The sequence below is a fragment of the Eucalyptus grandis genome, chromosome 1 (genome assembly GCF_016545825.1).
Source record: "Eucalyptus grandis isolate ANBG69807.140 chromosome 1, ASM1654582v1, whole genome shotgun sequence".
Lineage (NCBI taxonomy): Eukaryota > Viridiplantae > Streptophyta > Magnoliopsida > Myrtales > Myrtaceae > Eucalyptus > Eucalyptus grandis.
The window spans coordinates 1550024-1622112 of NC_052612.1; the positions used below are offsets into that span (position 1 = coordinate 1550024).

The 72089-nt window shown below is 40.6% G+C and overlaps 2 protein-coding genes, 1 long non-coding RNA gene and 1 pseudogene across 11 annotated transcripts; 3 read left to right on the forward strand and 1 right to left on the reverse strand.

Moving 5' to 3' along the window:
• Window positions 1-9895: 9895 nt before the first annotated feature.
• On the forward strand, window positions 9896-11098 carry LOC104430832. 2 transcript variants are annotated; one of them, XR_005549880.1, is made up of 2 exons: window positions 9896-10586; window positions 10754-11098. It is a non-coding gene; the product is annotated as an uncharacterized LOC104430832 (long non-coding RNA). The 2 variants fall into 2 exon arrangements; XR_005549879.1 differs by having other exon boundaries at window positions 10758-11098.
• A 2310-nt stretch (window positions 11099-13408) lies between these two features.
• LOC120293153 lies at window positions 13409-54155 on the reverse strand (annotated as a pseudogene).
• On the forward strand, window positions 22328-29926 carry LOC104450905 (disease resistance protein RPP4-like). 3 transcript variants are annotated; one of them, XR_005550848.1, is made up of 6 exons: window positions 22328-22680; window positions 23746-24110; window positions 24255-24879; window positions 25262-25400; window positions 26746-29104; window positions 29517-29926. XR_005550848.1 is itself a non-coding variant. In XM_039311975.1 (6 exons), the coding sequence occupies exons 3-6, from the start codon at window positions 24528-24530 to the stop codon at window positions 27208-27210; spliced, it is 819 nt and encodes a 272-aa protein (XP_039167909.1). In that variant the 5' UTR covers window positions 22328-22680; window positions 23746-24110; window positions 24255-24527; the 3' UTR covers window positions 27211-29279. The 3 variants fall into 3 exon arrangements, 2 of the variants coding, with proteins under 2 accessions (XP_039167909.1, XP_039167904.1); XM_039311975.1 differs by lacking the exon at window positions 29517-29926 and having other exon boundaries at window positions 24255-24568; window positions 24706-24879; window positions 26746-29279; XM_039311970.1 differs by lacking the exon at window positions 29517-29926 and having other exon boundaries at window positions 26746-29279.
• On the forward strand, window positions 42611-44802 carry LOC104431436 (protein PGR-like). 6 transcript variants are annotated; one of them, XR_005550859.1, is made up of 5 exons: window positions 42612-43001; window positions 43123-43236; window positions 43851-44031; window positions 44165-44307; window positions 44407-44802. XR_005550859.1 is itself a non-coding variant. In XM_039311981.1 (4 exons), exons 1-4 carry the CDS (start codon window positions 42853-42855, stop codon window positions 44463-44465), a joined length of 441 nt encoding a protein of 146 aa, XP_039167915.1. In that variant the 5' UTR covers window positions 42611-42852; the 3' UTR covers window positions 44466-44802. The 6 variants fall into 6 exon arrangements, 2 of the variants coding, with proteins under 2 accessions (XP_039167915.1, XP_039167920.1); XR_005550863.1 differs by having other exon boundaries at window positions 44165-44283; XM_039311981.1 differs by lacking the exon at window positions 43851-44031 and having other exon boundaries at window positions 42611-43001; window positions 44165-44283.
• Window positions 54156-72089: the final 17934 nt, after the last annotated feature.

Sequence of the window (72089 nt, forward strand, 5' to 3'; positions counted from 1 at the left end):
GGACTGTTATAGTAAGGTGATTCAGTTTAACCCGTTAAAGGGTAGAAGTTTCGAGTTTGTTGGAAGTCAAGGAAGACCTTTGATTACATTAATCTCGTCACTTGAAGCAACCTGTTTGTTAAACGAGGGTTGTCAGAGTTACCTGGCAACTATCATTGATACGATAGTTGAGGAGCTGAAGATGGAAGACATTGTAGTGGTACAAGAGTTTCCAGATGTGTTTCCGAAGGAATTGCCTGGTCTGCCGCCAGAGAAGGAGATAGAGTTCGTGATTGAGTTAGCCCCCGGGATAGAGCTAATCTCTAAGGCTCCTTACCGGATGACGTTGTCTGAGTTGAAGGAACTGAAGGTGTAGATGCAACAGTTGTTGGATAAGGGATTCATACGTCCTAGTGCATCACCTTGGGGAGCACCAGTTCTGTTCGTGAAAAAGAAGGATGGTTCGTTACACTTGTGCATTGACTATCGCCAACTCAATCAGGTGACAATCAAGAACAAGTATCCACTACTAAGGATCGACGACTTATTTGATCAGTTGCAAGGAGCGTCGATATTTTTGAAGATCGACCTGAGGACAGGATATCATCAGCTGAGGATCAGAAAAGAGGATATACCGAAGTCAACATTTCGTACTTGGTATGGCCATTATGAGTTCAACGTAATGCCATTTGGGTTGTGAATGCTCCAGCTGCATTTATGGATTTGATGAACAAAGTGTTCAAGGAATATCTGGATTAGTTTATGATCGTGTTTATCGATGATATTCTTGTGTATTCGAGGAGTGAGGGAGAGCATGAAGGTCATCTAGATTGTAACTACAAGACTCTAGAGTTCATCAATTGTACGCCAAGTTTAGCAAGTGCGAGTTTTGGTTGACTCATGTCGCTTTCTTAGGTCACGTGATTTCAGGTGAAGGAATCTCCGTGGACTCGTCCAAGATTGAAGCAATGATCAACTGGCCGAGACCGACTACCGTGACAGAGATCATAAGTTTTCTGGGTTTGGCAGGTTATTACAGACGGTTTGTGGAAGGGTTTTCAACTTTAGCGTCGCCGTTGACTAGATTCTTGAAGAAAGAAGAGAAATTCGTGTAGACAGACAAGTGCGAGTGTAATTTCCAAGAACTTAAGCAGAAGCTGACTACCGCACCTGTGCTAACCATTCCATCTGATCTTGGAGGATACGAGATTTACAGTGATGCGTCATTCAAAGGATTGGGTTACATGCTGATGCAACATGGTAAGGTTGTTGCATACGCCTCCCGTCAGTTGAGGCCTCATGAGCAGAACTACCCGACACATGACTTGGAACTCGCAGCTATCATTTTTGCATTGAATATTTGGAGACATTACTTGTGTGGAGAAAGATTCCAGATCTTCACGAACCATCAAAGTCTCAAGTATGTATTCTCTTAGAATGAGTTGAATATGAGGCAACGCCGATGGATGGAGCTTTTGAAGGATTATGAGTGTGATATGCTATATCACCCGGGGAAGGCGAACAAGGTTGCCGACGCTTTGAGCCGGAAATCTTCAGTCGCTCATCTGCTAGTGAAAGAGTGGAATTTAATCGAGAGAGCTTGAGATTCGGTGTTCAAGTTTGAGGTAGGCCACCTTTTGAATCTTATAGCCACCCTCAGAATCGAGCCGAATGTTCAGATCAAAATCAAGTTACTTCAACCGACAAACCCAGATGTTTAGAAGATTTTGCAAGAGGATACTGGTAAGAGAAATGATAAATTTTAGATTTTTTATGACGGAACGCGAGATTCCGAGGGCGATTAGTTGTACCCGATGATGTGGAGCTTAGAGAGGATATTTTATCAGAAGTACATCGTAGCAGTTATAGCATTCATCCTGGTAGTACCAAGATGTATTAGAATCTGTGTCAATACTATTGGTGGTCTGGTATGAAGCGGATATCGCCAAGCTTGTCGCCAAGTGTTTGACGTGTCAACAAGTTAAAGCTCAGCATTGCAAGCCGGGAGGACTTCTGCAATCTCTCGAGATCCCAGAGTGGAAATGGGAGCATATCACAATGAATTTCGTGACTGGACTACCAAGGAGTAAGAGAGCTAATGATTCTATTTGGGTAGTGGTCGACAAATTAACGAAGTCGGCTCACTTCATTGTAGTACGAAAGGACCTCAGTTTGGATAGGCACGCTGAGTTGTACGTGTGTCAAATAGTTCGTTTGTATGGAGTGCCGGTGACAATAACTTCAGATCGAGACCCGAGATTCACAGCTGCTTTTTGGAAAAGCTTGCAAAGTGCTTTAGGTACGAAGCTGCAGTACAGTATGGCATATCATCCTCAGACAAATGGCCGGTCTGAGAGGACAATTCAAACCCTCGAGGACATGTTGCGAGCTTGCGTGATAGATTTCAAGGGAAGTTGAGAAGAACAGCTTCATCTGGTCGAATTTGCCTACAACAACAGTTATCAGCAAAGCATTCAAATGGCACCTTTTGAGCGTTGTATGGCGAGTGTGAGAAACATCGGTTTGTTGGAATAAAGTCGGGGAAAGAATAATTACAGGCCCAGAGTTGGTTCAGCAGTCAGTGGATGCAATTGCAATGATCAGAAGCAAATTAAAGACCACTTAGAGTCGACAGAAGAGTTACGCAGATAAGCACTGGAGGTCTTTGGAATTCCAAGTTGGTGATCACGTTTTTCTGAATGTGTCACCAATGAAGGAAACTTTGCGCTTTGGTAAGAAAGGAAAACTGAATCCGAGGTACGTAGGTCTGTTTGAAATTCTTGAGAGAATAGGGATCTTAGCGTATCGTCTTTCGTTGCCGCCAAGATTGGCGCAAGTGCACAATGTCTTTCACGTGTCGATGTTGAGGAAGTATGAGCCTGACCCGACCCACGTGCTTAATTTCGAGGAATTGGATGTGGACGACCGAGTGTTGTACGTTGAAAGCCCGGTTCAGATTATGGATCGAAAGGAACAAATTCTGCATACAAAGACCATCCCGTTGGTCAAAGTGGTCTGGCAACACCACGGCACTGAAGGAGCAACCTTGAAGAGTGAAGAGTCGATGAGACAATTGTACCCTCACATTTTTGCTTAAGTATTGTAATGTTTTAAATTTCGAGAACGAAATTTTTATAAGAGGGGAAGAGTAATGACATCCTGAAATTTCATTTTGCTTTCAATTAAATTAATCAGGCTTTTCATCGACGTGCCTATAGTGTTATTCTTGGAGCTGATCACTCCTAAGATAACTAGATTATTTGGAGAAGTCATTAAGGAATTTTAATGCAATAGAGTTGAGGATTCGATCGGGAATCGACTTCTCGACCCTGCTCATCTGTAGAGATCATTACGGCACAATTAAAAATCGCTTAGAGATCAGAGATAAGTCGGTTCGACTGAGATGTGTGGTTAAACGTGGGTGATTTGAGCAAATTGAGAAATTTTTGTCAATCGACACTAGACTGATTTTTCTGTTGTTTTGGTACCCTGTATCCATATTTGAATCCTCGAGATTTTCACGACAACTGAGAGTCGCCAATGTGTCAAACAGATTCATTGTGATTGGAAGAAAATTGACCACGGGTCATTTGCACTAAAAATTTCTAAAAGCTACCCAATAGCCTAGGTCACGCTAAAAACGCGGCAAAGTAAAATTAACCGCGAATTTGAATCTGATTTCAGAAATTGAATATTCTGTCGTGTCATAAATCATTTTAAGAACGTCGACTCAATCTCCAAAAATCTTTCTACAAACTAAGACTTTTTGGGAAAAAGTCGTCAAGGTATGGTCGTTTTGTTTAGAAAGTTCGGAGGACCATTTTTGATCGCGCAATTGGGATGCAAGTGAGTTATATTGGTGGGAAAAAAATACCAATTTAATTGAGGGTTCGACAATTGATTTTATAGAGGCCGATTGATGTTGATTTGAGAAGCATTTGGTGTCCAATTGGAGGAAAACCTATGCAAATTCGTAACACCCCATGGACTCGATATTTTGGACCTTTCCCTAGGCTTCTAAGGAAGCTTGGAGGCTGAAAACTTGCAGAGGAAGCCAGCTTGGTGTGGTGGAGCCCTCAAGGGGACAATTTAAGAGAAAATAAGGCTAAATGGTCCCTCTTGCTCCCTCATCTCCTCCTTCCCTCCTCATCCGGTCGACCAACCCTTCTCCCTCTCCATTTGTGCCATTTGAAGCTTAGCGGTAGTTCATAGAAGAGATCCAGCGCCTCCCCCCCCGTCGGATCGCTGGATCAACCGCACGCCACCACTGCACGCCGTCGCCTCGCCGCTACTCACCCGCGAGTCCCCGCCGTCCAGCCGCTGCTCCTCGCCTTCTCTGGTTGTCGTGGAAGCTGCCAAAGCTGTCCCAGCCGTCGTGTGATGCCATCAACCTCCCCAACTGCCCATCTAAGCCTCCGCCAGTCTTCCCTACCGGTTTCCGTCCCAAGCCAGCCCATTTAGCCCCTTTCTCGGCCAAGATCAAAATCGAACTAGTCCATGTAGGTTTCCGCTTACTCTTAGGCCCATTTTCAAGGCTTTCCAAACCCCGAAAGTTGGTCCCGCTTTGGACTTAGTTGAGCTCCTCCACGTCCCCGTCAGTTTGATCCAAGCGGATCGTCGAAACAAGTGAGTTTAACTCACTAATCCTTACTTAGTAAGTTAATGACGTTTAAGGGTTAATTAGTTTGGACTAAGCATGGTTTAGGTGGATAGTTGAATTAGATTAGCAATTTAATTACTTGTTATTGCATGTTAGGTGGTTAGAGTAGTGTAGTTAGAGCCTAGACAAGCTCTAGTATTTAACTAGAGTGGTTCGGTAATTTTCCGGGCCCGTCTCGACTTCCAATTAGGCTTTACGGGCCTAAGTTGCATTTATTGGCATTTATTTATTATTTTCCGTAATTATTTAATTAATTATTTTATGCAAATTAGACTGGGATAGTCAGTGATCGGAATTTTATGCTGATTGCAATGGTGTGATCTCTTTATTTTATTGAGCTTTAAATTGTGCTGATTGTGGGTGACTTGTATTTTAGGAATTTATTCCCAAATTTATTTAATTTCAGTAATTAATTGGAAAATGACCGGACGTCGGTCTACAGCGCCAAAAATCTATTTTGAGACTACTAGAAATAGTGGGATGTTCAAAAGTGAAAATATTGTATTTTGGCTAAAGCCAATCATGTACCCACACACGAGTATTTTTATCGGATATGATAAAAATGTTGAATTGAATAGATGGTTAGGGATGTATACTTCAGCCTATGGGCAATATGTCAGCTTAGATTGCGAGCAGTATACCGATATACTATATTAGCCTACGGGCGATATGTCAGCTTAGATTGTGAGCAGTATACCTTATCAGCTTAGTTTGCTAGCTATATTATTATCAGCTTAGAGGGAGCATTATTAGTATACTATATTAACTTATGGGCTTTGATATGTTAGCTTAGATTGCGAGCAGAATACTATTTATCAGCTTAGTTTGCGAGCTATACTATCTACTTTTTCAGCTTAAAGCAAGCTGTCCACAAGGTGGTTGGACTTATTAGATAGTATTGATTTGGCCGACCGAGGGGAGGTCATGATGACATGTAATTGACTGAGTCGATTGATCGATAGTTCGATCCAATTGATTGAATTGATTGGTTGATGTGATTTGTGTATCTACAAGATAGACTGACTTGCAGGAAGGAACAGAGGCAAAGGTAAGACCTCCGACTCATGTTTGTGTTTATGCAGCCTTAGATTGTATTTTCTTCATAGTCAGGTCTTAGGGGGTAGACCTTGCTGAGACGTCGTCTCACCCCATTGTGGGATAACATTTCAGGTCCTTAGATGGCAGCTCCTGAGTTTTTTGGATAACCAAAGAAAGTGACAGAGTAGACATCTTATATTCCGATGAATCAGGGCCCCAGGGGTTGGGACTATAAGCTGGTAAGGTTCATAGTCTGGGTTGATGCGGGTCTCAATCACAAAGTGCCCCATCAATACATATCGTGATACTGCTAGGCTCAAGATGGCCAGAGAGAGGGTCTTATTCCGGAGTTTAAGATTCCTCTGTATGCTCTGGAGGTCGCTTTTGGGAAGAGCACAGCTGATCCTCCTCAAGGCTCAATCGTTGACGCATTAGACCCGACTCTTGCAGTACTAAAGTCCCCGGTGCAATCTGCTAAAGGCTCCAGTTGGAGTGTAGAGGAAGGTGAAATCGTGGCGGATGATGAAGAGGAGGACGAGGAACTGTAGCTGTTTTGAAAACCCCCCCTGTTTTGTAGACGTTATAAATAGACCAACTTGTATTATATATGACATAGTTTGCTATGTATATATAAGTGTGATTGTGGTTTGGTTTTGAAAAATTATTACCCTACTTTTCTATCCTATCGTGTTATTGTCAGGGGATTGTTTATCAGCTTCCGTATGCGTATAAAAAATGGGTTGGTGATGCGTCTTGGGACGTTGATATTAATCGGCCATGTAGGGATGGGTACACGCTCGAGGATTGGGGTGTGACAGTGAATGTTTTTGCTTGACTCGTATTGGGTTACTTTGTGCATTATTATTCCTTCTTACCCTTTTTGATGGTGCCTCTGATTTATTCATATAGTCTATGTTGTGATTCATTTCCCTAGATAGATGGGTAGGTCACACGCTCTGGGATCATATTCAACTTAAAAATATCACATGGACACTTCTTGGACAATCCACTTTAGGACTCATAATTGGATGAAATACCCACATGTGACACTTACTAACAATGAATCAGAAGTTATCTTAGAAATGGCATTAGTTAAGCGATTCCGAGGACGAAAAAGTTGGAGCGACAGACCAAATAGCTTGGGCACTAAATTGTTCATATAATGTTTTGGCATTAAAATGATCGGTTTGAAATTTTCTATAAAATATTTGAAAATAGTGGTGCATAATTTATGTATGAACAACGTCAAGGAATCTATCCAATTTTCATTACTTGAGGTTTGATTAAGTGGTTCCCAAATTTTCCCTTGCATTAATCCTCATAGTTGATCAAAGAAAGCAGTCCATTTTCCCAAGTCCTTAGCTCTATTGTTCAATCTCAAAACAGAGCAAGGACGGCGAAGATACAAATGCGAAATTACGAGAGGTGGAGAAAATTTCACTTCTCATGTTTTTAGAATAAATAGGTTTTGTGATTTTAAATGAGACTATTTGGAGATGATGCTTGTTCCACAATTTTGCTCCTTGGACCCCGAAAAAAAGAAGAAGAAAAAAAGATAATTAATGGCGAGTTACAATATTTGCTATGATTTTTTGCTTCGCTCATGTCGCCATTTGTCAATTTCTAATTTTATAAATTATAGAGCAAAAAAATTTAAATAATCAATCTAATCATAAAATTTTATAAATGACCTCTTTAGTACAAAAACTTCTTTAAAATGCCCATTTAAGTGACTCAGCAAGCCACATCAAATTTATGGGCAAATTAAAATCATCGGAGTCATTTAAATGATCGGTTTTTCAAAGTTTGCAGCACATATATAATGGTTTGAAAAATTTCATCTTTAAAATGAGCATCATATAATAGTTGGGGCATTGACGCCGTGTTTTCAGCTACGAGTTGGATGGAGACATAAAATGTTTCAAGCTTCATTGACCACATATTTTGTATACAAGAAAAGAAATACATCCTAAGTGCTATAAGTTGTAAAACTTCCCAAATGTACACTTAAATATTAAAATAGGAGAATAAACAAATACTTAAGTGTCAATGGCGAAAATTTCGGCCAAACAATTGATGTGGCTATTTTCGGTGAAATTTTTAACTAATGTGGCGAATCTTATAAAAAAATTATTCATTATGATGTTGATGTAGCTAGATAAACCCTAAACAATGTCGTTTTAGTCCAAAATTGATTTTTATATAAATATTAATTAAAATAAAATTTAAAAAACTAAATAAGAAGGGAATTAGATATGGGGCCATGAAGGACTTCGTTGCTACCACTCCACTATGCCATAAAGGGTGTGATGGTGGGGCAGAGATTGTCGGAGTTGTCGGGCCTCGCCTAGTGGTCGGCAACCTTGGCCGATTACCGGTGAGGGCTTGCTCAAATTTGCAACAAGGGGTCACGACCCTCATCCAGATCGGGTGAGGGGTCCGTGGAAGCCCTCACCCAAGGGGCCAACGGTTTGCCTTTGGTTGGGGTGAGGCGGCGGTGGCGAAACCTCCCGGCCCAAATCTAATTCCCTCTTCTTCTTTTTCTTAATTTAGTTTTTCAATTTAATTTAATTAATATTTATACTAAAATAAAATTTGGAGGTGAAACAACGTCGTTTGGGATAAAGGATGTTAGTGGACATTCTGGCAAGTCTGTAGACCGGATTAATAATGAGGCACTGTCAGTTTACGGAAAGTTTCCTTTGAGTTGGCACTTAAGTATCCAATTTTCAAAAAAAGTGACACTTAAGTGTGTCTGGCAATTTTGGCACTATGTATTTACTCGTATCAAGTTTCGCACCTAAGGTGTTTGCATCTCGTTATCTTAATTCCGAAGCGACATTTCCTTGCCGAGAAAGTAATGAAACTCTTCCAAATTGAATGTCCCTTGAGCAATTCTGATGGGAGGCCCCATCATGCAATTTGGTCATGCATGACGTCTCCGCGAACTCGACAAGTAGATTACTTTTTTTCTTGATTGGCCTATAACTTGCGTCCTTGATGCAAAGATTATGTACTCTTGGTGGGAAGACGTTCATATTCCACTCCAGTTTGGCCAGAATTTCTCACCGTTGACAAAAAGTGATCGTTTTCTCCGATTTAGCACTTAAGTGAGCCGACGAAAACTTTTGACACTAAAGTTTGCGCCATACACAACGTTTAGCACTTCTAGTGTACTTATCCCTTCAAATGTAAACACCACAGCCAAGCCTTTCTTGGGCTTCACCAGCCGTTCTGAATCCGTTCCGGTTACGAAACTCTCATGGGAGGACAAATGGGTAGTGAAAACCAACAGCTTCACATTTAATTCTTCCTTCTCATGGCTCCGGGCCACATAATCCCCAATGATCGACATGGCCAAACCCTTTGCCATTAGAGGCTGCAAGTCCACCCTCATCACCACCCCCATGACGAGCCCACCTTCTTGGCTTTTGCACTAGCTCAAGCGTAGCTTCCCCAAGTTTACATTTCTCCGGTGGCGTTGGTTGATCTGCATCAAGCCCCTAGACAGCCAGTAATGTGTAGCCTCCAAGCGGACTTCCCGATGTCCATTGAGAGTGAAATCTTTATGCAAGCTATTTTAACCGTCGACTATCTCCGATCAATATTTCAGCCCAGCTGGACAAATGAGTAAGGCACGTCCTCGCCTTTTCCACTCGACTTCATAGTCTACCTCTACTCTACCGAGATGAGTAAATCTTTCCACCGCTGCTCATCTCCTGAAGTCCACTTATCCACCTTTTTACCCATATAATTAGTGTGAGATCTAGATTTTTGAGTTCTAATTTTATTTGGATAATAGGACGCTTTTGTTGGTTGAAGTCAAGGATTGTGAAATTGAGATGCAAGTGGGGCTACATTGGTAGAGGAAAAATACCAATTGGAATGATGAGGTGTTGCATAAATTAATGGGGCCAATTTGATTTAATTCAAGAGGAATTAAGGCCCAATTGGAAGAAAACCTAGCAAATTCGTATGCCACACGTACCCCACATTTTGGCCTATCTAAAGGCTTCTAGAAGGGTAGTTTTGGGCTAGAAGTAATGGGTAGATGACAGCTCGGGAATTGCCCAGCCACGTGTGGCTGACTAAGAGAGAGAGAGAGTGAGAGAGAAAAAGAGAAACCGTTTTCTCTCTTCTTCCTTCTCTCTCCCGTCGCTGTCTCTCTTCCTCCATCTTCTTCTTTGGTTGTGTGATCCTAAATGATTTCTGGTCAAGTTTGGAAATAACATGCCCAATATTTTCCTTGCAATAATGAGGCAAAGCATTCAAGGAACAATATCCTCAAATGTGGAATAGGGAGTACTCCTCTCCTTTCAAAGCAAGTTCTTCAAGATAACTTTAAAAGAAACACATGGAATGATCCATATTTAAATTTTTTAAGCTCCTTGCTGCTTAAATGTCTCTTTGAGAAGAGCATTTAAAAAGAGCAAGAATTGAACTTTGTGGATTATCATATGCAATAAAGACATGTTTTTCATAAATAAAATCAAGGCCATGGAGGCGTTTTTCAAGCAATCCTCTCACTTTAGGTGATTTATGTCATGCATATCATGCATATACCCTTCATAAAAGTTTCCTAACATGCTTCATTGTTATTCTTGATAGGAAATGTCAATACCCAAAGAACAAAAACATGTGAAGGGTAAATTGTATCAATTTCAATTGCTCATTTTGATACCATGTCTGAGGTGATTCTCTTTTCCTTTGATTGAGAAAAAAATCAAACACTTGTAAGAGGTATGGTACTATTCTGATTAGTGGTTCTGTTAACGGTTACTGATGATTAGAACACAAGCTTGTAGGATTTTTTTGTAGGAAATTACAATGGTAGTAGGTGTTCCCATTGAAAAGCTAGCACAAATCGAGAGAGGGAAACAAATTCGTCTTATTTTGAGCCGTTCACAAGGTAATATGCTTCTTTTTGAATTTATGAAGTTCTTGTGCTTCTCATATTCTTGAGAAGAGGGGGGAGCATTGTTAAGCTGACATTCCCATTTGCTTTGTATCATCTATGTATGATAAGTTGCCGAAAGATTGTCTCCCCTCCTGGTTAACAGAACTTGTTCTTCACAGGCAGTCTTGACCGTATAATATGTCAGCTTTTGGAAGGTACAAATGCTCAAGAGGTCAGGGCAGTGGCACTAGACATGCAAGCTAGGTTGTTGTTAGATATGCTGGGTAAGTACTGAGCCTGCTTTGGTGGATCCTTCAGCATTAGTAGCTGAGCCATGGCAGGCATCTAGTGAAATGTTTTCTTATCCTGAAGCTTGGGCCGTTGAACCGGCACTTGTCCCAATTATACAGGTACTTTCACCTTCATTTTGATTTTTGCCCTTAGATCTCCTTGTTGTCACATTGAAATTTGAAATGCAGATCTTCTGGCTCTGTTTTTGTATTGGCTTGAGGCCGTTATTTTGATGGCCATCTTCATGTCCGGTTTCTAAACTGAAATTCTTTTATGGCCACTGTGATGGTGAAATTTATTTACAAAAGGTGTAGAACAGATAAGCTTTTTAAGTGAAGAAACGTAGCTTTAGCTGAAATAGTGGTTGCCGAGATATCTTTTGGCTTTCAAATGATGCTATGTAAGAAATATATCAAGATCGTCATTCGATGTGTGAAATGAATGACTATGACATTTCTTGCACAAAGTTGTCTTAAGGTTGCATTCACTGTAAAATGCCTTGCATTTGTTGTGTGCCCTGCAGCTGTCTCCTCCCCATGTTGTCGACCTTTTCTTCAATCCAGACTATGGCAATTGACTTCAGATGAAACAAAGATTGATAGTAGACATCTTTCTGACAGTCAAAGGTGTCTCGCACGCTTATGTTGATGAAGTTCTTGATCTGGCTTCACATTTTATCACTAATTTCATTCAAATCGTTCCAAACCACAAGAACATGACCACAATCAAAAGGCGTCAGCAGCGAACTCAATTCAGACATAATCAGAAAGAAAAATGCGACGCGTTGACGAATCAACACTACGTGGTTCGCAAACCTCCACCGCCCCCACTTCCACATTAACCCCCACGAAAACACGATTAAATAGCGCCGCTTGATCCGTAGAAACCACCGCCTCCGACCCAATCCGTAACGGACTATCAGATAAACAAATTTGAGGAATTCCTCTCAGCATAACCGACCCAGGCAACAGACATATTTTTGAAAATAAAAGAGAGAATGTAACGAAAATGCATCGGGGTAATCTAGTATAGCGAAGTCTCCAAATCCATTTAATCTCTCTCACACACTTGGGTTTCTACTCGACCCATCAAAAGCTGATTAGGTCTCGCAATGGTGCTTGGCCTTGATTGATGGCGCCGCGAGGATGGGTGGTCTTGACGTGACATGACTCATGTCTGTGGGGTGGTGCTCATGCGGCTCTCGGTGAATCCAAGTTAACAATTGAATCTCTCTGTGAAGCTTCATTGAGTTTGCCTGTGGCCAACAAAGCACCCAAAGTACAAGTTTCCCCCCATATCCTGGGGAATTTCTCACGCCACCATGTCAAACATATTGCTCGATCTAGTCTTTTTATTTATCATTGTGGATATATGTTATGATTGTTCTCTCTCAATGTTAGTAATTTCTTTTGGTTGGATTGTTTTTCAAAATGTTGTCTCTGGGTTGCCACATACAATTTATATTTTAACAGTGCATATAATTTAAGATTTTTTATGGTATAAATCTTTAAAAAGAATTGGGTCTTTTGAGTTGACTTGATTAACTATGGTCTTCAGAATAGTTTACAATTTTGGGAATGCGGAAGTTTATCTGTTGCTTTTTTATTCCTTGTACCTATCAGTGACGGAATTCTTAGAATTATAGTTGATTTTGAGGTCAAGGATCAAAGATCGGATAGTGAAGATCGGAGGATTTTTTAGGTCAAGAAAATATCTACATTTCATATAGATTGGGTAGGACTTGAAGATTTATGTAGCAATTGTTGTTTATATCTGTGTGTGGAACTCGAGATGTGATACGTATAACCCAATATTTGAGGTTGATGGACTATCGCAAATTCGTACGAGAACAGCACCAAGGAGGGTGATCATCAGAAGGAACTTTAACTCGAAGAGAGAGGGTGAGCCAAGCGAGTCCAACTGGGGGGAGGGTATTGAGTGTGTGAAAGCCCACAACTTAGTGATAATGGTGGCGGCGGCGATGGTTAACCAGTACCAATATGCTCAAGCATCTAGTGGTGGAGATGGCACCAAGTCTTGGGGCCAATATAGGTGGGTGACTTTGGAAGCGCTACCAATGGCCAAAGACTAAGTCTAGCATAATTGCCAAGTTCGCTCATGGCGGTGGCGGCAATAAATCACAATGACTATGAGCAAGCAGCAAGTGACGACATTGTTTTGAGTCCGACGGTAGCTCAATTTGTTCTTTTACTCTCTTTTTCATATCCTCCACGCTATAAATAAGGATTTGCTTATGGTGCCGAGAGCACAATGTTGAAAGCCGTCAATTCATTTTTATCATAATACGATACAAAGCATTTTGAGTTACAACATCTCAATGATAATTACATGAAATAATTATATTTACAATCAAATTCACATTTGACACGTTCATTAATGCATTGCGTAACACGACGCTTCACGTCTAAAATATGAATTTTCTCACATTTAATTACCCTTCTCGCCTAATTTGAACTTTGATTTAGCAAGAAGGGCATTTCATCTTCAATTGACCAGAATAAAGTCACTAACACGTACATATTCTAATCAATCTGCATTGTGGAAATGGCTTCATCTATTATCTCCTTAAGTTCCTTCGTTCTTTGCCTGGTCAATGCAATGCATTCCTGCAAGCACAGCGACATTTCCCATACATCACATCAAAACTACCATTAGGACTATGATACAATTTCTATATGAAAGGTATTGAAAGGTATACACCTCATATACATAGTTTTTCCCTTTCTTTCCCTGGGATAGAAGTAGATCCATTTTAAAAACCAAGGAAATGAAAACATTAAAATGGAAGATCAACCAGATGGGCCAAGGAACTGCCAACATCCTAAAGTCCATTAATCCTGGCAAATAACATGTGTATAATCATGTATATAAAGTAGATACAGTTGCTCATCCAATGTGCACTACATTACTTTGTACGTTTCAGGCTATTAGCTCTTGAAAACACCCGCACCCCGGATTGTCTTGTCATCCGTTGAACCACCGTTTGCAAAAGAAGCTTATCAACTTCCACGAGTTCTGGAATGTTCTACATGCCACATTGGGCTTGTCCACTAACCAACTACAAGTTAAAGAACTCAAGATCCGTCTTTTGCATAATTAAACTGACCGGAGTACAGTTAGAGCAAGAATGCAGTTGACTCTAACAGTATGAAAGCCATTAACCATTTGATCCCAATCGCATGAAATGGGGCCTCTAAGTACAATTCTCAAACAATGAATGAACAAATAAATGAAATGGGAACAAGGAGAAAATAACCTGAATAGCCGATGTATGTGCAAGAACTGGTCCACCTGGCTTATAGAGAGAGACAAGTTGACCAGATAAATTCAAAACCACAGTCATGAACGTTTCCATTATGGACTCTTCTTCGAAAGTAGGGTCGGCAAGATGTAGTTCCTGTGAAGAATGCAAGTCAGGGAAACGGAATGCTTTTCTACAAGAGCTTTCTCCTCTCTTTGTCGACAGGTTCTTTATCCAACTTTTCACCCTCAAGTTCCTCAGAGACCATCACCATTCTTCCTTCATCATTCAAAGAAACCACCGGGATATGGACTACAAGGTCCAAAACAACACAATTTTTCAAGTGATCGTCTAGGAAGTGACATGAAATCCCCAGAAGAATAGAGGAAAAGGAAACACATGGCATCGATATGAGGATGCAATCTTTGGTACCACACTCAAAGAATATCAAAAGTGAGAGCGTGAACAAGGCAAGACAGATCAGCAAAAGAAAACGAAAAAGCCTTTTGAATGTTCATCAAATCAAAAATCATTGATAGTAGCTAGATCTTCCTTAAATCATAAGTTTCAACCTGAATTATTTCACTGGAAATCCAAACATCTAGGACTATGTTCAATAGAATCACAAAACTTCTCAAATTTTCAATGAAGCCCTTTAACTTCTTAAGAGATTGCATGAGCAGTTAGTTTGTATAAGACTGGTGCTCTTATCTATCTCATTGAAGAATAGAGGATTATTCAACTGGGTCTTCCTTTATTGGTAGAAAAATGAGAAACCATGAAATGTTTAACGTCAATGGCTTTCCCGGTCAGATTCAAAATCAGGCTAAGAGCACAAAGGAAGATTTTGTCGATCACCACAGACTTTAGCAAAGGTATGTGGGATAATTACGACTCTTCCTGCCTTAGGTGATTCATATTGCTTTTCTCTGTCAGCAGCTCATAGCAAATATTTATTTGAAATGCAAATCGGTTGAGCTAAAGTCCATTCATAAACAAATCACCTTAAGAATTTATTAAGCTAGAGCTATCCGACATTCATAAGCAAGTCACACATCTTTTGCAATCATAGACAACTGCAATTTGAAGCATGACCATAAGATGTAATATATTGAAGATCCATTTTATATCAACTCACAAAAGTCATCAACCAATTGGTAGAATAGGCTCTTACAAGGAGAAAATGCAGCAACCGCTGAAAGCAAAGCAGCATCAAAAAGAGCTCCATCAGCATCAAGACAATATATATCCTGCAACACATGAAAAATAAATGTAAGCAAGAACATTTTGAGCCAACATGTATGGTATTTATTGAAGTAGTTCTCCCAGCAAAAAGTTGCCCCCAGTCACAAGGTCCAAAGATTAATGCAGCTAAAAGGAAAACCCTGCACTCTATCCTAAATTATGCATCATAACATCTGGCATGAAGTATTACCAGGTACACCATCCAAGCTGCTTTTCCTTTGATCAGGGATAGCTCCTTCAGATCAATCATCCCAGAGCTGCAATAACCAAATGATTACTGATTCCAGCATATGAATATTAACCAGCACATGACCCAAGAAGGTATTAAAACATAAAATTGTTTTAAGAAACTGCAAAATAATTGTCCGAGAATTAAATGACACAATGACCAGTGCCAAAGGAAGACAAGAAAGCGATAATCATGGACTTGAGAGAAACCTTCTGACCAATTTAGTAAGGTATGTAGTATTAACTATAACAGCATCCTTCAATGATAAGCTACTACCTTTGAACCTATGGGTTATTTTGTGACACAAATTGATCGTAAGGGAATATATGGGGATCTGGACTTGGTAGAACCTATAGGAACCATTCCAAGCGTACTTGCAAGGTATCTGCAACTAAATTGAAGCTGTGCAGAGCCAATATCTCCATGAAGTGTAGGTTACACTGAAAAAGTGAATGGTCTTTCCTCCCCCTTCCCTTCAGGAAACAAACTAGCATTTGAATTTGAATGCTTGGAAACATGCTAGGAAAGCCAGAGCAAAGAAAAATCGATGTTTTCCTGTAACCAAGAGCAAGTTTACTCTTCATATAATCTCTATCCCGAATACAAGTCTAAGTGACAGCAAACCCTCTTAACTTCTGTGGCTTTCAGTAAACTTTCCAAAGAGTTATCCCACTTTGTTTATTTGAGAGTTAGCAGCAGGCTTTACAGGGGCAAGATTGGTGCTACTCCATATAATCTGTATAGACTTATTGCTACATGATCAAGTGACTTCCTGAAATTTTGCTTCAACCAAAGAGTGACATTACTTGCCTATTTAGTAGACCCAATGGAATTTTCCATACTGAAAACAATCAAAAAGTTCAGTCAAAATAGTCACAGGCACACGGTTCAGAATTTTATGCCTCTCATATACATTAGCAAGATGCCCACAAATATACAGATGGAAATACAACAAGGTATTGTTAATAGCATATCACCCTTCCGCTGAAGCAACGGGAGAAAAATAAAAGATTCAAGAAGTCAAGCAAGCTGAAAAAAAAAAAAAAAATGGAACTTTACCAATTTCACATGCCTTAATAAAGAGTCAAAAAGTTGCTTCGATATCACTGGTGCTACCTCAGTAGGCCTACCTGGCCTCACGACTGGAGAGCATATAGGGGGCATATGAAGCTCAACTGCTGAAAATAATACAAAGTCACATGCCAGCGTCAAAGAAACCCTAGAAAAAAGAAAAGTGATTGTTGGCTGCTTACCTATACTGCCATCTTCAGGCGAATCGACAGGAGGAGTCATGACTTCCATTTTTATAGCAGCCAACATTGTCTGTGGATCTTTACCAAAAAAAACATTGTCTGTGGAAAATATGATTCCGTATGTTTTAATTAAATGTACTCATAAAAGAGCAAACCCTATAAACTTCACAAGAATAACGATTTATGTCCACCTTAAATGATTCAAACGTGTGCAAAAGGTAAACATCAAAACAAATAAAAAGGAAGAGATAGAAACTATATGTTGGTTCAGCTATGAGTACATAAATATGCGATTACTTTGAACATGCTGAACTGCAGGAGTACGTCAGCATATGCATCACATCTACACGAGACTGAAAAGGGGAAAAACTCACGGTAGAACCAATCTTTGCCAGTGCAGACCCATCAGAGGATGCAACAGCCCCTGTATTATCAATGCTAAGCAATCATAGCAGGCATACAACCTGCGGGGGCTAGATGAAGGAAGGGAAAACAAATCACCAGATAAACAAAAAGCTAAACAAACTGACCAAGGGACACAATAGTATCTCGCCGATTCAGAGAGATGCCGCTCGTAGTAGCGAAGAGGGAAGAGGCGTCTGAAAGCATTGACCTCCATCTCGGACGACCAATCTCCAACAGCATTCGGCGTCCCCATTTCTATGGCTATCTACAGATGGTGATTTCCGGCAAGGAGAACCGAGATTAAAACTGCAAATTAAAAAGAGCCCATTAAGGTTAACCCCATATATGTCCCAACTCTTTACAAAAATTTGAATTTTACTGATAAAACACTAAAATTTGTCCCAACCCACGAGCAAGGTGAGAGCAACCATCTGGTTTTCTAAAAAAGGAACGGTTTTTTTTCCTCTGGGCAGCATTTATTCAAGCACACTAGACATATACAGGTGAAAAGTTTCGACGAAGGACTCAGAAGATAATAAGGCGATCTCTCAGCATCGCATACGGTTCAAAAGCAAAAAAACAAACAGGTGGAGATCGCGCATGAGTAAAAGAGTAAAGATGGAGTCTTTCGGAACAAGCACCAATCTCCGAAGTAACCCGGCTGTTACTGTGAAGATGAAAAGAATGAACTGAAAGCTGAAGAATAAGCAAGAAGCTTTTGAATCTCTCTATTTCAATGTATTTATAGTACAAAGCTGTACATCTCAGAACATCAATGAATAAACTGCTCTGTTCTATCTCTCAGTATCTTCATAGTACAGGCTATTCAACACAGCTTTCATCAATGGCGTGCTCTGTTTTCTCTCTCTCTTATGAACTCAGCGAAGCTGCTAAGAAGACTCCTCGAAGAAGAAGAAGAAAGGAAAACTGAACTTAAAACAGAAAAGAAGAAAACTGTTTCTAATCTGTTTTATCCTAAACTGAATAACAGCACACGTGTAAATTGAGGTCTTCATCACCGACTCACTTCATGACATTGGCTTTCCCAGTCAAATAGTCTCCCCTGACTTGTGTGCTTTGCTTTGTGCTATACTTCCTCTGATCTTTACAATAGCTGCAGACCTTTCACTTTCATTATCTTCCTTTGTTGAAGTTGTGACAGCAGAGTAGTCACTCTGCATTGGCTGAGTTGTTCTTATTTCCTTAACTGTTAAGCTCGAAGCCCAGCTCCGATGCTGGTAGCCACAGAGAGAGACGTTAGGTTTAAGAGCAAGAGCGAGGTCGGCTCAAACAGGGTAAAGAGGCCTGCAGAACAAGACGACGGCGAGGCAAAATCGACTGCTAAATTCTCTCTCTCCCCCTTTTTAATTTTAGTGGAAGCCGCAAATAATGCTGAGATTTTACAAAATATATTCGTCAAATTAATTTTTTTTTTTTCTGACCAAAAAACAAGTGAGTGCTTTCGCATCATACACACATGGATCAAAATGCTGGCGTGATTTTTCATAGTTTAGTTTAAGGAAAAATTTCAAATAATGATATGAAATATTCTTATTTTCTCAAATAAGAGTTCAGTGGACATTGTTTCAAATAAATGCCCGAAGTTATCAAATCATTTCAATAAAAACCTGAAGTAAAACTTGTTTTAAATAAAAGTCCGAAGTAAGCATATTAGTCTCAAAAAAGACGTTTAACCTCTATGATTGAAGGGCATTTTCATCTTTTATCTCTCAATTTTTTTTTCTTTTCTTTTTTCTTTTTCCATCTTCCCTTCGCTAGCCATGGTGAAGGGAAGTTGAACCTAGGTGAGGGCTAGGGTTGCCAGCATCGGTATTGGGCGAGGGCAGCCCTTGCCAACGTTGGACGAGGGTCGCCCTAGCCCAACTTAGGCAACACCCTTGCCAAGTCAGGCAAGGGTTGCCCTAGTCCAACACAAGCAATAGTCACCCTCATCGGATTTAGCGAGGGCTACTCTTGCTTGACGTTGGTGAGGGCGACCTTCGCCGAGCACCAATGACCATGTCCGAAGAAGGGAAGATGAAAAAGGAAAAGAAAAAAAAAAAGAAAAAATGAATGAAAATTTTAAAAAATTAAAAAAATAAGTTACAATTTTTTAACCAAAATACCCCATCTCCGATGGCTAAAAAAGTTAGCCTCAGTCAAAGACCCTTATTTGAGACAATTTGACCACTCCATGCGCTTATATGAAATAATTTGGCCACTTCAAGGTTTTTTTTAAACAATATCCACTTTAAACGATTATTTAAGAAAACTAGAGCACTTCATGCCTTTTTTGAAATTTTCCTTTAATTTAATTATGGTTGTGTAAAGGAAAGGGTGGAAAAATTACAATAATTAAAAAAAAAAAATCTAGAGAGAGAAAAAGTGAGTGTGAAACAAAGAGAGCGAGGGAGAGAGGGTTGTCCAAGCACCGGCGAGGGCCGACAACCCTCACCGACTAAGGTGAACCAACAATGTCATCACCAATTGAGTTGAACTTTCTTTTTTTTTTTGGCTAAAGAAAGAAAGAAGGGCAAATACCACAAAAAGCCCCAAATTAGGTCAATTGTGACATAAATACTCTAAATTTTTTTTGTCAAGAAAAAGAAACTTGAACCTATATTATTTATTTTAGTTCTATCCAAAGTATATTTATGACGTTAGAATAAGTTTGGAGTTTGTTATGTTATAAAAAACTTGAGGTATTTATGTCACAATTGCCAAATTTAAGATTTTTTTTCTATGATTTTAACCTAAAAAAGAATTGTACCCAATTAACTATGGTCTTTGGAATAGTTTGAAATTTTGGGAACGTGGAAGTTCATTTCCTTGTACCCACAAGCAACGGAATACTTAGAATTAGAGTTGATTTTGAGGTCAAAGATGGAAAAGTGGAGAGTGTAGATAAGAGGATTTTAAGGTGATTTGAAAATTAGGTCAAGAGAATATCTGCATCTCTTGTAGATTGGGAGGGACTTGAAGATCTATGTGGCCATTCTTGTTGGAGTTCTTTCTTGATTTATGCAGCTCGCATTTCTTGAAGATCTGTGCGCAAAGTCCCTTTGGGCAAGGGTTGTTGAGGGGTCCAGGCGAGCTAATGTAACCGCCGTTGGCAGTCATACCATTGCCTATACTCTTTTTTCTTTGTTTACATATGTGTGAACACACGGGTATTTTTATGTTCAATGATGGAGGTATGCTATCTGAACAATGGATATCCATCCATGAGCACCTATTACTACTAAGCCATGGACTTGAACTAGGAGATCAAAAGATAGGCCCCGGATCTCGTATGATGGAACTCACGATTATGGACCTGAATGAACCCATTAGCATGAAACTTTTTTTTTTATCTCTCATTTTGGAAGAAATAAAGGTATTTACATGCTTAAAACTCAAAATACTACCTGCTTTGGTTGAGGAAATGATGCAATTGTATTTCCTCAAAATTCTTCAAATTTTTGTTTACCAAACAGGATCTTAAGAACATGTAAAGCTCAAAGGCTTTGAAAAAGGTAATTTTTGAATCCACCCTTGTTGTCAAATGACACGTGGCAACTAAGTGCTCATGTTTTTCCCTCTCTTTTTTTAAAGAAATAATTTTAATTTTATTAATTTTTAATTTATTCTAATTCAAATTTAACTTGTATTTAAGGAAATTATCTCTTATCAGCCAAAAATTGGGTAGTGTTGATGGAACTCCCTACCTACACAAATTTGAGAGCCATGAAAAGATCAGATAAGACAATTGCCAATTGATTAGTTGTTTCGACACATTTATTTTATCCATTTAATTTGACCATTAGAATCGCAATCAATCGCATGCGTTTGGGAAGTCTTTTGGAAAAAATCTTTAGTAAAATGCAAAGACCTTTGAGTTAAAGGTATTTTTCAAAATGTAAAGTGTGTTTGGTAAATTATACTTTGAAAGCCCATTTGAAGTACCTTTGAGCAAAATGGTGTTTGGGAAAATTACATTTACAAAGGGCTTTGGTGATAAAAAATTATCAAAAGAAAAAAAGAAGAGACCTAAGAAAGGCAAGTGGTCGCCGACGCCCACGAAGACCACCGGCGAGGGTCGCCGATGTCGTGACCACCAAGACCACCGGGAGGGTCGCCGACGTCGGGCAACCACTCGAAGACCATTGGCGAGGGTCACCGGACGCCGGCGACCCGCCGCGACGCGGGCGGGGCGGCGAGGTCCCCGTGACTCGCGGCCCCAAATCTAGGTCGTGGCGGGGTCACACGACCCGCCGTCCCCGGATTTGGGTCGCGCGTGGTCACGCGACCTCGCCGCCCTCGGATATGGGTCGCGGCAAGGTCGGTGACCCAAACCTCGCCGTGACCCAGACAAGGCGGCTGTTGCACCACTCCCCAGCGATGGTTGCCTGGGCCACCACGACCATGCCGAGTAGTCGGCGGCCGCTCATAGCTTCAAGGAACATGTCGTCGGCCTTCAACGGAGAAGAAGATGAACAATACCATGACGGGGGCAAAATCGAAAAATTAAGAAAGTAATGGCGAGATAGTTTTGGAAGAAAAAAAAAAAGAATAGTATCAGATTGTATGCCGAAGAAGCCCTGGCACCCCCTTCACTCCGCCTTGGGCTTTCAGCCTCGAGAAGACCAACTTTGGCTTAATGGAAATTTTAAAGTTGTTTCCAAACATTTAGCTTTAGCCCAAGTATCTTTAGAAGCTCAAAGTTCTTTGCAAAGTTGATTTCAAACGTACTCTAAATGGGGATCACACTCGGTCGAGGGATATGGACTTTTCCAAAAGGTGGAGACTTTTAGAGAGTCGCGAATCATTTCAGTTTGGAATTTACCAAAGCTGTTTCAATGTACCTATCAGTTGATAGGAACTTTGAGTTTCAAAGTTCCTATCAACTGATAGGTAAAACCTGTTTCAAAGTTCCTGTCAACTGATAGGTACACTCAAACAGGTTTGGTAAATTTCAAACTGAAATGATTCGCGACTCCCTAAAAGTCCCCACCTTTTGGAAAACAGAGCGTCCTATAAATGCACCCTCCGCTAGTCGATATTGTCTGTCCTTTCTGTTCTACACACGAAAGGAAAGACTAGAGAGAGAGAGAGACGGTAGATCTCGGGAGGCTCTGCGCAAACGAGGACGCTCGCTCGTGCTGCTTCTACCCTCGTCTGCACTCATTGACGTCGCAGCCCCAGCCCGTGAGCGACAACGACGGCACTGCCCCCCACTCCCGACGCTTGCTGCTCGTCGCCGCCGCCGCCGCCTTCGTTCTCCCGACGAGCTGCTTTGCTGTCCAAGCCGCGACGACCACCTCCGACGGCACTGCCCTTTCCTCCCGCCGAACCTATCTGATGTCATTCCTCTCTCTCCCAAAAAATAAAATTAAATAAATAAATCCTCCCTCAAATTTGGGATTCTGAAGCTGAGAGCCTGTTTTGTGCTAGGTTGCACGGACACGTTATATGGCCTTCCGTGTCGTGTCCGACACGTGTCGGACACGTCGACACGCTCGGACACGGTCGGACACGCGGTCAACGCGTGTCGGAACGCGGTCAACTTTTCTCGACACGCGTGTCCGGAAGACTGATGAAGGGTGGAGGCGAGGGAGCAGAGGCCGCGAGCGCCGGCGAGATGAAGCCACGATCGGACCACCGCGACGGCGAGAGACGGCTAGAAAAGGAGCCGAACAGAGAGAAAGAAGAGAGAAGGCAAACTCCCGCCGGCGAGACGAAGCCACGAACGGACCACCACGATGGCGAGAGACGGCCAAAGAGGGCGAGGGCTGCCATTGTTGCGATGGATCGGCGACGAGAGGAAGAGGAGAGGAGGGAAGGGGGTCGTGCGGCGAGCAGCAAGGAGGATAGGAAAAAGGGGGCTCGGCGGCTCACTAGGGTTTTCATAAAGAAATCCAAAAGAAATAAGAAAGGAGTTCTACCGTCTAATGGCGTGGGGGAGGGGGTTGAAGTGACAGCTCACCTGTCACTGTCAAGTGGTGGGGAAGGGAAAAAGGTAAAATAAACTTGGGGTGGAGGGAAAAGACGAACGAAAGAAGGGGTGGGTTTTGAGGATTATTTTTTAACTGAAAAATTAAATAAATGAAATTAAAAATAATTTCGAAAAAGAAAGTATTGAATTTTGAATAATGATAAATTTTAGTTATTGTAGAAAATTATGGATTTATTTAAATAAATTGATTCTAATTTCTTATTAATTATTAGTTGCATCGATAACCTTTATTAAAATTAAAAAAATATTTTGCATTAATTATGAATATATCTTTCGAATTTCAAATGAATTGATTTGTTAATATTATTAGTGTAAATTTATTATAAGCTTTTTTAATTAATTAATTATTTATAAATTTGAATTAAATTAATTAAAAATAAAAATATTTATTTAATATACAACGTGTCGAATTCTCTATTTTTTTAAATGACGTGTCGACGTGTCGTGTCGTGTCGGACACTCGTGTCGTGTCGCGTGTCGGTGCTACCTAGGTTTTGTGCTGCATTTCTTCTCTAGTCCTTGATTTCTTTTGTTCTCTTTTTTTCGCTGGGCCCTGCCCGCGGGAGGCCGTCGTGTCCATCGCCGAACCTAACGGGCTGTCCCAAGCCGCTGCCGTTGCATCATGATGTCGAGCCTGTTTTCGTTCGCTCGGCGTCCTCATGGCTTCGTCTTGCATCGCTACCCCCGGCCGAAAGTCACTACCGAGACGAGATGAGACGAGCCGCGTCACAAATCGTCGGCCGAATCACCGCCGGGTGCACCTCGCCGAACCACCACCGTGGCCATCCTTTGCCAGGGAGCACCGTGCCGGTCATCCGTCTAGCCGATTCCGATGAAGTCCATCCTGTGAATTTAGGTAAAATCTCCTCCGAATTTGTTTGTGTTTTTGCATGTGATTGTTCACTCTGAGCAGAAATCCCCTTCGCCAAATCTATTTGCACACACCTTCAGCTGCTGGATGATCCTTTTTCTTCTTTTTCGGTGTCTGTGTAACATTCAGTATGTTCCCGAGTATCTCCGTCTTCATTGGAATATCGGTCATCTTTGTGTGCTCTACCGTGGAAGCATTCAAAAAGCCTCAGCTCACCACACCAAGTTACCAACCTTTTTTTCTCTTATGGGGAGAGAGAGAGAGGTCTGGAAGTAATACGCTTCCCAGATATGGCACACTCAAAGGCCAGAGCATCAGAAGTTCAGTACGATGTGTTCTTGAGTTTTAGTGGAGCGGATACTCGTTTTGACTTCACGGACTTCCTCCATCAAGGCTTGAATAATGCCAGAATCTTCGTATTCAGGGACGAAGATGCAATTGAGGTGGGTGATAAGATTGATGAGACAATTCTACAAGCTATCGACAACTCCAAAATCTACATACCCATCATCTCTCATACTTATCCTGACCGTGAATGGTGTCTCATCGAGCTTGAACACATGATGTACAATGTGTTTAGGTCAAATGGCAAAAAAAGGATTTTCCCCATCTTTTATAAAGTGGAACCTGGGCATGTTAAACATCGGACTCCACGCCCCAAAAATCTTTCCTCCGAAGTCAAACTTAGGGTGTTCAAAGAGGCTCTTGCAAAAGTTGGTCAAATCAAGGGATGGAAGGTCGAGGAGGGACAAAGGTAAAACTACCTTTAAGATGCCTGCCTAATTCTTCCTTTTTTGGTTTTTGTTTTAGAATATAAAACATTGCCCTATAAAATCATTTATTTTCTTTGTTCTTTTTTAAATGGAAAATTTCGATAACTGGTAATTTTGCTAGGCTTAGCTATAAATGCCAAAATTTTGCTGAAATTTTGCATGGGCACCATGTGGTAGCCAGTTGGTAATTTCAGCCATCGTGTAGACCACTACCAAATAGAAAAAGGCATCTGGTGAATTGAATTCTACTAAATTAGCCTATACTGATTATTCAGTATATTTAGATATTGTTTGTAACCACGTGTGATGTGTGGGTATGAATTAAATCTAGTCAACTAATGAAGGCGCTTTTGTGTATGGTAGCCAATCAAAAATTGTCGATTTGGTCGTTCGAAAGGTTTTGGAGGAGCTAGGCAGAAAAGATGAGTCACGGACTGAGCATCCCATTGAGCTTGATGACTTGACACAGTCACTTGAAGACTCTTATGATTGTGCAGTGATGGTACCATATCTTCTTCTTCGTCAGTATGCAATTGACGCATGTAAATGCACGGATTTGAAATTTGATTTGTTCTAACCTCGGCTTGATGCTATAATTTGGTGAAACTACACAAATTGCTAGAAGTTAAAGGTTATTCCGAAATTTACGCGGACAAAAATATATTTTCTGATCAATTAGTGTTCCTTCAACACGTTCTTTTTAATTGGAAATGTTGTTGATCAATTAGTGTTCCTTCAACACGTTCTTTTTAATTGGAAATGTTGTTTCCTATAAATTAAATGAGTACACAAATACAAGTCTCATGAACTGTAATTTTTAAATTTATTTCTTTCTGTATAATTCATTGTTAGACGTTGTGTGATGTGAGGAGTGTTTTTTTTTCCTCTTTTTTTTTTATTTTTTTATTTTATACTATTTGCAATAATCGCCCTTTTGAACGTTCACATTGTTGTGTACTAGCCTGCAGATTTTGAAAATGGTTTAGCCTATCCCCTACCTTCTCTAGTCTTTCGTCTGCATGACCATCAAATGTTACCTAAAATCTTGTTGTCCTAAAGCATTAGGACAGGAGGCTATTCTCCAAAGATCGATTAGCAAAAGCATGGCTTTGTTAAAGCTCGACAGGTTCTCCAACCCCATTCTGCCTCCCGTTTTCTGCCTTTGCTAGTTCCTCCCATCTTCTCCAGCGTACTCAATTTCCATTTTAGAATTTTTCCCACAAAAAAAAGAAAAAAGATCTGATTTTTCGCTCGATTGCCCTTCAAACAGAGACTGGAGTATTAAATATTGACATGGCATGGGTTGGCAGTGCACGTGCTACTGTTTTAATAAGTACTTTTTTCCCAGCTTTCAACAGTCTCTTTTCCTTTCCTCCCCTTGCCCCCCTTCAAGTTTCGAAAATTCTTCCATACAATGAATCGCAAAAGACAGATCTCATTTTTTGGGACAGTGTATGAAATTTTAGTTATTGTACCACCTTGACGACAGTTTTTGGTTGTCAGCAGGATAAACATTGCAAGATACAAAGTAATCTTTAGGAGCCACACGTGTCTTGATGTGGATCATTAAATGAAGTGCATAGATGTGGTAGTTTATATGTGCCAATAGGAATTAGTCAAGCTAAATGTTAGCACTATACTATTCAAAGAAAATTTTCTTTTCTTTTCTTTTTTTTTATAAAAATAATTCTATTGACCCCAATTTTCGAGTAACTGTAGGAGTATAAACAATATGTTCCACAAGAAACCTAATCTGTTCTTGATTAGATGATTAGTGAGAAAAGATTAGCATTATCTTAGTTGTGCAGTGCTTAAAACTTATGTGAAACAATGCCGTCCAAGTGCAGCGGTATGCCGGAAGAGAGAGTCTAAGCAGAGGAAGTATAGGGAGAGGGACGAGTCTAAGCAGTAATAGTACAGAGAGGAGATGGAGTAATCTAAGCATAAATAGGATGGAGGGCATGGACATGGAGGAGGCTAGGGTGAGTACAGGGAGGAGTGGAATCAAAGGGAGTCTAAGCATAAATGGGATGGAGGATATGTACATGGAGGAGGGCAGTGGGAGTACAGGGGGAGAAGGGGAAGCAGCAGAAGCGGAGGGAGCAGTGGAAGCAGCAGAAGGACTAGCAGCAGCTGAAGAGGGAGGAGCGGGAGCAGTGGAAGCAGCAGGGAATAGCAGCAGGGAAGAGGAAGCGGGGGAAGCAGTGAGAGGAAGTTTTCAAGATATTTGTTTGGGGACGTTCTTGGTGTGCCTTCTTTATGCATTGTGTTTTAGCCTTTCTCTGCTTAAAAACAAGGAAACAAGTCGATAAACGGATGGGTTATGGATGCTTCTTTCGTTTTTTGATCAGCATGGGATGCTAAATGGCGCCGGTCAAACTTGTAAGGAGAGTTTCCATAGATTTGATAAGTATCTCAACTTCTGTAATTCAATCATCTCGAGAATTCTGATCCCTGTGCTTGTGGTCGGGCATATGGTATGAAAATATTTGATCTCAAAGAGTGGAAGAAGAGAAACATCATGGGAATACATCACCGATAGCAGGAAATGAACAAGGATAGGACATTGTGGATAGTCGGCGTCTTACCCCTTGGATTGGTCACTTTCTACAATCTGACTAAATAGTTCAATCAGAGGTGGCATCTGTTTAGACTCAGCTATGATCCAGCACTCAACCGGACAGAAATGGACAATGCAGCAGTCATTTACAATGGAAACTGTAAACCATGGTTGGAGTTGGCAGTCTCCAACTATTTTGTAAATCTACGATCAGTCTTGAGTGTATGCATAATAAACCAATCAAAGAGAAGGAACTTTGCCATGCAATTACATTTCAATTTGACGTTCCTGAGAATTGCCGACACAGTCTTGTAGGTTAGAGAACTGTCCTCCAATGGAAGATGGCATGAAGTGTTAGTCCACTTTAACAAAGCGAAGTGAGCAGGAATTGAAATCACTGAGCCTTCCATGATTAATTCTGTTGTCATAGCGTCGTCAAAGCGTCTTTCAAAGGTATCCAATAAACAAGGGAAGTCCATCCATGCTTGTGTGCTCAAGCAGGGTCTCGACAACATTCTCTTCCATCAGCAATTCTGTCATGGATTCGTACATGAAGTGCAGGGACTTGGAATCCGCATTGGGCGCCTTCCGGTCAATGCAAAGCAGGGACTCCGTGTCGCAGAATGTGCTCACTCGTAGGTTTCTTCATCAGGGAAATTTGGAATGAAGGTTGTCATGATTTCGGTGAGCCCAAGTTGATGGATTCGAACCCAATGTTTCCCCTTTGGTACTGGTTCTCCAGGCGCATATGTGGATGTTGATATGGAGTGAGCAGATGGACTTTCATATGCTCTTGAAGTTCATCAATGAGTGGAGTGGACACATTGATCTCGATTCAATCTTAGGAATGCAGAGACATTATGCAAATGTGCAGGGATAGTTTGTTCAAAACAGAGATGAGCATGAAAAGGCACAAGGTTTCAGGATGTACCCGGACAAGATATGATGAATTATGATCACCTGACTTAATGTGAAAAACATCAGATCAGCATTTAAATTAGGGGGAAAATCTCTCCTTCCTCCGCCAATGAGGTGTGTTGAGGCCGTCAAATTTATCACTAAAGGATGTATCATTAAGCCCAATTAAGTATTGGAGATAACACGTTCCATTTTCTTTTCTCACGGGGGGATAATTGAGGCAAGTCCTGATGAATGAAGACATGAAGCAAAATGAAATTGATTCAACACAAGAAGGGTGTATCGTTCCTAAATTAGTCCAATTCAAGTTTGAAATGCAAGTAACATGTCCCATCTCTTGTAGGACAAGGTGCACATCAACCGCGGGAACGACGCCTTCTACCAAGTTGGCATGCTAAGGCCATCCATTTTGTTGTAAAGGATGTATATCGTTCCTAAAATGATTTCTAGTCAAGTGTGGAAATAACATGCCCAGTCTTCTAAATGTCTCTTTGAGATGAGCATTTGAAAAGAGCAAGAATTGAACTTTGTGGATTATCGTATGCAGTAAAGAAATGTTTTTCATAAATAAAATCAAGGCCATAGAGACATTTTTCAAGCAATCCTGTCACTTTAGGTGATTTATGTCATGCATATCATGCATATATCCTTCATAATATTTTCCTAACGTGTGTCGCCTTCATTCTTGATAGGAAATGTCATACCCGAAGAACAAAAACACGTGAAGGGTAAATTGTATTGATTCCAATTGCTGATTTTGATACTGTTTCTGATGTGATTCTCTTTTCCTTTGATTTGGATTACATCAAACACTTGTAAGAGGTGTGGTACTATTCTGATTGGTGGTTCTATTAACGGTTACTGATGATTATAACACAAGCTTGTAGGATTTTTTAGTAGGAACTGACAATGATAGTAGATGTTCCAATTAAAAAAGCTAGCACAAATCGAGAAAGGGAAACAAATTACTCGTACTTTGAGCTGTTCGCAGTGATTTGCTTCTTTCTGGATCATAACTATGAGGAGAAGAGAGAGCAGAGGAAGGGGGGTGTTGCATTGCTAACTTGACAGTACCATGCATGATGAGTTGCCGAGAGATTGTCTCCCCTCTGGTTAACAGAACTTGTTCTTCACATGCAGAGTCTTGACCGTATAAATATGTCGTCGGCTTTTGGAAGGTACAAATGCTCAATACTAGACATGCAAGCTAGGTTGCTGTTAGACACGCTGGGGAAGAGTATTGAGTCTGCTTTGCATTAGTAGCTGAGCCATGGCAGGCATCCAGTGAAATGTTTCCTGGAATTGATCCTTGTAGGAGATATGCGAAGATCAATTTGTTGGAGATATGCGAGATATGCGAAGATCAATTTGGGATCATAATTGATCTATAGTATTGTTTCAAAAATCAATATGGAATTAGATTTTGTTTTATTTGATTTCATGTATTGGGTCTTATTTCTTCTTTAGTTATATATCGATTGTATTATATTAATAGGAGCGTATTCTTGTAAAGGACAATTCATTCAATACAGAATACAGATTTCTCCCAAGTCTCTCCCTTTTCTTTCATTTTGTAACAATCCTGAAGCTCTTGCCGTTGAACTGGCACTTGTCCCAACTATACAGGTACTTTCACCTTCATTTTGATTTTTGCTCTTAGATCTCCTCGTTGTGACATGGAAGTTTGAAATGCAGATCTTCTGGCTGTGTTTTTGCCATGGCTTGAGGCCGTTATTTTGATGACCATCTTCATGTCTGGTTTCTAAACTGAAATTCCTTTATGGGCACTGTGATGGTGAAAGTTATTTACAAAAGATGTAGGACAAATAAGCTTTTTAAGTAAAGAAACGTAGCTTTTGCTGAAAAAGTGGTTGCCCAGATATCTTTTGGCTTTCAAATGATGCTATGTGAGAAATATATCAAGATTGTCATTCGATTCGTGAAGGTACAAAATAATCTTTAGGAGCCACACATGTCAGTGATGTGGACCGTTATATGAAGTACATAGATGTGGTAGTTTGTATGTGCCAATAGGAATTACTCAAGCTAAATGTTAGCTCTATACTATTCAAAGAAGATTTTCTTTTCGTTTTTTTTTTTTTTTATAGAATAATTCTATTGACTCTAATTTTCGAGTAACTGTAGGAGTATAAACAATATGTTCCACAAGAAACCTAATCTGTCCTTAATTATATGATTAGTGAGGAAAGATTAGCATTATCTTAATTGTGCAGTGCTTAAAACTTATGTGAAATTTCAACGTGGTCCAAGTGCAGCGGTTTGCTGGGAGAGGGAGTCTAAGCAGAGGAAGTATAGGGAGAGGGACGAGTCTAAGCAGTACTAGTACAAAGAGGAGGAGGAGTCTAAGCATAAAGAGGATGGAGGGCATGTACATGGAGGTGGGTAGTGTGAGTACAGGGAGGAGTGGAAGCAGCAGAAGCGGAGGGAGCATTGGACGCAGTCGAAGGACTAGCAGCAGCAGAAGAGGGAGGAGCGGGGACAGTGGAAGCAGCAGGAGTAGCAGTGGGGAAGAGGAAGCGGGGAAGCAGTGAGAGGAAGTTTTCAAGACATTTGTTTGGGGGCATTCTTTGTGTGCCTTTTTCATGCATTGTGTTTTAACCTTTCTCTGCTTAATAACAAGGAAAAAAGTCAATAAACAGATGGGTTATGGACACTTCTTTCGTTTTTTGATCAGCATGGGATGGTAAACGGTGCAGTTCAAACTTTTAAGGAGAGTTTTTATAGATCTGAGAAGTATCTCAACTTCTGTAATTCAATCATCTCTGAGAATTCTGATCCCGGTGCTTGTGGTCGGGCATATGGTATGAAAATGTTTGACCTCCAAGAGTGGAAGAAGAGAAACATCACGGGAATATATCACCGATAGCAGGAAATGCATGAGGATAGGACATTGTGGATACTCGGCATCTTACCCCCTGGATTGGTCACTTTCTACAATCTGACTTATTAGTTCGATCGGAGGTGGCTAGTGTTGAGACTCAGCTATAATCCAGCACTTAACCAGACAGAGATGGAGGATGCAGCAGTCATTCATTACAATGGAAACTGTAAACCATGGTTGGATTTGGCAGTCTCCAACTATGTTGTAAATCTACGATCAGTCTCGAAGGGAACAATGCAGCTGTGTGTGCATAATAAATCAATCGAAGAGGAGGAACTTTGCAATGCCATTACATTTCAACCCAAAGTTCGGGAGAATTGCCGACACAGTCTCGCGGGTTAGAGAACAGTCCTCCAATGGAAGATGGCAACAAGTGTTAGTCCACTTTAATGAAGCGAAGTGAGCAGGAATTGAATTCACTGAGCCTTGCATGATTAATTCCATTGCCAAAGCATCGTCAAAGCGTCTTCAAAGCCATCCAATAAACAAGGGAAGTCCATCCATGCTTGTGTGCTCAAGCAGGGTCTCGGCACATTCTCTTCCATCGGCAATTCCATCATGGATTCGTACATGAAGTGCAGGGACTTGGAATCCGCATTGGGCACCTTCCGGTCCATGCGAAGCAGGAACTCCGTGTCGTGGAATGTGCTCACTCATTGATTTCTTCATCAGGGAAATTTGGGATGAAGGTTATGATTTCGGTGAGCCCGAGTTGATGGATTCGAACCCACTGTCTCCACTTTGGTACTGGTTCTCCAGGTGCATATGCGGATGTTGATATGGAGCGAGCAGATGGACTTTCATACGCTCTTGAAGTTCATCTTCGAGTGGAGTGGGCACATTGATCTCGATTATCTTAGGAATGCAGAGACATTATGCAAATGTGCAGGGATAGTGTTGGGATATAATATGCGAAAACGACAGGATCTTGCAATTTACGTCAATGCAAAATTACCAGAAATATAAACGAAAAAATAAAGACACCAGAAATTTGCGTGGTTCGATCCGAATATCGATACTTACGTCCACGAGGAGAGCCAGCAGCAAATAATCCACTAAAATCGGAGAATCAGAGTTTATAATCGCTCAATCGTTCAAGTGTTTCCCACACCTAAATTTAACCATAAATCCTAAGTGTATAAATAACAACTCTCTTGAGTATAAACTCACGGCACAAAATTATCACGCGTTCAAGTCACACGCCAAAAACAGAAAGAATCTTCAGCTTCCTCGTGCAGCTTCTCTCTCCCGCGGCGTGCGGCTTCTCGTGGACCCTTCGGCGGCCTCTTGCTAAGAGCTGAGAAAACCTGCAGTTTTCTTCTGCTTTTATACGTGTGCCCCAAAAGTCAAAGCTTGACTTTTGGGCCCCACGAGAATTCAATCTTCACGAGCAAAGGACTTCACGCACGCCGAACCTGGGCCCACCAACGCTTGCTTCACGTACAGACGCTTCCTACGTGCCTCTCCTTCCCTTGGCGTGAAATATGTGTGTGTGTGTGGGCCCAACAAGTCAAAGTCTTGACTTGGGCCCCCACGAAGATAATTCGGCTTCTTTCTTTCCGTATGGTTGCAGTGGCGTCCTTAAAGCAAAGAAGACTTCGGCGATTTCATGATTCCGCAGCTAAGAGGAAACTTTCCTCCAAATTTAAATATTATTTTATATTTCCTCTTTTGTAGCGAAAACTCGAGACATAATTTAACAATTCTCCATATTTGAAGCAAAGTTATAGTGCTAATCATTTATACTGCTCTCCTAATACCCCGACGGGCGCTCACTCTCTATAGATACCAATAGAGCTCAAGCAAAGTTTGAGCTTTGCCAAAGGAACAAACTTAGTCATCATGTCTGCTAGGTTATCTGCTGTAGCAATCTTCTTAACATTAACAATACCCTTAGTTAAGACATATCGGATGAAGTGGTACCTGATGTTGATATTAAACTGGATTATATGCCAAATATATCGCACATTGGTTATCACAGTGTATATCTACACTTTTCTGTTCTAACCCAAAGTCCAAGAGCAAACTTTGTAACCATATTGCCTCCTTCGCTACAAAGGTTAGTGTCATGCACTCTGCCTCAGTCGAAAACAAGGCAATGTGATCCTATAAGGACACTTTCCAACTAACTGCACCACCTGCTAGCGTAAACATGTACCCTGCTAAAAATCTACAATCATCCAAGTCATCGGCGTGATCCGAATCCACAAAACCAGTGGTCTCACTACCATTGCTGTCCCTCCAGTATACTATACCCATGTCTGTTGTCCCCTTCAAATATCTGAGGATCCACTTCACAGCTTCTCAATGAACTTTACCAGGACGCTTTATATAGCGACTAACCACGCTCACAGCTTGTGAAATATCAAGTCTAGTGCACACCATATAGAATAAAGAACATGGGACATATGCTCCTCCTCCTCCTCAGTCTGCGGCGATAATTTATCTAAAAGTTTAAAGTGCTTCGCTAGAGGTGCACTTACAGATTTTGCCGACTGCATATTTCTTTTGAGATAGACATAAAACTCCTGCAGTCCTGTCACGCAAAATCTCCATACCCAAAATTTTCTTTGCCGCACCTAAATCTTTTATCTCAAATTCAGCATTTAACGCTCTTCAAAGACATCAATATCGACATATTCTTAGCTGCTATCGATAACATCAACATATAAAAGTAGATAAATCAAATAACCATTCTCCAATCTCCTATAGTAAACGTAGCTATCCATCTGACTTTTTGAATAGTCTTAACTAGCCATGAAAGCATCAAAACGTTTATACCACTGCCTAGAAGACTGTTTCAGCCCATACAAAGATTTTTTAACAAGTAAACATGATCTTCCTTACCTGGAATTTCAAATCCCTTTGGTTGCCTCATGTAAATCTGCTCCTCCAACTCACCATGAAGAAACGCAGGTTTCATATCTAGCTACTCTAACTCAAGATCCTACGAAGCAATTAAGGCAAGTAAAACACGAATAGAAGTATGTCTTATCACAAGAGAGAACACCTCATTGTAGTCAATGCCCTCACACTATGTATATCCCTTCGCCACAAGTCTCGCCTTACACCTCGCTGCCTCGACACCAGAAATGCCCTCTTTCCGTTTGAAGACCCATTTACTTCCGACAATCTTTTGGCTCTTGGGTATTTTGACTAGCTCCCATGTCTGATTTCGATGGAGTGATTCCATCTCTTCATTCATAGCCCCTAGCCACTACGATGACTCCGAACTAGCCATTGCCTTAGAGTAAGATGAAGGTTCATCTGTCTCCACCTCATCACCTACAGTTAATGCATAACCAATATCTATATAACCATAACATACCGGTGGTTTAATTTGCCTTCTCTCCATATCTGCGGCTATAGTCTGCTGGGGCTTTGCTGGTTATTCACTATCACCGACTTCAGGTATTGCGGCTTCATCTGCAATCTCAACCTCTGTTACCTTTGAGGTCTTCGAAGTCTCCACCTAAGGCTCTACCTCATTTATGACACCATGATCCGTCTTCTCTGCTAGTTGTGTCTTAGAACTCCTCTATTGAAGCATTGCAGTCTCGTCGAAGATCACATCTCTACTGATTAGAAAATCGGGTGATCTAGGATCAGTGCACCACAGCCGGTAGCCTTTCACCCCATGTGCATAACCCAGAAATATGTACTTCTTTACCCTCGGCTCAAGCTTACCATCACTCGCATGAGCATACGCAGAACATCCGAATATACGTAATCCAGAATAATCAATAGGTTTCCCCGACCATACTTCCTCAGGAGTCTTCCACTCGATAACAGACAATGGGACGATGGAGATCGATTTATCAGGTAACATGACATATTCACTGCTTTAGCCCAAAATTTCTTACCAAGTCCTGCATGCAAAAGCATGCATCAAGCTCGCTCAAGCAAAATTCTGTTCTTCCGTTCTGTCACGCCATTCTGCTGTGGTGTCCTAGGTACTTGTGCGGTGTCTTACAATACCTTCTTTCGTAGAACTCGGTAAAATCTTTACCACGTAACTCCATGCCATTATCGGTTCTCGGGCACTTGATCTCGCTTATCTCGATCGCTTTCTCAATCAATACATTAAATTTCTTGAACCGATCAAACACATCATATTTGTGCTTCAGAAAGTATACCCATACCTTCCTCGAATAGTCATTGATAAAAGTCAATATATATCGAACACCTCCTTTCGAAGGAACCAAAGACGAGCCCTAGACATCTGAATGAATATATTCAACTGGTCGTTTGGTCGAATGAATAGCTGTTGTAAACTTAACTCAATGCTGCTTCCCATAGATGCAATGCTCACATAAGTCCAGCTTCCCTGTCTTCTAACCCTTCAACAACCCCTTTTCACTCAGCATTATCATACCTGCCTCACTCATGTGCCCTAAACGCATATGCCATAATTGAGTCAAGTTAGAGTCTGACTCACCTGATGAAACTGCAACGGTTCTAGTCACGGTCTCTCCCAGTAAATGAAAGAGAGTATTCATTTTCTTCCCCTTCATCACTGTCATGGCACCTCGAGAGATCTTTAGTATTCCACCTTCAACGGTGTACCTACACCAAATGTCATCGAGTGTCCCCAGAGAAATAAGGTTCTTCTTGAGCTCCAGTACATGCCTCACATCTGTCAATGTGCGAACCACCCCATCGTGCATCCGAATCTGAATTGTCCCTATCCCCACAGCCTTACAAACTGCATTATTCCCCAAAAGAACCCTACCACCATCTGCAGCTTGGTAAGTAGTAAAACAGTTCTTATGAGGCGTCATGTGATAAGAACACCCCGAATCTAGCACCCATTCGTCTTTTGACGAAGTAGCAGTCACACATAAGACATCTTCTGCATCACTAGTGCTCCCCTCAGCAACGTTTGCCACACTGCTTGTAGCATTCTGCTTATCAACTTTATTTCTCCGCTTTGGACAATCTCTCATGATGTGCCCCTCCTCGCGACACTCAAAACACTCCACGCGTCTCTTAGACTTTCTATTGCGTGATTTTGATATGCTTTTACCTCTACTGCTATTAGGCTTTCGATGTTGTTATCTATCTCGAATCGTCAGTGCTTGCGCTGCTCCTTTCGCCAGACCGTCATCTCGCAACTTTCTTTGCCACTCCTTAGAGAATAAGGCAGACTTTACCTCTCATGAAGTAATTGTAGTACGCCCCTGTAACAGCGAATCAGTAAAGTGCTCCCATGACTCTGGTAAAGAGGCTAACAACATCATGCCATGTTCTTCATCATTAAGTATCTTATTGACGTTCTTCAGATCCAACATGAGTTTATTAAATTCATCTAAGTGGGTTCTGATAGACGTACCTTCAGTATATCTAAACTGAAACATCTTTTTTAGCATATACAAGCGATTGTTCAAACCTTTCTTCACATAGAGTGCTTGAAGTTTTGCCCATAATGTTGCAGCATCCTTCTCCTCAATAACCTCTAGTAAGACCTCATCCGACAAATTTAACAGGATTATGCTCTTTTCTTTTTGCATAAGCTCTACCCTCTCTGAGGCTTTCATTATAATCGGCAACTCATCCTCACCATCCAGTGCTTTGGCCAAACCTTGTGTTGTTAACAAAGCCCGCATCTTGATGCTCCATAACACAAAGTTATTTCTCCCATCAAACTTCTCAATCTTAGATTTCCTCTCAGACATAATTGCAATAACAGAATTTCCAGATAATAATCAAACAAGCAAAAGCCCCAAATCACAATCAAGAAATCCAACATCGCTCTGATACCAATTGTTGGGATATAATATACGGAAACGACAGGATCTTGCAATTTATGTCAACGCGAAATCACCAGAAAAATAAATGAGAAAATAAGGACACCAGAAATTTACGTGGTTCAGTCCGAGTATCGGTATCTATGTCTACGGGGAGAGCCAGCAGCAAATAATCCACTAAAATCGGAGAATCAGAGTCAATCGCTCAAGTGTTTCCCACACCTAGATTTAACCCCAAATCCTAAGTATATAAATAACAACTCTCTTGAGTATAAACTCACGGCATAAAATTACCACGCGTTCAAGTCGCACGCCAAAAACAGAAAGAATCTTTAGCTTCCTCGTGCAGCTTCTCTTTCTCCGGCGGCGTGCGGCTTCTCGTGGATCCTTCGGTGGCTTTCTTGTTAAGAGCTAAGAAAACCTGCAGTTTTCTTCTGCTTTTATACGTGTGCCCCAAAAGTCAAAGCTTGACTTTTGGGCCCCACGAGAATTCAATCTTCACGAGCAAAGGACTTCACGCACGCCGAACTTGGCCCACCAACGCTTGCTTCACGTACAGATGTTTCCTACGTGCCTCTCCTTCCTTGGCGTGAAATATGTGTGTGTGTACTGTGTGGGCACAAGTCAAAGTCTTGACTTGGGCCCCCACGAAGATAATTCGGCTTCTTTCTTTCCGTATGGTTGTAGTGGCGTCCTTAGAAAGCAAAGAAGACTTCGGCGATTTCATGATTCCGCAGCTAAGAGGAAACTTTCCTCCAAATTTATAATATATTTCCTCTTTTGTAGCGAAAACTCAAGACATAATTTAACAGATAGTTTGTTCAAAACAGAGATGAGCATGAAAAGGCACAAGGTTTCAGAATGTGCCTGAACAGGATATGATGAAGTATGATAAAACATCGGATCAGCATTTAAATTAGGGGGAAAATCTCTCCTTCCCCTGCCAATGAGGTGTGCTGAGGCAAAACCGTCAAATTTATTGCTAAAGGATGTATCATTGAGCCCAATTAAGTAACGTTCCATTTCTTTTTCTTACAAGGAGATATTTGAGACAAGTCCTGATGAAAGAAGACATGAAGCAAAATGAAATTGATTCCACACAATAAGGGTGTATCGGTCCTAAATTAGTCCAATTCAAGTTTAAAATGCAAGTAACATGTCCCATCTCTTGTAGGACAAGGCGCACATCAACCGCGGGAGCGACACCTTCTACCAAGATGGCATGCTAAGGCCTAACCATCCATTTTGTTGTAAAGGATGTATATCATTCCTAAAATGACTTCTAGTCAAGTGTGGAAAAAACATACCCAATCTTTTAAATGCCCCTTTGAGAAGAGCATTTGAAAAGGGCAAGAATTGAACTTTGTGGATTATGGTATGCAGTAAAGAAATATTTTTCATAAATAAAATCAAGGCCATAGAGGCATTTTTCAAGCAATCCTATCACTTTAGGTGACTTATGTCATGCATATCATGCATATATCCTTCATAATATTTTTCTAACATACTTCATTGTCATTCTTGATAGGAAATGTCAATACCCGAAGAACTAAAACACGTGAAGGGTAAATTGTATCGATTCCAATTGCTGATTTTGATTCTGTTTCTGACATGATTCTCTTTTTCTTTGATTTGGAAATCATCAAACACTTGTAAGAGGTGTTGTACTATTCTGATTAGTGGTTCTATTAACGGTGACGGATGATTATAACACAAGCTTGTAGGAATTTTTAGTAGGAAATGACAATGATAGTAGACAATCCAATTAGAAAAGCTAGCACAAATCGAGAAAGGGAAACAAATTACTCGTACTTTGAGCTGTTCGCAAGGTGATATGCTTCTATTTGGATTTATGAAGCTCCTGTGTTTCTCATAATCGTGAGGAGCGGGAGGGAGAGGCATTGTTAAGCTGACATTACCACTTTCTTTGTATCATCTATGTATGATGAGTTGCCGATAGATCGTCTCCCCTCCTGGTTAACAGAACTTGTCCTTCACATGCAGAATCTTGACCGTATAATATGTGAGCTTTTGGAAGGTACAAATGCTCAATACTAGACATGCAAAATAGGTTGCTGTTAGACACGCTGGGGAAGGGTATTGAGTCTACTTTGGTGTATCCTCGAGCATTAGGAGCTGAGCCATGGCAGGCATCCAGTGAAATGTTTCCTGGAATTGAACGTTGTTGGAGATATGCGAAGATCAATTTGTAGGAGATATGCATTTATCAATTTGGGATCAATTATGATCCCAAATTGATCTATAGTATGGTTTCAAGAATCAATCTAGGATTAGATTTGATTTTATTTGATTTCATGTATCGGGTCTTATTCCTTCTTTAGTGATATATCCATTGTATTATAAATAGGAGCGTATACTTGTAAAGGACAATTCATTCAATACAGAACACAAATTTCTCCCAAGTCTCTCCGTTTTCTTTCGTTTTGTGACAATCCTGAAGCTCTTGCCGTTGAACCGGCACTTGTCCCAATTATGCAGGTACTTTCACCTTCATTTTGATTTTTGCTATTAGATCTCCTTGTTGTGACATGGAAGTTTGAAATGCAGATCTTCTGGCGGTGTTTTTGCCATGGCTTGAGGCCATTATTTTGATGGCCATCTTCATGTCCGGTTTCTAAACTGAAATTCTCTTATGGGCAGTGTGATGGTGAAATTTATTTACAAAAGGTTTAGGACAGATAAGCTATTTAAGTACAGAAACGTAACTTTTGCTGAGATAATGGTTGCCCAGATATCTTTTGGCTTTCAAATGATGCTATGTAAGAAATATATCAAGATTGTGAAATAAATGACTGATATATTCTTGCATAGAGTTGTCTTAAGGTTGCATTCACTGTCAAATGCCATGCATTTGTCGCGTGCCCTGCAGCTGTCTCCTCCCCATGTTGTCGACCTTTTCTTCAATCCAGACTATGGCAGTTGACTTCAGATGAACCAAAGATATGATAGTAGACATGTTTCTGACAGTCAAAGGTGTCTCGCACGCTTATGTTGATGCAGTTCTTGATCTGGTTTCGCATTTTATCACTAATTTCATTCAAATCGTTCCCAAACCACAAGAACATAACCACAGTCAAAAGGCGCCAGCAGCGAATACAATTCAGACATAATCAAAAAAGAAAAAAAGGCGACGCATTGTCGAATCAACGCTACACAATTCGCAAACCTCCCCTTCCCCCAAGCCTGAATTCAGGCATAATCAGGCAGAAACGCGAGGCGTTGACGAATTGACACTACACGATTCGTAAACCCCCCATCAGGCATAAGCAGAAGAAACACGACGCGTTGACAAATCGTCAACGAACATTACCCCCACAATTACCAAACGAATTCGAGCCACGAATCTACTCCAGATCATCTCCAGCCCAACGAAAACCAAATTAACCCCCCACGAAAACACGATTAAACAGCGCAGCTTGATCCGCGGAAACCACCGCCTCAGACCCAATCCATAACGGACTATCAGATAAACAAATTTGAGGAATTCCTCTCAGCACAACCAACCGAGGCAACAAATATACTTTTGAAAATAAAAGAGAGAATGTAACGAAAATGCGTTGGGGTAATCTAGCATAGAGAAGTCCCCAAATCCATTTACTCTCTCTCACACACTTTACTTGGATTTATAATCGACCCATCAAAAGCTGATTAGGTCTTGCAGAGGTGCTTAGCCTCGATTGATGGCGCGGTGAGGATGGGTGGTCTCGATGTGGCGTGACTCACGTCCGTGGGGTGGTGCTCGTGCGGCTTTCGGTGAATACAAGTCAACAATTGAATCTCTCTGTGAAGTTTCATTGAGTTTGCCTACGGCCAACAAAGCACCCAAAGTACCAAGTTTTCCCCCATACCCTGGGAATTTCTCACGCCACCATATCAAACATATTGCTTTTTATTTATCATTGTGGATATAAATTATGATGGTTATCTCTCAATGTTAGTAATTTCTTTTGGTTGGATTGTTTTTCAAGATGTTGTCTCTAGGTTGCCACATACAATTTATATTTTAACAGTTGATATAATTTAAGATTTTTTATGGTATAAACCTTTAAAAAGAATTGGGTCTTTTGAGTTGACTTGATTAACTATGGTCTTCAGAATAGTTTGCAATTTTGGGAATGCGGAAGTTCATTTGCTGCTTCTTTGATCCTTGTACCTACGAGCAATGGAATGCTTAGAATTAGAGTTGATTTTGAGGTCAAGGATGGAGGATAGGAAAGTGAAGATTAGAGGATTTAAGGTGATTTGGAAAGTAGGTCAAGAAAATATCTGCATCTCATATAGATTGGGAGGGACTTAAAGATCTATGTAGCAATTCTTGTTTTCATATGTGTGTGTGCACGCGTGTACGTGTGAAACTCGAGATGTGATATGTATAATCCCATATTTAAGGTCAATGGGCTATCGCAAATTCATACGAGAGCAGTACCAAGGATGGTAATCATCGGACGGAACTTTAATTCGAAGAGAAAGAGGGTGAGCCAAGCGAGTCCAATTGGGGGAAGGGCATTGAGTGTGTGAAAGCCGACAAGCAACGGTGGCAGCGACGGCTACCAGTGCCAATATGCTTGAGCATCTAGTGGTGGAGCTTGCGCTAAGTTTGGGAGCCAGTATAGGTGGGTGACTTTGGAAGCGCTACTAATGGTCATCACTAAGCCTAGCATATTGCTGAGTTCACTCATGGCAACGGCGGCGGCATTAAATCACAATGACTACTAGCAGCAAGTGATGACATTGTTTGAGTCCGACGGTAGCTCAATTTGTTCTTTTACTCTCTTTTTCATCTTCCCCATGATGTAATTAAGGGTTTGCTTATGGTGCCTAGAGCACAATGTCGAAAGTTGTCGGTTCATTTTCATCATAATATGATACAAAGCAACTTGAGTTACATCTCAATGACAATTACATGAAATAACTATATTTATAATTAAATTCACATTTGACACATTCATCACCGTGTTACGCAACACGACGCTACACATCTAAAATATGAATTTTCACACATTTAATTACCCTTCTCGCCTAATTTGAACATTCTAATCAATCTCCATTGTGGAAATGGCTTCATCCATAATTTCCTGAAGTTCCTTCATTCTTTGCCTCGTCAATGCAACGCATTCCTGCAAGCACAGCAACATTTCTTATCATCATCACATTAAAGCTACCATTTGGACTATTATACAATCTCTATATGAAAGGTGTTGAAAGGTATGCACCTCACATATATAGTTTTTCCCTTTCTTTCCTGGGATAGAAATAGATTCATTTTAAAAACCATGGAAATGAAAACATTAAAATGAAAGATCAACCAGATGGGCCAAGGAACTGCCAACATCCTAAAGTCCATTAATCCTGGCAAATAACATGTGTATTAGGGGTGTCAAAAAAACCCGACCCGACCCGACCCGAACACCACCCGAACACGAAACATGTATTATACATGTTTCGTGTTCGGGTCGTGTTCGGGTAACAAATATAAAACAAGCAAAAAAATGTGTTTCGGGTAGGGTCAAGTTCGAACATTGTTCGACCCGAAACAAGTTTTTCCAAAGTCCAAACACGCCAAAAACACAAACACTCTAACCCCAAACACAAACAGTCGAACGCGAACTGAAGCACATACCTCGTCGGCTCCGCCTTCTTCTCCGACGAGTGCGCCTTCTCGTGGAGTCCGCTGCCGCCCTCCGATCGACGCGCCTCCGCCTCGCCGTCGCCGGCGTGCGGGCACCCAACAACGCCTAACACTTCCCCACCAACTTCTCCAAGCCCCCCGCCGGAATCCGAGGAATCCGACGCCTCGCCGCGACGGATGGAAGGAACCCACCTGGTCCAGCCGGCGGTGGCGGCGCTCGTCGCGGCTTTCGTGGCGGCCAGAGCCTACCGGCGGAAATCGCTCGACCTCTCCGGGGCGCTCGCCGGGTTCCTCGTCATGGCCGTCCACATCGCAGCTGGGTACAGGTGAGTTCCGGCTGCTGCTGCTGCTGCTGCTTTCTCGGTTTTCACGAACGGGATCCCTTTGATTTGTTTTTGTCAACGAAGCTTCGATGGGTTTCATTGGTGGGTGTCGAATCTTGGGTAGGTACGGAGCCATGCTGCTCGTTTTCTTCTTCAGTTCATCGAAGTTGACCAAAGTCGGGGAGGAGAAGAAGCGCGAGGTTGACGCTGATTTCAAGGAGGGTGGACAGAGAAATTGGTAAATCTTTGCTCTCTCTCTCTCTCTCTCTCTCTCTGATTCTGTGCATGGTGGGAAATTGGATGGACATAATTATTCGAGTTCGTTTGCTTGGAAGCAATCGAAAAGTTCAATTTTTGTGCGGGCGTTGGTTGCGAATGGTAGGTGGGATTATTGGTACGGCTCGTGTTTCTATTTTAGCACTTTTCCATGAATGCAATGCCTTCTTGCAATATAGAAAAAAAAATGGGACGTAAGTGTATAGGAATTTTATTGGCGTTTCACATACTTAAAGCGTGGTTTTGTTATTCTGGGATTGTTTCTTTGGTTACTTCTGAAGTCTGAATTCAGCGATAAAATTTTGCATAAACAAACTTAAAAGTTTTTTACAGACTTCTTTCGAACCTGACAACCTCGACCAGTCTGTCCAAAATGAATCCTTCTTTATTGTGTTGCTGAGTCGTGCTCGGCATATCTTCCCCATCTTTCATGCGCTTGCAAGCGTAACTGATGATCTTATTTGGGCACTGGTTATATGTCTGATGCCTAATTGACCTGTGGAGAGAATGTAGCTACTGCGGATCATGTGCTTAGATTTATCAACGCTGTGATGGTTGCTTGACTTTTCTTATCAGGATACAGGTCCTATCAAATAGCGCTGTTGCTACGGTTCTCGTTGTGGTTATCTGCACATTAACTGGATGGAAGGATGAGTGTTTGGACTCTGGAAAATCAGCTCTGATTACTTCACTCATTGGTGGCGTAATTGGTCACTATTGAAGCATTAAATGGAGATAGATTTAGCTGTTTAGCAAGGTTTTACTTAGACATGTTCACTCTTGTGTACTTATCAGTTGATATTGGAAACAAAGATAGTCTTTGTGTGGTCTTTGAATCATTGGCAATTCTGGGTTTGCATTGATTACTTATGATAAAATTGCATGTGCAGTGTCTTTGCTTTCTGGAACACACGAGCGGCGATCCTGTTTTTTAGTGGTAGGCTAGGCTTCATTATGGCAGATACTGGTGAGGCTAAGCAGGCTGAACCAGGAAATTTGGAGGAGACAGGTGAATAGCAAACATCTGAACAGGGTAATTCCTGATGTACCATACAAACTCCTATCATCCAGCAGCTTCTAAGTTTGCTTATAAGAATGTTAGTATACTGATTTAGTGTTTTTTTATTGTCAGTGTGTAGCTTTTTCAGGAAGCCATCAAGAAATAAGAATATCAGGAAGCGGGATGGTTGAAGAAGACGATGATGAAGATTCCAAGACGGAGAGTTCAGTGTTACATAATCAGAGGAAACCTCAAAGGACAGGCAATAAGCTGTATTTTTCAACTGGATCCTCCAAGAGCTCTGTGTCTGCAGAATCAACCTTTGATTCTGATGAGTAGATTCTGAAGAAAGGAGAAGATTGCATATTTTACTCTAGAAAGTAAAACCCTTTTCAGCATATTTACCGAGCTCACCATACCTTATGAATTCGTGGGCATTGGCAAGAAGTGCAGCTTTTCTTATTTCCGATTCTCTAGCATCTTCTTTTCCAATTGTATGAATGTATTTCTTAAACATTTACTTCTCTCCGACCCCATTATGCATATGCTTGTGCTCATTTGTAGAAGATACATTCATTTGAGGCCAGCCAAAAGAAAAAAGAGACGAAAATCAATCCAATGTTAAAAAAAAAGAGCCAAGCCGAGGCTTGGAATGTTTCGTTATAACCTATAACAGTTGCGAGAAGTCACGAACAACAATGAAGATGAATGCCCCCGTTCGACTCTCACCCGAAAACCCGACCCGACCCGGCCCGGCCCGAATTTCATATGCGAGTTTTATGTGTTTCGGGTCGGGTCGAGTAACATCAAGACCCGACCCGACCCGTTTACACCCCTAATGTGTATAATCATGTATATAAAGTAGACGTAGTTGCTTATCCAATGTGCACTACATTACTTCGTATGTTTCAGGCTATTAGCTCTTGAAGACACTTGCACCCCGGATTGTCATGTCATCCGTTGAACCACCATTTGCATAAGAAGCTTATCAACTTCCACAAGTTCTGGAATATTCTACATGCCACATTGGGCTTGTCCACTAACCAACTACAAGTTAAAGAACACAAGATCCGTCTATTGCATAATTAAACCGACGGAGTACGCTTAGAGCAAGAATGCGCTTGACTCAACAAAGATGAAAGCCATTAACCATTTGATCCCAATCGCATGAAACGGGAACTGTAAGTACAATTCTCAAACAATGAATGAACAAATAAATGAAATGAGGAACAAGGAGAAAATAACCTGAATAGCTGATGTATATGCAAGAGCTGGTCCACCTGGCTTATAGAGAGAGACAAGTTGACCAGATAAATTCAAAACCACAGTCATGAATGTTTCCATTATGTACTCTTCTTCGAAAGTAGGGTCAGCAAGATGTAGGGCGTTTGGTTCGGCTTTTGGGGAATGCATTTGTAGAAATGCAAATACCTTTGGGTAAATGGGGTTTTCCAAAATGCAAATGTCGTTTGGTAAAATTTGCATTGAGAAACAACTTTGGCCAAAATACCGTTTGGTAAAATTTACATTTGTAATTAACTTTTATTAAATTAAAAAAACAAAATATTTTATATTTTTTTATATAAACATATTTTTATATAAAAATATAAACATATAAACATAAAATATATATAAAAATATATATGTTTATATAAATATATATTTATTTATTAAACATAAAATATATTTATATAAAAAATGGATATGTTTATATCTATATAAAATATATAAAAATATATAAATATATATTTTAATAAATATATATTTATAAAAAATATAATTGCATCTCGCCAAAGTCGTGCAAAAAAACGAACCAAACAGCTTTGCATTTGGCCAAGGGACTTTAGAGCCCAAATGAGCATTCCAAATGCTGAACCAAACAGGGCCGTAGTTCCTGTGAAGAATGCAAGTCAGGGAAAACGGAATGCTTTTCAACGAGAGTTTTCTCCTCTCTCTGTCGACAGTTCTTTATCCAACTTTTCACCCTCAAGTTCCTCGAGACCATCACCATTCTTCCTTCATCATTCAAAGAAACCACTGGATACGCACTACAAGGTCCAAAACAACACAATTTTTCAAGTGATCGTCCGGGAAGTGACATGAAATCCCCGAAGAATAGAGGAAAAGGAAAACACATAGCATCAATATGAGGATGCAATCTTTGGTACCACACTGAAAGAATATCAAAAGTGAGAGTGTAAACAAGGCATGACAGATCAGCAAAAGAAAAGGAAAAAGCCTTTTGAATGTTCATCAAATGAAAAATCATTGTTAGTAGCTAGATCTTCCTTAAATCATAAGTTTCAACCTGAAATTATTGCACTGGAAACCCAAACATCTAAGACGATGTTCAATAGAATCACGAAACTTCAAGAATTTTCAATGAAGCCCTTTAACTTCTTAAGAGATTGCATGAGCAGTTAGTTTGTATAAGATTGGTGCTCTTATCTATCTCATTGAAGAACAGAGGATTATTCAACTAGGTCTTCCTTTATTGGTAGAAAAATGAGAAACCATGAAATGTTTAACGTCAATGGCTTTCCTGGTCAGATTCGAAATCAGGCTAAGAGCACAAAGGAAGATTTTGTTGATCACCATAGACTTTAGCAAAGGCAAGTGGGATAATTATGACTCTTCCTTCCTTAGGTGATTCTTATTGCTTTTCTCTGTCAGCAACTTGTACCAAGTATCTCTTTGAAATGCAAATCAGTTGAGCTAGAGTCCATTCATAAGCAAATCACCTTAAGAATTTATTAAGCTAGAGCTATCTGACATTCATAAGCAAGTCACACAGCTTTTGCAATCATAGACAACTACAATTTGGAGCAAAATCACAAGATGCAATATATTGAAGATCCATTTTATATCAACTCGCAAAAGTCATCAACCAAGTGGTAGAATAGGCTACGCAAGAAAAGGAAAGCCAAAAATCAAGTTAAACAAAAATGTCAGCATCTAAATTGTGAAAGATGAAATATATTACAATGAGAAAATGCAGCAACCGCTGAAGCAAAGCAGCATCAAGACAATATATATACTGCAACACATGAAAAATAAATGTAAGCAAGAACATTTTGAGGCAACATGTATGGTATTTATTGAAGTAGCTCTCCCAGCAAAAAGTTGCTCCCGGTCACAAGGTCCAAAGGTTAATGCAGCTAAAGAGAAAACCCTGCACTCTATCCTAAATTACGCATCATAACATCTGGCATGAAGTATTACTAGGTACGCCATCCAAGCTGCTTTTCCTTTGATCAGGGATAGCTCCTTCAGATCAATCATCCCAGAGCTGCAATAACCAAATGATTACTGATTCCAGCACATGACCCAAGAAGGTATTAAAATATAAAATCGTTTTAAGAAACTGGAATATAATTGTCCGGGAATTAAATGACACAATGACAAGTGCCAAAGGAAGACAAGAAAGCACAAATTATGGACTTGAGGGAAACCTCATGACCAATTTAGTAAGGTATGTAGTATTAACTCTAACAGCATCCTTCGATGATAATTTACTACCTTTGAACCTATGGGTTATTTTGTGACACAAATTGATCGTAAGAGAATAAATGGGGATCTGGACTTGGTAGAACCTATAGGAACCCTCCTTCCAAGTGTACTCACAAGGTATCTGCAACTAAATTGAAGTTGTTCAGAGCCAATATCTCCATGAAGTGTAGGTTACACTGAAAAAGTGTACGGTCTTTCCTCCCCCTTCCCTTCAGGAACAAACTAGCATTTGAGTTTGAATGCTTGGAAACACGCTAGAAAGCCAGAGCAAAGAAAAATCAATGTTTTCCTGTAACCAAGAGCAAGTTTACTCTTCACATAATCTCTATCCCGATTATAAGTCTAAGTGACAACAAACCCCTTTAACTTCTGTGGCTTTCAAAACTTTCCAAAGAGTTATCCCACTTTTTTATTTGAGAGTTAGCAGCAGGCTTTACAGGGGCAAGATTGGTGCTACTCCATATAATCTGTGTAGACTTATTGCTACATGATCAAGTGACTTCCTGAAATTTTGCTTCAACCAAAGAGTGACATTACTTGCCTATTTAGTAGACCCAGTGGAATTTTCAATACTGAAAACAATAAAAAAAAGTTCAGTCAAAATAGTCATGGGCACAAGGTGTATACGCTTTAGAATTTTATGCCTTTCATATATAATAGCAAGACGCCCACAAATATACGGATGGCATACAACAAGGTATTGTTAATAGCATATCACCCTTCTGCTGAAGAAACTGTTAAAGCTCATAAAGCAACAATCAAAACAGAAAATTTTCTGTTGTTTGAGAGAGAGAAAAAATAAATAAAAAATAAAAAAAAAACATAGCGTAGCACTTCATACGTCTTGTGCTTAAAAAAAAAAAAACTGTCGAGTACAACAACTAAATACAAAATAGAAACTGCTCACGTACGTGCAACACATAATCAGTACACAAATGTGCTATTAACTTCCTAGAAAATAGCAAAAACACTAAATGTATAATTAAATGAACTGGCTGTTTTTTAATAAAAAAAAAAAAAAACAGAGGAAAACATGACAGAAAACAGGAGCTGAACAATTCCAACAAACTCCTCCTTGGATCAGTTGCTGCTGCAGATTCCTATTTTCTCTCTTAACAGCTCAAATCTTCCAGCCTAAAGTGGTTTTATGAACATATCTGCAAACTGATATTCAGATCTGCAATAGACCAACTTAATTTCGCTACTTTGTTGCACCTCACGCAGAAAGAAAAATTTGACTTTGAAATGCTTGGTTTTGCCATGGAAAACTGGATTCTGTGATATTGCTAAAGCAGCCTGATTATCCACATTAACTTCAATGCAATCACTAGAATTCAACTACAGATGCTTCATTATTTTCTTTAGCCACAAAGCTTGATTTGTAGCTGTAGTAGCTGCTATAAACTCAGCCTCTGCAGTAGACTGAGCTACAATATCTTGCTATTTAGAACACCAGGAGAAACAAGCAGAACCAAGACTGAAACAATACCCAAACATACTTTTCATGTCATCCACTCAACCAGCCCACCACTATCGAAAATCCTTGTAAATTAAATTTTTGACATTTCTTAAACTTCACTCCAAATAACAATGTTTCTTTGAGATATCTCAAGACCCTTTTGCTGCAACCAAATGTAACCGACTAGGACTACTCATAAACCTGGATAAAACACTCACAGCAAATAGAATATCTAGTCTAGTTGCTTTGTAAGATACATGAGACACCCAATCGACTTCTATACATAGAAGCATCTACCAGATCTGTTCCATCATTCTTCGCAGCTTCTCTTTAGCAGCCATAGGAGTGCTTACACTTCGACAATCTTCCATCTGAAACTTCTTTAGAATTTCCTTCATGTATTTTTTTTTTTCGATGAAAATCTCATATGAAGCCCGTTTGACTTCCGACCCAAAAATAAGCCATCTTTCCCAAGTCGACATCTCAAAACCTACAAATAGATCTTGCTTCACCTTCTCTATCAATTCCATATCATTCCCTGTCACTAATAGATCATCTACATAAAGTGACAGAAATACAACACTTGTGATTCACCTTCTTGACATAAAGAGTGAACTCACTTAAGCTTTTACAAAGCCAAAATCTTGCAAATATCAATCTATCTTCCCATACCAAGCTCTTGAGCCTTTCTCCATATAGAGCTTTCTTAAACTTGTATACACTCTCTTCTTGGCCTTTGATATTGAAACCTTCAGGTTGTTCAACAAAAATCTCATCCTCAAGCTCTCCATTCAGGAATGTAGATTTGACATCTAACTAAAATATAGGCTACCCATTCTCTACTGCAATAGCTAATAATAGCCTTATTATATCAAGTTGTGCAACAGAGCAAATGTTTCAGAATAGTCTACTCCCCATATTTGTGCATAGCCTTTCACCACCAGTCTAGCTTTGTGTTTATTGACAGAACCATCAGGATTAAGTTTTGTTCTAAACACCCACTTAACCCCAATCACATTCTTATCAAATGGTCTGTCAACAAGCTCCCATGTGTGGTTTTTCTGGATCATTGCAATCTTCTCCTGCATTGCTGCAATCCACCTCTGATCCTCCTTAGCTTCCACAAAGTTAGATGGTTTGAGCATTGCCACATTGCTTCTTTCATAGATTTCAGCAAGTGACCTTGTGCCTCTCACTGGTAAATCATCCATACTGTCTTCCAATCCATCTATAACTTCATCAACCTCTACATTTATTGCAGGTTGTTTTTCGAACTGCTGCTGTTCTGCACTCTTTCCTTCCATCTAATTTCACTCATCTTCCTCTAGAAAAACATCTCTGCTTATAGTCACCTTTCCCCGTCATAGGGTGAAAAATTCTGTAAGCCTTTGATTGGAGACTCAGCCGATGAAGATTTCAAGCTCTGTTTTCTTATCCAACTTGTCCCTCTTGACCTCAGGAACATGAGTGTAACACAAATACCTAAAAACCTTCAAATTTTTCACAGAAGGTTTAACACCATACCAGATTTCAAAAGGTGTTGACCTCTCTAAGGTCTTTGTGGGCAATGCTTCAACAAGAACACTGCGGATTAGCCGCTTCAGCCCAGAACTTCTTAGGTAACTTTTTCTCCTGCATCATACATCTAGCAATCTCCATAATGCTTCTATTTTTCCTCTCATTGACTCCATTCTGTTGAGGTGAATAGGGAGCAGTGAACTGCTGCACAATTCCTGCTTGCTCACAATTCAATTTAAACTTGTGAGTAGTATACTTAGAACCATTATCAGACCTGAGTATTTTAATTTTCTTCCCACTCTGATTCTCAACTAAGGCTTTAAACTTTACAAACACATCAGCAACTTCATACTTGGCTTGCATAATATAAATCCAACTCATTCTAGTCATATTATCATGAAGGTAATGAAATACCTGCTACCATTGAAAGAAGACTTAGACATAGGTTCACATAGATCCGTGTGGACTAATTGCAACTTCTCACATGCTCTCCAGCCTCCTTCTTTGAAAAGAAATCTAGCTTGCTTGCCAAGAAGACAAGTTTTTACTTGTGGAAATTCCTCCTCCAAACTTGGCAAGTCATCGCAAGCTATTTCTCTACATAAACGACATGCTCTTCCTGTGAACATGCCCAAGTCATTTATGCCATAGCTCTACATTTTCTTCTTTGCACTTTAAAGTCATTTATTGCATCTCTTGTGGCTTGAACATGAAATTCTTGTCCCTCATTGGGATTCTTAGCACTTCTTTGTTAACTGCATTATTAATAAGACATTCCTTCCCTTCAAACTTCACTTTATAGCCATTCTCAACTAATTGACTAACACTTAATAGATTCTAGTCAATGTTTGGCACAAAAAGAACATCACTAATCAGCTTCACCTCTTGATCTCTTTCAATAACCACTTTACCCTTCCCTTGCACTTCGATATACTTTCATTGCCAATTCGACTCTAGACCCGACTCGACTGTCTATACTCCTAAACAGCTTCGAATTGCCACTCATATGATTGGTACAACCACTATCCACTAGCCATGCATCATTCCCAATAGAAGATTCAGGAAAAGAAGCTACAAACAAGTGCTCTTCCTCGTTTCATTCACTGCTACTTGTGTTTTTCCTGCTTGCTGGTAATATTTTTCTTTGCAGATGGTTTTCATGTGACCTAACTTGTGACATCTTCTGCATATAGCATCAGGCTTTCTCCAACATCTAAAAAACTGATGATTAGTTCCACCACAGTATTGACAAGGCTTTTTGTTCATCTTCCATTTGCTAAACCCACCAGAATTTTCTTCTTTTGCTACAAACTTGGAGTCACCATCATTTTCTCTGAACCGAATCCATTTCTTCCCTTTGCCTCCATCATTTGACTTCACTTTAGCTTGCAGCACATCCTCTATAAACTCTTCTCTTCTCATCAGTCTTCTGTGCTCCTATGCTTGCAGAGCATTTAACAATTCTGCAAGCTTTATATCAGCTAAGTCTCAAACTCTTCTCTTCTCATCGGTCTTCTATGCTCCCGTGCCGCAGAGTATTTAACAATTCTAGAAGCTTTATATCAGCTAAGTCTCTTGTATTTTTCAGAGAAGTTATGGTGACTTGAACTTCTCGAAAGGGACACCGGGATCTTCCGAACAAGCCTTTCATCTTTTAAGTCAGTCCCTAAAACTCTGATTTTTTTTTCAGCTATCCCAACCAACCTATCAGAGTACTCCTTCATTGACTCTGAATCCTTCATCTATTGTCTCTCAAACTCCCTCAAGAGATTCAACACCTTCATGCCTCTTATCTTCTCATCTCCCTCGTATTCATCCTTCAAGAAATCTCATATTGTCTTTGTAGAATCACATCTCATGATCCTTGTGAAGATAGTGGGTAAAACAGCAGCATATAGGCAAGACTTTGCCTTAGCCTTCCTTGTGATTCTCTCTTTATGGTACTTTATCGATTCAAGGTCGGATTGTCTGGAAGTGGAGCAACCTCATAATCATTCTCCACAGCCTCCCATAAATCATGACCCTCCAAGAATGCCGTCATCTTGACAGCCTAAGCCTGATAATTTTCCCCAATAAAGACTGGAGCAACCATTGCAGAGAATCCACTCGATCCTGCCTCCATCAGTTTTTTCTTTGCAGATTGGAAGCAATCTTCACTCATTTACCCTCACTTCACAGTCCCTTAAGATCCCACAAACGCTCAGATACCAATGTTAAAGCTCATAAAGCAACAATCAAAACAGAAAAATTTCTGTTGTTTGAGAGAGAGAAAAGATTAAAAAAAAAGAAAAAGACAGAGCATAGCACTTCATACGTCTTGTGCTTAAAAAAAAAACTGTCGAGTACAATAACTAAATACAAAGTAGAAACTACTCACGTACGTACAACACATAACTGTACACAAACGTGTTATTAACTTCCTAGAAAATAGCAAAAACACTAAATGCATAACTAAATGAACTTGGCTGTTTTTTTAATAGCAAAAACACTAAATGCATAACTAAATGAACTTTGCTGTTTTTTAATAAATAAAAAACAGAGGAAAATAGAGGAAAATATGACAGAAAACAGCAGCTGAACAATTCCAATAGAAACAGGATAAAAATAAAAGATTCAAGAAGTCAAAGCAAGCTGAAAAAAAAAATGGAACTTTACCAATTTCACATGCCTTAATAAAGAGTCAAAAAGTTGCTTGGATATCACTGGTGCTACCACAGCAGGCCCACCTGCCCTCACGACTGGATAGCATATAGAGGGCATATGAAACTCAACCGCTGAAAATAACACACAGTCACATGCCAGCGTCAAACAAACCCTAGTAAAAAGAAAAGCGATTGAGTGGTCCATGGCTGCTTACCTATTCTGCCTCCATCAGGCGAATCAACAGAAGGAGTCATGACTTCCATTTTTATAGCAGCCAACATTGTCTCTGGAAAATATGATTGCGCATGTTTTAATTAAATGTACTCGTAAAAGAGCAAACCCTATAAGCTTCACAAGAATAACAATTAATGTCCACCTTAAATGATTCAACCGCATGCCAAAATTAAACATTGAAACAAATATAAAGGAAGAGATAGAAACTATATGTTGGTTTAGCTACAAGTAAATACATATGCAACTACTTTGAACATGCTGAACTACAGGAGTGCGTCGGCATATGCATCACATCTACACAAGAGACTGAAAAAGGGAAAAACTCACGGTGGAACCAATCTTTGCCAGCGCAGACCCATCAGAGGATGCAACAGCCCCTGCATTATCAATGCTAAGCAATCATAGGAGGAATACAACTTGCATGGACTTGATGAGGGAAGGAAAAACAAATCACCAGATAAACAAAAAGCTAAACAAACTGACCAAGGGACACAATAGTATCTCTGGCTCTTTTCAGGGGCCTCTCGTAGTAGCGAAGAGGGAAGAGGCGTCTGAAAGCATTGACCTCCATCTCCGACGACCAATCTCCAACAGCATTCGGCGACCCCATTTCTATGGCTATCTACAGATGGTGATTTCCAGCAAGGAGAACCGAGATTAAAACTGCGAATTAAAAGAGCCCATTAAGGTTAACCCATATATGTCCCAACTCTTTACAAAAATTTGAATTTTACTGATAAAACACTAAAATTTGTCCCAACCCACGAGCAAGGTGAGAGCAACCATATGGTGATTTGAACCTAATCTGAATTTTATCTTAACTTAGAAATTTATCTCGACATGCAATTTAATTCCAAGATATTATCTAACCTAGATATCAACTAAACATGCATTCTAATATAATTAAAAAGGTATCTAACTATTCTATTATACAATTCTATATAGAAAATCAAATATAATCTACATGATATGCAAATACAATCTTTTTGTATTTTCGAGATAAATAAAGCAATTAAAAAATAAGCACCAAATCATTCAGAATCATCAAAGATATCACACATCGTTCGAATTAGGAAATAATATCTAAATCAAACTTGATTAATTCGCTAATAAAATCGATAAATTGATCTTAAGCCTTAAAGATCAATATATCAATTTTATTCACAGAATTAATTATTTCATCTAAAGCCTTATTAGATAAAATAAAAAATTGGCGTGCGGTTGCGGATTAGGCAAATAAATCCTAATTGGTAATGCATCTATCATTTAGATATGCACGTAAGATATTGAAAATTGTATATTAGGCAATAAAATATCAAAATATACTAGAGATGTGCATCTTACCTAACTTGAGGATATTCTTTCCAAATGTGGACCGAACGCAATCGAATCGGGATCACAATCGGCTCCTCGGGCGGAGGGCAACGATGGAACGACGAGGGGTGGTTCTCACGGTAAGCTGCTGGTTGTCGCCCTGGCTTGGTAAAGGACTCGCCGGAGCATCGAGGATTGTCAGTATCGCTGGACCGATCTGGTGGTAATGATGATGGGTCAACAAATTTTTTATGGGTGCCTGAAGCTCCAGGAGATGGGCCTAGCTCACGAAGGCTCTCTTGGACTTCAAACTAACATGGTCCTTTTGACCCGGTTCACGTGTCCCTCTGACCCAAATAACCTGCACGCACGCAAATTCCACACGCAAGCAGTGGAAAATAAATTTTCAAATTTAAAGCCAGGCCTTTGCCGAGAATCCTTCGGTTTGTTGCCGTAATTATGTGAATTTTGAGGCTCGCCAGGAAGCTGCTGAGGTTGCGGTGAGCGACGTCGCTGGACGAAGGAGCGACTGGTCTGGTGCGTCAGTGAAGGTGCTTCGCTGGAATTGTAGGTTTAGCGATGAGGGTTCGCTAGTGCAGCTCACAATGGCCGGTTGGAGCAAGACGGCGTTCAAGGTGACAACGAGGAAGGGCACCACCGTCGGGGATAACCTCTTTTGTCCTTCTCTATTGTTTTCTTCTTCGTGTCTTTTCTTTGCTTCCACTGAAGACTTTGACCGAGCAACCTCTTAGGCCACTTCTATATCTCAAAAGAAACAAGAAAATGACATATTCTAACACGTAACGGATGATGAAACCGTGGAATAATTGCAATAACGTGCCAAAAAAAAAAAACGTGATGAGCGGCGGCTGATTGAATGCGACGCAGGGCTGAGATCTCGTTGGAAGTGTCAACCCTGCTGCGAAATGTGGATGTCACGGCGAGCCGCTGAGGACAATGAATGGGGTGGGCCTGGATCAATGACGCATAGGCATGAGGCAAGGAGCAGTTTCAAGCTCGCGCTGCAGGGCGGTGCGGCAACGAGATGTCTTGGCCAAGGCTTGGCTAAGAGCTCCCTCTTTCTCTCCTCTCTTCTCTCTCATGTGTGGTCGCGTATATCAATCGTGAAGCCCCCCCTCTGCATGAGAGCTCTTCCTTTTAAATGCAAGACTACATGGGATCCCCAGGAAGAGGAGGTGATCAGCTTTCGTATTGTGGATGCATTGAAATATATTCCTTTGATTTTTTTTTCCTTTCGGAACTTGTACCTTTAGCTATGCAAATATATTTATTTTCCTTTTAAGCCCAAGTCACGTCCTTTATTTCCTGCAAACACGAGAATCGGCCGCTGCGAATACTCGAAGGGTTACGCTCATATTGAAATATTCTGCCGATTTCCTGCTTCTTCCATTCCTTATTACTTTGCCCATATTGTGTGAATCGGACCAGAGAATCATGCATAAATTCTTTCCTCTTAAAATAATGTCGGTCAATTTCTTGCCCCCCACGTTGACCAAATTATGACCAAGTGCATAATTTTCCTTCACGTGGATGGGCTTCCCCATGTATGAATCGGCGGCCGCTTACGCGTTATCCTTCCTTTGCATTCGTTCCCTTAAATGCACAAATATGTCGGTGCCAATGCGTTAGAAATTTCTTAATCGACTTTTAACAATTTATGACACCCATGTAAACGTAATATCATTCACTATGGAGGAATTATCAACTTATCCAAAGTTTAATGCTCTCGTGGGCTTCAATATTCAAAGACATTCACCAAAATCTATTCACCGCCGGCCCAACAAATATGCAATTAAATGAAATATACTCCTAATGACCATATGTTATGCAATTAAATTATATTTTTTAGGGGTTAAAATTAATCCCTAAGTCTTTTTAATGCGATAAATGACTAAACATGTCGCCAAAATTTAGGTGTCAACACCAACGCAGGCAAGGGTCACCCTCATCGGATAGTGAGGGGTACTCTCACTTGATGTTAGTGAGGGCGACCTTAAGTTGTCTGAAGAAGGGAAGAGGAAAAAAAAAAGAAAAAAAAAAAAAATTAAAATTTTTTTAAAAAGTATTTAAAAATATAGTTACAATTTCTTTACCAAAATATCCCTTCTCCAGTGGCTTAAAAAGTCAACCTCGGTCAAAGACCCATATTTGAGACTATTTGACCACTTCATGCCTTTATTTGAAATAATTTGCCACTTTAAGCTTTTATTTGAAATAATATCCACTATAAACCTTTATTTAAAAAACTAGGGCACTTCATGCCCTTTTTGAAATTTTCCTTTAATTTAATTACGGTTGTGGAAAGGAAAGGGTGGAAAAATTACAATAATAATAATTAAAAAATACTTAGAGAGAGAAAAAGTGAGTGTGAAACAAAGAGAAAGAGGGAGAGAGGGCCGGCAACCCTCATTGACTAAGGTGAACTAACAATGTTGTCACCAATTGAGTTGAAGGGAAAATATCACAAAAACCCCAAATTAGGTTAATTGTGACATAAATACTCTGAAATTTTTTCATGTCTCACAAGGTTCTAAACTTATTCATTATGACACAATAACTCCCAATTTTTTTTTTTGTCAAGAAAAAGAAACTTGAACATATATTATTTATTTCAGTTTTATCCAAGGTATATTTATCATGTTAGTATAAGTTTGGAATTTTTCATGTTATAAAAAATTTGAGGTATTTATGTCACAATTGGCAAATTTAAGATTTTTTTTTATGATTTTAACCTAAAAAGAATTGGACCCAATTAACTATGATCTTTGGAATAGTTTGAAATTTTGGGAACGTGGAAGTCATTTGTTGCTTCTTTGTTCCTTGTACCCACAGACAACGGAATACTAATAGAATTAGAGTTGATTTTGAGGTTAAGGATGGAAGATTAGAGAGTGAAGATCACAGGATTTAAGGTGATTTGAAAATTAGGTCAAGAGAATATCTACATCTCATGTAGATTGGGAGGAACTCGAAGATCTACATTGCCATTCTCGTTGGAGTTCTTTCTTGATTTATGCAGCTCGCATTTATTGAAGATCTGTGTGCAAAGTCACTTTGGGCAAGGGTTATTGAGGGGTCCAAGCATGATAATGTAACCGTCGTCGGCAACCATACCGTTACCTATACTCTTTTTTTCTCAGTCTACACACTTGTAAATGCACAAGCATTTTTATGTTCAGTGAAGGAGGTATGCTATCTAAACAATGGATATCCATCCACGAGCACCTATTACTGCTAAGCCATGGACTTGAACTAGGAGATCAAAAGACAAGCCCAGGATCTCGTATGATGGAACTCACGATTATGGACCTAAATGAACCCATTAGCATGAAACATTTTTTTTTATTCCTCATTTTGGAAGAAATGCTTAAAACTCAAAATACTAGATCTGCTTTGGATGAGGAAATGCAGTTGTATTTCCTCAAAATTCTTCAAAAAAAAAAAAATACCAAACAAGGCCCTAAGGACATATAAAGCTCAAGGGCTTTGAAAAAGTAGTTTTCGAATCCACCGTTGTTGTTAAATGAGAGGTGGCAAAATGATTGTCAAATGACACATTGTTGTCAAATGATAGGTGGCAAAATGGTTGTCAAATGACACGTGAAACTTAAGTGCCCATGTTTTAAATTTGATTATATGAGTCGCAATCAATCGAGTGACTAGAAATTATAATCCAACTCTTGTCAATTCGGCGAAAGTTCAATTTTGCCAATTCGTCTTGCCTTAGTCGTTGCTTTATCCATTTAATTTGACTATATGAGTTGCAATTAATTGAATGGCTAAAGAGGTTCACAGTCCAACTCTTGCCGATTGGGCGAGCCATTTTGTCTTTGCCGATTCGTCGATTCATGGCAAAATTGAACTTTCGCGGAATCGGCAAGAGAGCCATTCGATTGAAGTCCGCCCTATAAATGCCGGTGAGTCGGAACCCTCCGCTAGTCAATATTGTCCGTCCTTTTTTTTTTTTTTTTTTTTTTTTTTTTTTTGGTCAGAAAAGATAATAGATAGAAAATAAATAACCATTACACTTTAGCGTTTAACGAAAGAGAAACTAGGGCATCCGCCGCGAGCAAAGCTTGCATAACAGGGGGAGGAAAAAGGGTCCAATTTGGGGACAGATCCGATCGGCCATGAGCTTTGGCCGCCCGATGTCAAGACGAAATTGGCTCTCTGTCACGGTCTTTGCTGCAGACGGAGATTCAAGAAAAGGGGCAAGATTGACTGGATTTCGTCGAAGAGCGGGCGATCCTCCCATGGTGGCGGCCGTCGGTCGTGAAGGATTTCAACCAATTGCAAACAGTCCGATTCGAGAACGATTGATGCGGTGAGAAGTCCCTGTTGTTTGAGTCGATGTAGAGTTAGTGTTAGCGCCTGTGTTTCCGCTTGGAAAGCCGAATTTGCTGGGAATCCGGCCGCGTAGGCATCAGTGAGTAAACATCTGTGATCTCGGCTAATACAGGCCATGGTGCCGTATCTATTCCCAGGGGAGAAGGAGCCGTCAATATTGCATTTGATGAAGCCCGGTTCGCGATCGCCACCGTAGTCTTTGGAAGCAAGAGGGGCATATGTACGCAGACCAACTCCTTGGGAAGCTGTTTGGGCAGAGAGGGTGACAAGCCGATGCTGAGCCGAGGCATCAATAACAGCCAGATTGGGGTCAGGAAGTAAGCCACGGAAAACACTGTTGTTGCGCAGCCGCCACATCTGCCATAAAACATGGGTTATCATGGGTAGTCGAGGTAAGAGTTTCTGATCTTTAATTGATTCTGCAAGCCATTGATCCATGCGAGTGATCATAGTTGGGTGGAAGGGGAACTGCTGTTGAAAATGTGACCATACTCCCGCCGTCCACGGACAATGGAAAAAAATATGTTCAACTGTTTCAGGCACATTCTGATTGCATATAGTGCACATAGGGCTTGAGATGATATGTCTGGTATATAAATTGGACTTAGTAGCTAGGGCGTTGTGACATGCCGACCATAGAAATATGCGAAGTTTCGGTGTACTGTGCATTTTCCATATGTAACGCCATAGCTCAGGAGGTGGGTGGTAGGAAGTAGATGCCATATTACCTTGCGATAAATTTGCTGGTGCTGTCAAGATTTTGTAGTTACTCTTTACTGTATACACACAAGAGACTGAAAAGGGGAAAAACTCACGGTGGAACCAATCTTTGCCAGCGCAGACCCATCAGAGGATGCAACGGTCCCTGTATTATCAATGCTAAGCAATCATAGGAGGCATACAACCTGCGGGGGCTAGATGAAGGAAGGGAAAACAAATCACCAGATAAACAAAAAGCTAAACAAACGACCAGATAAAAACCCTAGCAATAAGGATGCCTCTCGAAATCTTGGCCCGTATTACATTTGTGAGACTATGGTTGGTTCCTTCAAGGGTGTATTTATCATGCTAATATAAATTTGGAATTTATTATGTTAATAAAAAATTTGAGGTATTTATGTCACAATGGGCAAATTTAAGATTTAGGGTATTTATATCATAGTGAACATAATTTAAGATTTTTATGGTATTAACCTAAAAAATAATTAGACCCAATTAACTTTGGTCTTTGGAATAGTTTAGAATTTTGGGGATGTGGAAGTTTATCTGCTACTTCTTTGTTCCTTGTATCTACGAGTGACAGAATACTTAGAATTAGAGTTGATTTTGAGGTCGGGGATGGAAGATCGGAGAGGGAATATTAGCGGAGGTGATTTCAAATTAGGTCAAGAAAATACCCGCATCTCATGTGGATTGGGAGGAACTTGAAGATCCACGTGGCCATTCTTGTTGGACTTCTTTCTTGACTTTTGCAGCTCACGCATCGCAAAGTCACTTTGAGCGAGAGGGTTGTCGGGCTGTCCACGCGGGGTGGTTTCACTGCCGTCAGCTGCCATACAATGGATATTCTTCCATGAGCACCTACTGCCGCCAGCGATGGACTTGAACTAGGGGATCAAAAGATAGGCCCGAGGTCTCGTACGATCAAACTCCCAATTATGGACCTGAACGAACCCATTAGCATGAAATAGTTTTTTATCGCTCATTTTGGAAGAAATAAAGATATTTACATGCTTAAAACTCAAAATACCAGACTTGCTTTGGCCAAGGAAATGTAATTGTATTTCCTCAAAATTCTTCAAATTTTTTTTTTACCAAATGGTAGTTAAGGACATAAGAAGCTCAAGAGTTTTGAAAAAGTAGTTTCCAAACCCACCATTCTTAAATGACACGGGGCAAAACTGTTGTCAAATGAAATGTAGTAAATAAGGGTGCGTTTGGTAACGTTTCGTTTAAAAATTGTTCTGGGAATAGAAATAAAAAAAATATATATTTCTGTTCCATGGAACAATTTTTGAACAAAAACGCGTTTATAAATCTGTTCTTAAATATAAAAAAGAATATAAACATGTTTGGTAAATTTGTATAATTTTTATTTATTTATTTTAATTTTTAAATATTTTTATTTTATTTTTCTATTTTCTTTCTTATTTTTCTTATTTATTTTTCCTTTTTTTCTTTTTCTTCTTTTTTGGCCGGTCGCGGCCTCGCCATGGCCGGCGACCGCCGACGAGGGCCGGCGGCCTCGCCGGCTTCTTGGCGAGCTTTTCCTCACCCGGATCCGGGTGAGATCGAGCTCGCCCGGCCAGCGCGAGGTCGGCCTCGCCGCGCCAGTGGAGATGCTCGCAAGTGGAGACGCTCGCGGGGAGGAGACGCCGACTGGGCGGTGGCCCGGCAACGCCGAGCCTCGCCGGCCGCCGGGCGAGCTCGGCCTCGCCGGATCCGGCGAGATTGAGCTTGCCCAACCAGGCGCGAGGTCGGCCTCGCCCGCGCCGAGTGGAGACGCTTGCGGGTGGAGATGCTCGCGGGGAGGAGACGTTCGCAAGTGGAGACGCTCACGGTGGCTGTCGGCGCCAGAGAGGATGACGGTGGAGAAGCCGGATGGTCTCGAGACAGAGGCAGTTGTCGGCGCCGAGAGTGGGAGCCGCCGGAGAAGACAACGGTGGAGACGCTCGCAGGAGGAGAGGCTCGGAGGAGAACACAATTTTGTTCCTTTTTTGTTCTTCAAATATGTTTCAGAAATAAGAAACATAAATTTGTTGTTTCTTATTTCTGTTCCCTTTTTGTTTATGGGAACAAAAAAACAGAAAAAAGTGTTCAAAAACAGAAAAAAGAAATGCAAACAAACAAGCCCTAACTGCCCATGTTTTTTTTTTTTTTTTAAATTAATTTTAAGTTTTTAAAAAATTGTTATTCTAATTTAATTTAAATTTAACTTGTATTTTGATGAAAATCTCCTTGATCAACCGATAATTAGTGAGTGTTGATGGGTCTCCCCCGCCCACGGCCCACAAATTTTGTGGCCGGGGAAAGACAAGATAAGGCACTCCTTTTTGGGTTGATTCGTGGAGGATTGCGACCCAATCTTGATTATCAAACTGGCATTTATAAGACACTTAGTAGAAAGTTGCGACCCAATCTCGAATGACTGGTTTTTATGGTCCAGATCTGGACCATGGAAAAAAACACTTGGTATAACAGTCAGTGATGGTACCACTGACTATTGTATCAACCTTGTCCATGATTGTGGTTCAATATGATTTAGTGCACCTTATTCATGATTGCTGGCTCGCCCATTCATTTTTGAGTAACCATTTTATACTTTTCGAAAATTTTACACTTTTTTAGAACATTGCACATCCAAGTAACCATTTTACTCTTTTCGAGGTCACTTTCACGAGAAGCCATTGCACATCCAAATGTTTTATTCTTTTTGAGGTTGCTTTCCATATTCTGACACTTCCAGCGACTAAGGATCAGTCCATTGCATATCCAAATGTTTTATTTTTTTTAGGTTGCTTTCCATAGTCTAGCGCTTCCAAAGCAACTAAGCATCAGAGCACTTTCCAAAGCAACTGATGCTAGCGCTTCCAAAGCAACTAAGCATCAGAGCAAGCACTAGACTATGGAAAGCAACCTCAAAAAAATAAAACATTTGGATGTGCAATGGATTCTTGTGAAAGTGACCTCGAAAAGAGTAAAATGGTTACTTGGATATGTTTAGTCGCTTTGAAGCATCAGACTTTGGAAAGTGTTGGGAATAACAAATCCCCGAAAAGCGGATTCGACACTAAATCGAACCCCTAAATCAATGCGGAAGACGAGCTCGGGAAAACAATACGTATCACCGATCCTAAAGCACACCACGGGGTTCGAGCGTACCTTTTAAGCCACAAATTAAACACCGATGCCGATAAAGGAAGAGAAACTTGGTCCTGTTCGATCCGGTGAAGCAAATTCGCCTTCGCGCTTCATTGTTCTCCTTTTGGGAGAGAAAACGAGAGAGAGAGAAAAAGGAGGGATGCGTACGTACGTTTTCTGTTTTCAACAGGCACGTTCTCTCTCTCTCTCCTCCCTTTATATGTCCCTCCATCCACGGGCCGTATTCCCGTGGGCCGGGCTTTTTGGGCCCAACTTGGGCGGACGGGCCTTAAGCCCATCACTAATAAAACCATCATCTCCCACTCGCACATGGTGGGCCGAACAGATTCTCTTTTACCTCTCTTCAACATTCATACCAGTGAATAATCCGTGCGACCAGATACTTTGAGAGCTCGTTGCTATACATCTGTTAGGAATATATAGCAGCTCATAATGGGCGTCACGCTTTGAATAGATTTAGTATGCAGTACCTTAGATCGATCGATCACATTTTATATCTCTCTTGATCTCTTTTAAACATGATATATATATATATATATATATATATATATATATATTGTATTCACAATTATAATTATCCCAAAGACAGTCATAATTGGTCGACCAGTGAATACAAAAACTACAATGTGATTCCTCAAAATCGATCTTCCTCTTTCCTTCAAACTCTCAATTTCAGTTCAGCTTGCTTTTCTAGAAATGTCCCATTAGATCGAATCAACTCATGACCATTGGCAACATCCTAAGATATCAAACACTAAATAGAAACCTTGAGAATAAGTAAAAGTCATGAGGGCACTAAAATTTGAGGAACTCTTTTCCTCAAGAGTCTCACACGTCATAAAAGTTGAGATCAAACTTTTTGCCACTCTTATTGGTCGTCTTATGCATACGTAGTATGAAATACGTATTACGGTATTAACTCTTTTCCCATGGAGCGTATGTCTACACCTTTCAATACCGTACAGATGATAGTTCAGACATACCCAATGTCTAACTTGAGTTCACATATCTACTTATTCACAAAATTCATCAGAACTCACATTTGGCATCATAGACAGATAAAGTAAAATATGTGGGTTATTTTACTTTCGGACATAGTAAGTATTATGTCATCATCTTAACACCCAGTTAAGGCGACGTACGTATTTTAAGCTTGAGCTCTCGATTATCACCTAGATAATAAGCTTAAAAACAGTCTCATCTCTATTTATCACACAGTAAATAGAGGCGATTACCCGTGTGAGTGGGCTAATCATTTATCTATCCGACATACTTTCTCAACTTAAAGTAATGCACTGAGTATTAATATGCATAAAGATCAAGCAAAGATTCATAGGCATTAATAATGAAACAACACTAGTTCATAAATGTGAACAACTCGGGGAAATTACAATCCAAGTACATCGACTCTACGCAATCCTAGAGATTTTACATGACCACAAAACACATCTCTAGGTATTGGCTTTGTCATAGGATCTGCTACCATTCTATGCGTAGATATGTACTGTAAGTTCACATCCTTTTGTGCAATCATATCTTTTACAAAGTTATACTTTGTATCTATATGTTTGGTCTTGCCATGATACTTTGGATTTTTGGTGTATGCTATAGCTGCTTGGCTATCACAGTTAACCAATAATTGATTTGCAACTTTCTCAATAACACCTAAATAATCCAAGAATCTCTTAAGCCAAACTCCTTCTTGTACTGCTGCTGATAATGCCACGAACTCAGCTTCCATCGTGGATAGCTATGCACGTTTGCTTCTTACTACTCCATGATATGGCACCATTGCTCAGTAATAAAGCAAATCCTGAGGTAGATTTCATTTCATCTAAATCTCATCCCCAATCAGCATCTGAATAGCCTTCAAGTCGCAGATCCTTTCCTTGGTAATTCAACTTGTAATCAGCAGTTCCCTTCAGATACCTTAGTATTCTCTTAACGGCCTTCCAATGTGCTGGACCTGGATTGGATTAGTATCTACTAACTATTCCAACTGCAAAACATATGTCGGGTCTTGTACAATCATAGAGTACATCAAGCTCCCAACAGCACTAGCATAAGGAGCATGTTTCATTTGTTCCTTCTCTTGTGGAGTCCTTGGACACAGTCTATGGCTCAATCCTTCACCTTTTGCAATAGGAGTGTTTGGGTTTACAATCTTGCATACGAAATCGTTCAAGAACCTTATTTATATAGGTTTCTTGCGAAAGAGATAACGATCTCTTCGAACAATCTCTTGAAATCTTAACTCCAAGAATGTATGCAGCCTCACCCATATCCTTCATCTCAAAGTTGGAAGACAACCAACTCTTGACAGTATTAACAAACTCCATATTGCTTCCGGCAATCAGTATATCATCAACATATAATGATATGATCACAAATTGATTCTTTGATCTTTTAATATATACACAATGATCCTCATCAATCATTGTAAAATCATATGCCATTATGGCATTATGAAAACGTATATACCATTGTCTTGATGACTGCTTAAGGCCATATATCAACCTCAAAAGTCGACATACATTTTCTTCTTGGCTTTCACTATGAAACCAAAGAAGTTGTTCCATATATATTTCTTCCTCTAATTCTCCATTGAGGAAAGCGTCTTTACATCCATCGATGTAACTCAAGATTCATACTAGCTACTATTGCCGAATAATGCGAATCGAGGTAAATCTCACTACAGGAGAAAACGTATCTTCATAATCAATTCATTCATGTTGATTATACCCCTTCGCCACAAGGCAAGCCTTATGCCTTTCAATCGAGCCATCAGCCTTTCGCTTTATTTTGAGAACCCACTTGTTCCCAATAGCTCTGCGTCCTTTTGGAAGATCAACCAGTTCCCAAACTTTGTTTGATTTCATTAACTCCATTTCCTCTTCCATTGCATTAATCCATTTTTTCCTTACTAGGGCAATTCAGAGCCTCTTTAATATTTCTTGGTTCATCCTCATCTTGTGGAGCAACCATAAAAGTTTCCCCTTCAATGTCAAAACGTCGACGGGGAATACTTTGGCGACTTGTTCGCCGTATGGGAGATTGTACATTTTGCACATCATTCCCCATCATGCTCCCACTTGGATTAGGTAATGATGATGTCGCCTCATCATGTGGTTGCAATTGAGAATAAGTTGAATTCAGTTCATCACTTCTTATATTACTCCCACTTGGACGAACTCCACTAACATCATTATCTTGATCCGAGGTCTCAAATAGGGAACAATCTTCCCCTATTTCACCCTTCTTAGGAAATTCATCCTCTAAGAATGTGACATCTCGTGATTCAAACTCAGTTATACTCCCACTTTCCTGCTCACCTATGAACACATATCATTTCGAGTGTTCAGAGTACCTTATGAAAATACTCTTATTTCCTCTGGGACCCAATTTCCCAAATTTGTAAGAGGACTCATGTGTATAGGCGGCACAACCCCATGGCTTAAGAAAACTTAAGTCCGATTTTCTACCTGTCCATAACTCATATGGAGTGGAAGTAACTGATTTGGAAGGCACACGGTTAAGTATATAGGCAGCAGTTAACAACGCATCACTCCAAAAGGTAATAGGTAAGTTAGCATGCGCCATCATGGACCTAACCATTTCCAGTAGGGTTCTATTTCTTCTCTCCACAACACCATTTTGTTGAGGAGTATATGGAATAGACAACTGTCTTTCTATTCATTTTTCATCACATAATTTTCTGAAATCATTAGATAAATATTCTCGACCTCGATCGGATCTCAATGCTTTTATTTTCTTGTCTAACTGATTTTCCACCAGGTTCATAAACCTTTTGAAACAACTTATTGCTTCAGATTTATGAGAAATCAAATAGACATATCCAAATCAAGTGTAATCATCTATAAAAGTGATGAAATAAACAGCCCAATGCCTTCCTTTCATATTCATTGGATCACAGACATCAGAATGGATTAAATGCAGAAGAAATTAAGCTCTTTTTCCTTTTCCAAATGGTTTTCTTGTCGTTTTCCCTTCTAGGCAATGCTTACATATGGGCAAATCGACTTTTTCAATATTGCCCAACAAGCCCTCTTTGGCTAGTCTATTCATACGACGTTGGCCAATGTGACCAAGTCTTGCATGCCACACTTTCACATCATTATCATATTTATTAGGAGACGTGATAAGGGAATAAAAAATATTTGCATTAACATAATCAATATCTAATACAATGAAACCATCTAGAAAATAACCACAACCATAGTAATTTGTTTCCAAAAACAAATTCACACATCTACTATAGAAGTTCATATTAAAACCTAATTTAACCAACACTAATACGAGACACTAAATTCCGACAATCTCCGGAGCATACAATACATCATGTAGGAACAAAGTGCGTCCACCACGCATATTCGGTTGGCATGTGCCAATTCCTTTCACTTCAGCTCTGGAGTTGTTTCCCACATAGATCCACTTAGTTCCAGTTGGTACTCGTCGGAATTCCACGAAGGATCCTCTATCCTTCGCTACATGATCTGTCGCTCCTGAATCCACAGTTCACAAAGGATTAGACTCAGTTAAAAACACAGAACTCGACACAAAAGCAAATTTCTGAAAAGTACAAGGGGTGCATACATTCTTTGGCTCATGATAGTCGCGAGCATAGTGACCCTTCTTGTCACAGTTGTAGCATTTCACCCTTGCAAGCTTTTTCATGCGATGACGCTTTCTTCTTCCATATTGGTTAAACTTGGGTTTCTTCCCTGAAGGACCTTCTTCCTTGCATTTTCCTTTATCAAGCCAGTTAGAACGTTTGCGCTTGGAGCTCGAAGCTCCATTTGAGCTAGAACTAGCATGATAGAGTTCAGCATCCGGCTTAGCCGCCAAGAGGCGGTCCTCTTCCAGCTCAAGATGGCGCAATGCATCCTCAAAAGATTTGATATTTTCATTATGGGTCAGGTGCACCTTCATATGCTCCCAACTCTGAGGCAAAGAACGAATCACTGCTTGCACCTGCTGCTCATCTGTGAGGACATGGCCAGCATCTTTCAGCTCATTTATCATGTTTGACATCTTTCTAATATGTTGCTTCATGATCTGACCATGAGGCTTCTTATAGGAGTCAAACCTAATAGTGAGTTGTCTCAGTCTGGTAACCGAAGTATGACCAAATCTAGCTGCCAATGCCTCCCACATTTCCTTGGCATTGTCAAAACGCCTAAACTCTCGCATGACGTCATTTTTCATGCCGCAGTCGACAACGTGATGTGAGCAAGAGAGTTCTTTCGTTTCTATGCAGCAAAAGCTTCCTTATCTCTTTTGTCTTTGCAGTATTTCCTTCTTCAGGTTCTACCATGGTCGTGTTAAGAGCCTCAAGTGCCTCTTGCTCTTCCAAGACATATTGGATTTTCATGTGCCATATCTCATAGTTGTCACCATTGAGCTTTTCACCTTTGTTCAGCTCGGCAACTATGCTCTTCGTGGCTGAAGCCATTGATCTGAACACATTAGACATATATGCACGAATTATTAATGCTTATCATTTATGCATCCCTATTTGCATATACCCATCATATTAATGAATAATTTCAAGTAAGGCTTCAGAATCAAAATGTCACTATATTTCCAATCATCCTCCAAAATCCTAACTTAAAACTATCATTAATATAATTGTCTTATGCAAAATAAATTCTATGAAGTTACAAAAACTTCTATAACTACCCACAGCTAACTACCCACAGCAACCAGCAATAACAGAAAGCAACAGATAATTGACATACAATATAATAATGCTTTCATATAATACAACTAACATATAGGTTGCTACATCAACAACAATCAGGTAGTAAGCATTACATAAGATGTCCACAAAGCACACTTAACTAAGAAAACAGCCAATACATCTAACATCAAGCTAGCACACGAACTAGGAAAGATCCTCTTTTGTTCAATTTCTTGATCTTTTCCCTTGTAACAATGCAAAGTAATATTTATTTACAAAATCCATCACAATTTTCTTATATGAAGCAGCTCCGTTGATATCCCATATGCGATTCAACACATCTTACCATTCAGGTGGAAGAGTGTTTATGAAAAATCGCACCATCTCTAACTGTGGCATAGGACGACCATTCCATATGACCTGTTGAATTTTCCCGTTGACTTCCAGGACGTGATCAATTAAGTCACCACTCTCTAGGGGTGAGCGGTTCTAGGTTCCGATTCGGTTCCGCCTGGAACCTGGAACCTACCGGGTACAGTTCCTCATTTTTGGAACCTCGGAGCCTACCCGTCGGGAATCAAGAACCGGAACCTACCCGTCACAGTTCCGGGTCGGTTCCAGGTTCCAACAGGTTCTTTTTTTTTTTTTTTTTTCATTTTTAGTTTTAAAAAACGAAAATGAACACAGCAATAATAAATGATTATCAAAACTAAATGATTCTGCAAAGACTCATAGTACATACGTAGGAATGAGATTTTGAAGCTACTTTGAGTCATTGACTATCTATGCATGACAATATGATTTACTTTTCCTATGAGACCGAAAGTATATGGAACATCAAGGCCAACCTCTGGAGGAGTAATGAACCAGAACTGTTGGACCGTGTTTCCAATTCCAACTTCATAATAGTATTTAGTGTGTACTGCAAGTAAACAGAATAAACATCAGTTACATTTACCAAATTTTGCAGACCAGGCACCAAAAAATTAATATTTCTAGAGGAATTTAGAAATATACCATCAAGTTTTTCAGGGTGCAATGGTGGATGTAACCAGAAGTATAATTGTAGAACTTATAATGATTAACTTTGCCCTTTGCCTTTTCTTGTGCTTGCTGTTTTCACTCCGAACGCACCGCACCGGACCCGGTTCATCCGGAGTCACCCATGACACAATCACTCCTTTTCCCACATGATCTCCTTGGGTAATATGTACCTAAAGACTCGCGCCAAAATCAAAACCAAATCAAAAACCACAACGGAAGTGCTGGTCTTCCCTCCATTGCACAAATCAGCCCCATTCAAAACCAGAACAAGAACAGCCCCAACAATAGCCATTGAACAGCAAGATGAAGATCCCAGAACAGCCATCTTGGTCTTATTTTAGGATACGGAAGAACCTACGTGAGACAACCCCCACAAATTCCCTTCCCTTACTATGTATGTACTTGGATCAGGGCACACAAGCATGACACTCACATCTCATAAATCGACCAAATAAAGCAGCTAAAATGTTAGATTAGATCTAACAGTTAAGAGCAGAAACAACAAGAGATTAGACCTGCGATTGAAGCTGCAGGAGGCGAGTTTCTTCGGTGTCGAGGGCGGCGAGCGGTATCAAGGGACGTCGGGCGGCGTTGAGGGGGTCGAGCGGGCGTTGAGGGGGCCGTGCGGCGTCGAGGGGCCGAGCGAGCGTCAAGGGCGTCGAGGGGGTCAAGGGGTCGAGCAGCGTCAAAGGACCGAGAGGCGTCGAGGGCGGTGCGGACGGCGCGACAGCTCGTCGGGCTCAACGGCGAAACGGCTCGTCGGACGAGCGATGGGTGGTGGTGGTTCGGTGGCGAAGAGGTGGTGGTGAGTAGGGAGTGGGGCGGCGGTGCGGTGGTGGGTGAAGCAGCAGCAGCAAGAGGAAGGAAGAAGAAGAAGAAGAAGAAGAGGAGAAGAAGGGGTTCGGCCGAGACGGGGGAAAGAGGAGAGAGAAAGAAAAGAAAAAGTTGGGGGTAGGAAGTGATGTGAGGAGGAAAAAGGGGAGAAAAGAAAGAGAGAGAAAAAGAAAGGAGAAGGGGGAATCAGCGGAAAGGGAGGGAAATCCGTTGGGGGAAGTGAGGGGTTAGGGTTTTTTTTTTTTTTTTTTTAAATTTTGACCAGAACCGGGAACGCCGGTTCCCAGAAAAAGGGAACCGGGAACCGGAACCGGTCTCTTTAGAATCGGGAACCGAACCGGACCCTCCTGGTGCGGTTCTCCGCCCCTGTTCTACCCGGAACCGTGCTCACCCCTACCACTCTCCCATCGATGATCGGTCAGCTCAGCTATCAACTTAGACAGCATATCCTTTTGTTCATCGGTAATTGCGCGAATAGGTGTGCGCAACCTCAGGGGAGGCATTGTTCGTGCAACAAATGCAGAATTGTTCCTGCAACAAATGCAGAACAAATAAGGGATCACAAATAATCCACATAGACTTAATTGAAAAAAAAAAAACACATTATTTTCCCCTTTTTTTTTTTGTCAACGGCCAACGGTCATCGGTCAATGGTCAACGGGTCAACGGTCAACGGTCAGGTCGTCGGACCGGTCGGGCCGGTCGGGCTGGTTCGGGCGAACCGACGGCACGTGCGCGCGCGTGCCGGGCGTCCGTGATTCGGATCGGGTTAGGTCGCCGGCCGGTGACCGCCGGCCAACCGTCGTCGTGTTGACGCCATCAATGACGTCACCCAGGCGGTTCTTGGCCGTTGGGTGATGTCGGCATGTGTCGGTCCGCCCGATCGGCGCATGCCGATCGCCGCCCGGCCGGCGCGAGCACGTGCCGGTTCGCCGACCGCGCATGTGTCGCACGCGTAGGGCGAGCCAGAGCTTCCGGGCACGTCACGCCCACGCGCAGCGGCTTCTGGCCACGCGTGTGGGCGAGTGCGGTGTCTCCCGGTGGCGTTCGACATATCGCCAGACTCGTCTCGACGACCCCTTTCTCCCTATGCCATCAGAATTTGATTTTGACTTACGAAAACTCGGAAAAATGGGCGAACAGCGCTCGTGTGTCGGGATTTCTCACCCCGGTCTGTACGGCCGAATTACTTTCGAAAAATCAATCAAAAAACATCAAACAAATCGGGAAAAACGTGAACTAGGGCTCGATATCAATGTTGAGAATAACGGATCCCAAAGCGGATTCGACACTAAATCGAACCCCTAA

Excerpts from the sequence above, each read along its gene's own strand:
- LOC104431436 (XM_039311981.1), top strand. The coding sequence starts at position 42,853 with ATGGAAGGAACCCACCTGGTCCAGCCGGCGGTGGCGGCGCTCGTCGCG. Across the intron at positions 43,237-44,164 it reads GAGGGTGGACAGAGAAATTG|TGTCTTTGCTTTCTGGAACA; the intron begins GTAAATCTTTGC and ends TTGCATGTGCAG. Across the intron at positions 44,284-44,406 it reads AGGAAATTTGGAGGAGACAG|TGTGTAGCTTTTTCAGGAAG; the intron begins GTGAATAGCAAA and ends TTTTATTGTCAG.
- LOC104450905 (XM_039311970.1), top strand. The coding sequence starts at position 23,966 with ATGAGACGAGCCGCGTCACAAATCGTCGGCCGAATCACCGCCGGGTGC. Across the intron at positions 24,111-24,254 it reads AGTCCATCCTGTGAATTTAG|TATGTTCCCGAGTATCTCCG; the intron begins GTAAAATCTCCT and ends TGTAACATTCAG. Across the intron at positions 25,401-26,745 it reads CTTATGATTGTGCAGTGATG|CGGTATGCCGGAAGAGAGAG; the intron begins GTACCATATCTT and ends GTCCAAGTGCAG.